We start from the raw sequence: 63,329 nt of genomic DNA, 5'->3' as shown, positions 1-63,329 counted from the left end.
TCAGTAAACTTGCAGGATATGAAAACAATATATAAAAATCTGTGTTTCTATTCAATAATAACAAACTATCAGAAAGAGAAATTAAGGAAACAAACCCAATTACAGCTGCATCAGAAAGAATAAAACATCTAGGAATAAATTTAACCAAAGAAATTAAAAACATGTACAGAAATCTACTTAAGACAATGATGAAAGAAACTGAAGGAGGCACAAATAAATGGAAAGATATTCCACCTTCATGGACTGGAAGGATGAATAAGGCTGAAGTGTCCATACTATTCAAAGCAATCTAAAGATTCAATGAATCCCTATCAAAATTTCAATGGTATTTTTCATAAAAACAGAGGGAAAAAAATCCTAAAATTCATATGGAATCACAAAAGCCCCAAAGAACCAAAGCCATCTTGAGAAAGAAGTACAAAGCTAAAGTCTTCATACTCTGTGATTCTAAGCTATATTTCAAAGCTCTACTAATCAAAACAGTATGGCATTAGCATAAAATACACAACGTAACAGAATAGGGAACCCATAAATAACCCCATGCATATATGATCAATTTATTTATGACAAAGGAGCCAAGAATATACAATGGGGAGTCATCTCTTCAATAAATGATGTAGGGAAAACTAGACAGCCACATACACAAGAATGAAACTGGACCACTAACTTAGACCTTACACAAAAAGTAATTCAAAATGGATGACAGCCTTGAACATGCCTGAATCATAAAACTCTCAGAAGTAAATGGTGATAAGCTTTTCAACACAGGTCTTGGTGAGGACTTTTTTGTACTTAACATGTAATGAAAAAGCTTCTGCACAGCAAAGGAAATCATGAACAAAACGAAAAGACAACCTACCAAGTGGGGAAAATATCTGCAGATGTCATATACATCACAAGGGGTTAGTATCCAAAATATACAAAGAACTCAAAACTCAAAAGAAAAAAAAAATCCAGTTTAAAAAAAAATGTACAAATGATCTGAATAGACTTCTTCCAAGGAAGACATTCAGATGGCCAACAAGTACATGAAAAGGTGCTCAACATCACTAATCACTGGGAAAAGGAAATCAGAACTGCAATATCACCTCATACCTCTAGCACAGCAATTTAAAAAAGACAATAAGTGTGTTGGCAAGATGTAGAGAAGAGGAAACCTTCATGTCCATTGGTGGGATTGCAAATTGGTGCAGCCACTATGGAAAACAGTATGGAGGTTCCTCCAGAAGTTAAAAATTATTCTACTGTTATGATCCAGCAATTGTGCTTCTAGATATTTAGCCAAAGGACATGAAAACACCAACTGGAAAAGGTATTTGCACCAACATGTTTATTGCAGCATTATTTACAATACATAAGACACAAAAGCAACCCAACTGAATGAAAGGATAAAGAAAATAAGATAAATATATCTGTAACTGAATATTACGCAGCCATAAAACGCATAAAATCTTGCCAACTGCAACAAATAGATGGACCTTAGGGAATTATGGTTAGAGACCTATTAATAAGGCAGACAGAGAAAGACAAATGCTGTATGACTTCATTTATGTGCAGAATCTAAACCAATGAAGAAAAAACCATGCTCACAGATACAGAGAATTGGTAGTGGCCAAAGGTGTCTGGGTAAGGCATGAATGAATGTGTGACGAGGGTCAAAAGGTGTAAGTTTCAGTTTAAAAAAAAATAAAGGGAGGTGACACACAGCATGATGATTACAGCTGATATTATCACATATTTGAAAGCTGCTAAGAGAGTACCAGCCATGAAATTAAAAGATGCTTACTCCTTGGAAGAAAAGTTATGACCAACCTAGATAGCATATTCAAAAGCAGAGACATTACTTTGCCAAGAAGGTCCGTCTAATTGAGGCTATAGTTTTTCCAGTAGTCATGTATGGATGCGAGAGTTGGACTGTGAAGAAGGTAGAGCGCCGAAGAATTGATGCTTTTGAACTGTGGTGTTGGAGAAGACTCTTGAGAGTCCCTTGGACTGCAAGGAGATTCAACCAGTCCATTCTGAAGGAGATCCGCCCTGGGATTTCTTTGGAAGGAATGATGCTAAAGCTGAAACTCCAGTACTTTGCCCACCTCATGTGAAGAGTTGACTCATTGGAAAAGACTCTGATGCTGGGAGGGATTGGGGGCAGGAAGAGAAGGGGACGAGAGAGGATGAGATGGCTGGATGGCATCACTGACTCGATGGACGTGAGTCTGAGTGAACTCTGGGAGTTGATGATGGACAGGGAGGCCTGGCGTGCTGCGATTCATGGGGTTGCAAAGAGTCGGACATGACTGAGCGACTGAACTGAAGAGAGTACCTCTTGAAAGTTCTCATCAGAAGAAAAAAATTTCTAACTATGGTGTCAGATGTTAGCTAGACACTGGTGGTCACTCTGCAATATGTACAAATATGGAATCATTGTATTGTACATTTGTAACTAATATATCAACTGAATCTTAAGAAATATTCAGTTCAGTTGCTCAGTCGTGTCCAACTCTTTGCGACTCCATGAATCGCGGCACGCCAGGCCTCCCTGTCCATCACCAACTCCCGGAGTTCACTCAAACTCACGTCCATCGAGTCAGTGATGCCATCCAGCCATCTCATCCTCTCTCGTCCCTTTCTCCTCCTGCCCCCAATCCCTCCCAGCATCAGAGTCTTTTCCAATGAGTCAACTCTTCACATGAGGTGGCCAAAGTACTGGAGTTTCAGCTTTAGCATCATTCTTTCCAAAGAAATCCCAGGGCGGATCTCCTTCAGAATGGACTGGTTGGATCTCCTTGCAGTCTAAGGGACTCCCAAAAGTCTTCTCCAACACCACAGTTCTAAAGCATCAATTCTTCGGTGCTCAGCCTTCTTCACAGTCCAACTCTCACATCCATACATGACCACTGGAAAAACCATAGCCTTGACTAGATGGACCTTAGTCAGCAAAGTATTATCTCTGCTTTTCAATATGTTATCTAGGTTGGTCATAACTTTTCTTCCAAGGAGTAAGCGTCTTTTAATCTCATGGCTGCCATCACCATCTGCAGTGATTTTGGAGCCCCCCAGAATAAAGTCTGACACTGTTTCCACTGTTTCTCCATCTATTTCCCATGGAGTGATGGGACCGGATGCCATGATCTTCGTTTTCTGAATGTTGAGCTTTAAGCCAACTTTCTCACTCTCCTCTTTTACTTTCATCAAGAGGCTTTTTAGTTCCTCTTCACTTTCTGCCATAACGGATTACCTTGCCCCAATTTTCATCTTCATATAAAGTCTAAGTGTCATATATTATTTTCTTTAAGGCAAAAATGTTGCTTGGAAAAATCAGACAAGTTAACATTATCTAGTTGGTTTCAGTCATGAGTGAATTCAAGTAAGTCAAACAAGGATTTGCAGCTTGTATCATTTAAAAGGTATTTTAAACAAGTTATTTTTCTTTTTTATTTGTTAAATTATGGAAGTATGTTAACACATTTACAGGAGACTTGGAAAATGCAGAACAAAGTTACACAGAGTTCCACTACAATTTTTTTTAATAGATAAAGTTTAGTTGGAGTTTCATTATCCAACTCTCAAAAATTGATAGAATGATAGAAAAGCAGGAGGATACAGTGGATACAGCAGAGGACCTAAAAGGCACAATGAACCAATTTAACACAATTAAGATTTATACAATCTTTATGTAACAGCAGAATACAAATTCAAGTTCCCACAGACTATAAGCCAGGTGACACTGTAAACATAAAGTGAAACATTTAAAAAATATGTTTGAAATTAATTTCTCATTTAAATGCTTTCTTCTCTGCAATCACCCTTTGTTTTTTCAGTCTTAACATTGGTGAGGCTTTCAATGGCTAAGTCAAAGATCTCTCTTGCTAAAAGTCACATTGCACTTGAAAATATGTGGGTTATTTTCAAATATCTTTTTATATTGATTAAGAACATAATTCCACAGTGATAAGAGAACAGACTCTGTATGATTTCAAAACCTTTAGACCATAAAATTTTTATACCATGAAAACGTATCTCTTAAATGATACAAACCACTACATGAGAATCGCATCTTTACAAATGCTTTTTGAGTATTTAGAAAATAACACAGGGATGCTGCAAAATGGGTGCTTACCTAGCCTAGTCTAGAAACTCCTCAAAGACCTTTCCAATTCATCCAACAAGAATTCACAGAGCATACAGTGCATGTCAGACACTCTGGAGTCCGACAATACGGAAGAAAGCACAGTGTCCTTCTGGAGCCCAGAATCCAACAGAGGAAACACACTCACACACAGTGCGACTCCACTGTGGTAAGACAATGTGAGAAACACTACTGAAAAAAATAAAGAGAGGTATGTAAAAAAGTCAAAGCCTATGATACTCTAGTAGAAAATAACTGAAATAACACTTTAAAAACTCTTTACTTTGGAGATGAAATACTGTGACAGAGTCATACCCCCCAAATTATCAAATGTACCAAAGCATACTTTGAGCTGAAAGCTGAGAATATTGACAATAATAGCTGGCAATACTCTGGGTATTTAGGGAATTCTAATCTGAAGCAGCTGATAGATATAATGATATCCATTCTCCCTGACTCTTCAAAAGAGAAACTTCTAAACAAATCTTAGTTGTGAAAAACTGGAAATCACTTAAGACAAAAATCTTTCCTGGTAATTCTCCAAAAAGGTACTCAAATAATTTGAGTCATTTTTATTACAAGTATGAACTTAAACACCTCCATGATTATGTTATTGATACTTTTGCCAATATTCATCTAATGCATTTCTTTCCAGACACCATTCCATTCTCCTAAGCTAACAAAGAGCTACTAGTTTCTCACATGTTCAGATACTTCAAGGTTTTTATTTTTCTCAGTGTTAAGAAGTTTTATGAATTCTCCCAACCTGTTAGAAGCAAAAGAATAAACCTCTGAATATCACCTTTTGAAAGTGAGAATCCCATCAGACCTTTAGATTTAATTCCTTCCCATAACTTACTGTTTCCTCTTGAGCAAAGAGCTAAGTCCTCTATTTTTCAGGCAAGAATACTGGAGTGGGTTGCCAATTCCTTCTCCAGGGGATCTTCCTGACCCAGGAATCAAACCTGCAGCTCCTGCATTGGCAGGTGGATTCTTTACCACTGAGCCACCTGGGCAGCCCCAATCATACATTGAAACCAACCCACTGTTTTGAACTCTGCACCAGATAGGAAATGAGAGGACACAGAGCCTGCGACCTGGGTGTTGGGGCAGTGGAGAGCACCCTCACCCTTCTGTCACCCTTGGTCGCTAGAATAGCACACTTCCACAGACCCTCCTCTCGTCCCCACTGGCAGCTCTCGGCCCCGGAAGCGGGGAGGACTGTGGTCTTCACTGTAACCCCCATTCTGTATTTCCTCCAGGAAGGCGGGTCCTCCCGCCACATCCCTGTTGAGGGTGCCGGCCTGGGGCGGGCGCCCTCTGCTGCCCGTCCTGCTGTAATGTTCGGCGCATGGACTCGCTCTCATCTGGGTCCCACAGCCAGACTCCGAGCTACACGAGGACACACCTTGATGGTGGCTCATCAGCAGAGGCCAGGTGCCTGCTGTGAGCCAGTGATGCGCTAGGTGTTGCAGAGGCGATTAAACCCTGCCACCAGTGTGCGACAACAGATGGTACCACCCCAGAGGCGGGCTCCCTGCCTCAAATGTCACACTTTCTCACAGGAATCATCCCCTCCACGTGCATTCACCCTCCAGTCTGCAGGGGTGGAAAGATGCCAGGACCCAGAGAGAGCAGCTGTCCAGGCAGGTGGCTCCCCTCTAGCCCCAGAAGCTCCTCCAGGAGCCCAGGGTTAAACGGCCACCGATTGACTAGGCGGCTTCTAACTGGGTTCTTATCTCAACAGAGTCCTGATGACTACACTGTCTCGTTCACAAAATCACTGGCATTTTAAATTTGGATAAAAATGAGGGTACTGTTAGCTCTGGTGTGAGCTAAGAGCATCCCCTCTGTGTGAGCAGGGACCTTGAGTTTACCCCCTCTACCCCAGGTCCCCTGCTGCCTCAAAAGGCTGGGAGCTGCCCCACCCACTCACCGCACAGGTTGTGGCCCCCCTGAAAGAACAAATGAAAGATTCCTATTTTTGAGGCAGGAGGTAGATGCCCCCCGCCCCCACTCCAGAATAAGCAACTGGAGTTCATCTGTGGACAAACTCCAAAATATCAGTAGCATGACAATCAAGAGGATGTTGGGCCCTGCCCAGATAAGAAACCACATATTTTTCATTCTTGAAGTCCAGGAAACCTTCCCAACTAGAAAGCTCCTTGGAGGTCAGAAGGGGAATGGTGCGAAGTCTACCCATAGGCCTTGAGATGCACACCCAGGCACCCATGGGAGGATCCTGAGCTATACCAAGTACCGGCTCAGAACCAGGCAAATCAGGAGGACAGGCCAAAGGAGACCCAGAAGAAATGCCCCACAGGAGTGAATCAAACAACCAGGAGGGAGCAACTCTGAGTCCACCTGTTCCTCTATCCACACACACTCTACTCTTTTTCCTTTTAATAAACACTCTCTTTGTAGGAACTCTTTTCTGCAAAGCCAAGGGGCAGTGGTCTAGCAGTTAGGATTCGGCTCTCACTGGCACGACTCAACCTCAGTCTTTGGCGTGGAACTGAAACCTTGCCTTTAGCCACTGCAGGCCAAGACAACACAGATTATTTCCACCTGGGTAGCAGGCCCAGCTTTCTACCATCTCTACAACTGTGAGCCTGAGGGAGAAATCATTTAACTTCTCCGGATTTCAGGTTTTATCTGTAACATGAGGAACTGAGGGAGATGATCTCTGAGCCTCCCCCGCACCCCCCACCCCGGTGCCCCTCTCCCTGAGCCATAGGCATATTGGTATTTTGTTTTTTAGGTACGCAGGGCTGAAAAGCACTGGTGGGGAACTGCTTTTCTGCGCCCAGGTGTAAAGGGTTACCTTGCCTGGAGAGGGACCGCAGATGAAGATGCCTCACCCTGCTGGGCTTTCCCCAGACCTCCGCAAACCAGGAGACAGTGAGGCGACGCCCCAGCCGCCGGAGAGCAGGCGCTGGGGGTGGGAATGGGGTGGACTGGGCGGCAGGAGGCCCGGGCAGCACAGCACTTCTCTGGGCTTGATTCTCTTTGTGGATAAGACGAAGTCTTAGTTTTCCCCCAGGCCGTGCAGCTCTGGGGGAGCTGGGGCCCCTTTCCTCAGAGATGCCGCCCACACCTTTCCTGCTCCGACGGCAGCAACCAGCAGTTCCATCCCAATTTTTCGTTTTTAAGCCTGTGTTCCGCATATTTCATTTTTTAAAAGCTTGCTAAAAGATTTTTAAACCTCTGATCTTTGTAACAGGCAACCTGTTTACTTCCTTGCAAAAACAAAACAGCTTTTATCGACTCCCCAGTAATGCAGTCTGAACTCCTGGGTTCCCCAGGCCCTTTCTGCAGCCCCACCGCACCTGCCGCCACTCCAGACGTCGCCCTTCCCATTCCAGCCACCCGGCGCGACGTGCTGTTCAGAACATCCTGAGTGCCACCTACCTTCACGTCAGTGCGGATGCTACTGCCTCTGACGACAGCAGGCTTCCACTTGGCCCAGGAGCTTCTCTCCTTCCTCCAAGGCGCAGAAGGCACCTTCCCGGCAGCCGGCTCAGGCCTCGGCCCGCGGAGCTCCCGCCCGTGTGTGCTCCTCGAGCTTTATACACGCATCTCATTGCTTGTTGTCAGCAGCGTGGGGAGGGGGAAGCCTTTGAGTTCAGACCACCTGGGCCCAACCCGGTTGCTCCATGAGGTGTGCGCGGGGCCTGTGAGGCAGGAACGTGTGCCTTCCTAGAGCCGTGGGGCGGATGAGCGGAGGCTTGTTGGACGGCAGGAGGCTCACTCACTACCGGAGAACCAGGCTCTAACCTCAGGGCGGGGAGCCTGGGGTTGGGGGTCGAGGGTAAGGGAGAATGTGTCTGGGAATGATGGAAGCAAGACCACCCCCCACCCCCCACCAAATCAGGATCTCGACTTCTGATGTTTTTGGAAGTATGAGGGGTTCACAGTCACCTGTAGGGCTTTTCATTTCTATCTTAACAAGCCTCAGGCCGATGTATTTACTTTAAAATTGTGTTGCAAAGGGACTCCTTTTGGTGAATGCACCCAGGCTTTTCTGCATCTCTACCTAGCTAAACCTGCCTGCGGCGGAAGGGAAGTAAGGGCCAAGTCCCAGCGAGCCCTTTTCCAAAGGAGAAAAAAAAAAAAAACGTCCCCACCCTCGGGGCCAATCCCGCGACGTCCCAGCCCCGCCCAAGGGCCCTGCGAGGTTGGCCCGGAGACCCCGCGGCCTCCGACGGGGCGCGGCTCTCCCAGGTTCGCGGCGCCACCTGGTGGCCGCGGCGGGCGCTGCCGGCCGGGCTCCGGCTCCACGTGGCCTTGGAGACAACGGAAGTTGCCGGACGAAAGTCAGTTTGGGGTTCTCCGGCTCCTAATCGGTGTGTGGTAACAGAACTGAGACATGGGAGCAGACAGACCTCCAGGGAGTCAGCTTCTATCCTAAAGCTTCCACTGTGTGAACTGGAGGTTACTTATTTGGTAAATGGAGATATCAGTACCATCTCCTGGGAGGCCAGGAAGGATTGAAGAAAAAATTGCCCTGCTTGACACCTGCTGTCAACTCAATATTTCTCTTTGATTCCTTTTTCTCAATAAAGTTGATAAAGGAAGCTACTTTAGCCTCATCCTACGAAGCAGATCTATTTTTTCAACACATGTTAAAATAAATATATAGGTAATAAAATTAGAAAACAAAAATGTCTTCCATGTACGTTTGGCAACACCGGTCCATGGGATCGAGCCCAGAACCTGTGCCTGCCCAGGGCCCCTCTTCTCTCTCTCTTCTGCCTTTTCCGTGTCCACTGTCACCCCTCATTTGTCCTCTCCAGAAGACCCTCAGCTGGAGGGGTTTTCACCTCAGGTGACACCACTTGCCTAGTAGAGATCTGAATTTGGAAAAATATATTTCACTATCTCTGAGGCTACATGCCCTTTTTATTTCTGGTCATTCCAGGAAAAGAAAAACAAAAACTTTGCAGAGACCAAGTTTGGCTTTGTTTATTAAAATCACACTAAGCTCTGAGCCCCTCAATTTAGGCAGTAGGAACCTGTTTCTTATTTTATTCAGCTCCGCAACTAAAGACAGATGGAATTTGCTCTCACATTTCTGTTCTCCACTACCCCAAAGCACACAGGTTGTTCAGTTGCTGATCTCAGACAATGTTAGAACTGTGAATACTTCATGTACCTGAGAGCTAACATGATTTCTAGAGATCTAAATGCCGGAAGGGAGCCCTAGAGACGATGTGAACTCCTGCCATTGAGTCTCTGTGCTCAGTGGAGCTGTCTGAACCACACAGGGACATTTCTGGCCAAACTGATTTACAAAGACAAAATAATGTTGCAGATCATCAAAGTACAGGTGTATTAAAGCAAACACCACTAATAATTCTCATCTAGGGCCAGTGTTACAGATTTCTTAGCAGGGAGCTTTTAAATGCCACTGGAGAAGGACAGCATCTTCCCCTCCCCCAGGCTAGGCAGTCCTGGCTCTTCAAGTCCCATTTCTCCTTTACATGAAAAATAACCCCTGTTGTTTTCTTTGACTGAAAAGTAATTAAAATGCATTTTTTAAAAATATGCTGATATAAAAGTGCATAAGAAATGAGAAGTCCCCTTACCCGAGCCACTCTAATGCAGGTGCTCCTTAAACATGCTTCCCACACACACAGGTGGACATTATTTATTCCAGTCTCAAACTGGGCCAGGCTGGCCAGAGCTGGACTCTAAGCGGCTTCCCTCTCACCAGGATTCGAGGCCACAGCACGGAGGGCAAGGAAGCCACTTGGGAATTCAGGCAGGGCCTCTCTTTACATACTCCTTGGTCCCTAAAATAGAGAACTGATGACATATTTCAATAGATTTGGTTGTCAAGGTAAATTCAACTAATGGGTTTTTGTCCCAGACTTGGCTTCTGGGAGAGGCTGGGGAAACCCAAATCCCTGTCATCATCTTGGTCACGTCCAGAGACCTGTTTCTCCCCAAGGTTTAGAGCTTAAGTGACTGCTTCAAATTCTGTCAACCTTAGCAACCATTTCACCATGATTCATGGATCGAAAATAATGAAGTCCATGAAAATTCTTGTTTTCTGATCTTGGATTCCCTACATTCTGGACCCTCCAGCTTTTTGAAGCCCAGGCTTCCCACTCATCTCCACCAGGACAATACTTGATACACTGCAACTTGAGATGCCTGTGTACCGGGCAAGTGGAAGAAACCAGCAGGCCAGCTGGTAACCTGGTGGGTGTCAGCTCAAGGGGGCTTGCTTCCTTGTGGGGCTGAGGACCTAGTGCTGCCAGTGATGGGCAAGAGAAACCAGAAATCTAAACTTACGAGAAATTTTCTGGTTTTGGAATGTTGGCAATTAATTCACATTTAAAAATGTACAGGGTGGCTCAAAGGTGTCTGAGGGAAGTCAGTTTGCTACCTCTTGTTCCCTGGGTAGACTCTCCTGCAGAGGGCTTGGCACAGGGCTTGCTCAGCTCCCCGTTTCAGTACTCACCCCACATGCTGGGGCCTGTTCCCGTCCAGGAGTGCCAGGACACATGGTGCAACCTTAACTCTGATAACACTAAGACCCGGGCCCACAGCCACCAGTGGATGGTGTGTGCTCGTTTTGTTTGCACTGGCGAAGACGACTGGCCAGAGGGCACTGCGCTTGTGTAACTCCCCGACGAGGCCGCTTTTCCTACACTGGTCAGTCCTGAACTGCTCTTGAATAGACAAGAACTCTGTCCCCAGCCCCGCAGCCACCTCTATCCCTCTCCAGCTCCCCGAGCGCTGCAAGCCGGGGAGCAGTTTCACCTACCATTCCGCTGGCCTGTGGCTTTGGTGTTATTTCCCCATTCTTGTAGTTATTGGCTCATATGCAAGGAGCTTATAAAGGAACACACTGGTTAGCAAGACCAGAAACTGTTCTTCCAAGATCCACTGCAAATGGTATCATTGATAAAAGGACCCCTTCTCCAACATGTGCACTTTGCTAGGTGGTGAAAATGTCTCAGTAGACAATGGACTTTCTATTGCCTTATTTCTCTTGGACTGCAAGATCCAACCAGTCCATCCTAAAGGAGATCAGACCTATGTGTTCACTGGAAGGACTGATGTTGAAGCTGAAACTCCAATACTTTGGCTACCTGATGCAAAGAGCTGACTCACTAGAAAAGACCCTGATGCTGGGAAAGATTGAAGGCAGGAGGAGAAGGGGACAACAGAGGATGAGATGGTTGGACGGCATCACTGACTCGATGGGACATGGGTTTGGGTGGGCTCCGGGAGTTGGTGATGGACAGGGAGGCCTGGCGTGCTGTGGTTCATGGGGTCCCAGAGTTGGACACAAGTGAGCGACTGAACTGAACTGAACTGATTGCCTTATTACTTCAGGTTATAGACCAGCTTGTCTCAATGATCATCTAGGATATGGTTCAGGGCCTGCTGCTAACTGGAGCTGGGGAGGGGCAGGTACAATGAAGGAGACAAATGTCAGTGTGTAGTATTCTCATCCCCTGGAAACCTTTTCAGAACTCAGGGGCCCAGGAATCCATACTCTGAGAGGTGGTTCTAATTTGACCTCCTTGCTGGGTGGTCAAATAAACAGGAGGCCTTTACCCTCAGGCCCAGGCAGAGCCATTTTACTTCAGCCTCACAAATGGGGAAGGTCTTTTGTTTTTAGGAAATGATCTAAAGCCAACTATTCTAAAGTAAGCAAATTTAGTAAGGGACTAAGCATAAAACAGGAACACAAAGAAGATAAAGTCATCATCACAGACTTACTGCCAGCTACCAACACGGCCTTCAGATGACAGCTGTCTCCTGAGTCTCCTCTGTCCGCTCATTTCAGGGCTGGCCGCCCCTCCATCCTCCACTACTAGACAGGCTTCCTCAAATGCAGGTGAGCTTGTCCTCAAGGAAATCCTCCAGCGACTCCTGTTTTTAAGACAAAGCCCCAGCTCCCTAGGCTGGCACTCAGGGCCCAGCCCCCATGTGCTCTACTCCTCACCATTCCTCTAGCCTCAAATGGTCTCTGCCCCACCTTTGCCTGCAGTTCAAGTCACGTCCTCTCTCAGAAATCTTCCTGCTCCTACCCAGTACCCTGGCAGAGTGCCTCCATCGAATCTTCAGCAAACGGTGGCACTGTGTGGGGGATGCGCGTGGGGCCTTACTAGTCACTGCCTCCTCCTCAGTTCCTGCAGCATAGCCTTCACGTTTCAGCCTTTCAGCCATGTTACTCCACAATAGCCTGAAGAATGTAAGCCAAGGTGCTGCGTTGAAACCTCTCTGAACAGACTGCCAGAGAAGGGGGCTGGCCCTTGTCTTCTGGCTAGAATGTGGAGGGGATGCCCATGTGATGACCGTGGAAATGCAAACCACGCTAAGCAGCACTACAGGACTGGAGCTGCGGCCTCCGGCGTTACCGAAGGTCGGTCCTGCCTCAGCCTGACCATCTCCAACTCTGAACCTGGGCGAGAGCAATGGTCCTGGTGGTCCAGTGGTTAAGAATCCACCTTCCAATGCAGAGGACATGGATTCGATTCCTGGTTGGGGAATTAAAATCCCACAGGGCAGCTAAGCCTGTGTGCCTCAACGGGAGACGCTTGCATGCCACAACCAGAAAGAAGCACCCCACCCACCCCCGTGCAACTAGAGAAAGACCATGCACCCCAACCAAGAACAACAACAAAACCAACAAAACCAACCATGGAAGAGTAGACTTTGCTTAAACCACTGCATTTTGAGAGTTGTTTTGATAACCGAGCCTATTCAAACCAGCATTCTCCGTTTTCCCCATCACTGCCTCATGCCTCTGGCATGAACTTGCACCCTGAGTGACCCAGGGGTTCAAAGATGATTCGACTGTCATCCTCACTGAGGGCTCATCTCAGTGTGTACAGTGCTATCCTCAAGTGCCCAGAGGACTGACCACCGACACCATCCCCTCTAAAAGGTCACGGTGAGTGGTCTCATGGTAGCGACACTCTCTTTCACAACTGTGCTTCTGGCCCCTGAAATAGAATACACCGTGTAAAAAAAAAAAACAGCTGAAGGAAGGAGAGAGTATCTAAAGTAAGTGTTCTCCACCTCAGGAAGGCCCGATGAGCCTGTCTGGGCCAAGTCTGTGCCCCTCTCCCAGGTGAGCACTGAGAATCCCCCTCTCCCAGGGCTCAGCGTGTTTTCTGTGCTTATCCACCCTGTTCTGGGCAGACGGTCCCGGGCTGCTGTCATCCTCAGATGACCTCACCAGAGTTCAGAATTGCTGCTTTGGAAAAACTACTGCTAAAAAATTTGTCTTTAAAGCTTAAAAATTACTTACTTGCTTCCCATGAAGGTAGCTCCTTAATATTTTTAAAAACCATGAGTATCTTTTAGAAATAATAACGTGCTCAACTTTACCTGGGCTGGCGTCTTCTCTTGTCATTTACTTTGAATGTAAGCCTGGCCCTGGAGGTGGCTCTACCCTAAAAACTGGTGGCCACTGATAACCCTAGTTTCCAGGTGGGTCTCAGCAGCCCTGTTCTACCCTCTTCTCCTTGGCAACATTCACGCCAGTGCAGGTCAGTAACTGATGGATCGCTTTCATCTTACTTAAGAAGCAGAAATATAACATGCATTTAATTTCATTCAGTAAATCAATTCCACATAACTTACCATCTCTTAGAAAACTTAGGAGAAAGCAAAGGTCAGACATGGAATTATATGAATGCACTGTGATCACTGGAGATTAATGACTGCACCATGGTGATCAGGAGTTGTAATTTAAATGTACCACAAGAAGAAAAGCGAAAGTACTGTAATTTATTGCTGTATCTATGCTTCCCAGTACAGCTATAATATTGTAAGTAGCTACAAAGTGCCACCTTCTGGTTTAAAACTGTGCAACATCTCCTTTATTTCTTTTTAAATGCCATTTTTTAGTGGACATATAAAGCAACAGCAGCAGTTATAAAATGTCTGAGTACTTTTGAGAGCTCAAAACAAATATCTGTGTATAGGCTGAATAAAAAGATGTTCAATTAATAGTGCACATTGTGTTAACTTTAATTAACATCTTCTGTTGGAATTTTCGTGTAAACCTTAATAGAGATGTGACTCACAGAGACCAAAAGTAAAATATCTTTTTGTTTCACGGCTTAGTGAGGTGGTCTGCATTCTTGCAAATGATTTACAAAATACAAGAAATGTTGCGAGTGGGTATTAGGCATAAAATATTACATTTCCTTACAGAAGGAGCAGCAGGAGGACAGGGAGCCTAGTGAACACCCCGTCACCACCTTTCCCACAGAGCTACACCCCAAGAACGGCAGTGGAAACCTGGCAGCAAGCCACCCTTACAATTCTTTTTGGTTTTAAAATACAAGCACTTCCTGACGTTTCCCTCCCCGGCCCGTGAGCCGCACTCCCACTTGGCAGAATACAAGCCCACATCCTCTTGCTGAGTTTTCCCTTAGAATTATTTACAGGATGCCTACAGAAACGGTACAAACTAGTATGAAATTAAAGAGAGTTTGCATTTCCAGACACGCTCCTGTGGTGAAACAAGCACACCGCGCCAATTCTGAAGACCGGTCCAAAGCTAAGGTGACTCAGAGGCAAATGCATCTGTAACCGTAACCGCTGAGATGGGCTTCTGGCTGGCTGTGGCGGAGTCGCTGACTCTGTCCTCCACAGTGGCCGGGGCCTGGCGGGCGGGGGGTGTCACGTCCACAGCGAGTGCGGAGGCGGCGTTGGCCCGTGCCGTGGTCGGGACGGGGTCGGAGGGTGGGCTGCCGGCGGGTGGGGCGGAGGACGGCAGCTCTGCGGAGCCCGCGGCGGGAGAGGCCTCCGGGACCAGAGGGAATGCCGGGAGGAACTCGGATGGCACGGGGAGAGGTGCGAGGCCTGCTAAGCTTCGGGAAGGCAGGGAAGGAAGGGGTGGCAAGCCTAGGATGAAAAGGCAGAGGTCATACATCCTCCCAGCACAGAAGGGCAACGGCCCCAGTCACACCATCATTTTCATCTGCATTTCACTAAGGAATGGAAGCTGAGGAGCGACAACACAAATCACCATCTCTGATTATCCCTGGCTGGAGGCTCAGACACAGGTAAATATTCACCACAGGACCCGCTGGCCAGAGGAAAGGTTCCCTCGTGCGACTCAGCCCAGCCCGGGGAAGACATGATTCTCCTGGCTAGGATGGACAGGAGCCCATCTGCCTGCAAGGCAACACACGGAGTGCTGAGCAGAACTCTGCTCTTCAAGCAAACTGTAGGTTGACTCTCAGCTGCACTCTGGACAGACAAGAGAACAGGAGGCACCGGGGCCAGGCCTCAAGCCAGAGTACTCAGCCTTTTTTCAAGCCCTCTGATTGATAAATCTGCGTATACTTGACAGATTTAAGAATTTTAAAACACAGAATGAAGGGAAAGAGTATTACATCTTCAAGAAACAAAAGGAAGGCAGGTTGTAAAACAGGTTTTGGGCCACCTGCGGCCCAGTCTGTCAACCTGTGGAAAGAGCAAAGCCACAAGTCTAAGAATACAGGGGTATCCCCCCAAAAGATGAAGGGAATGCTGAGACAGTAAACATTAGCCTGAATTTACTGACTTCATTTGTTTTTTAACCCATTGCGCCAAAAGCAAAAAATAGATTAACGAGGACAAGTAATGAATATATACAGATGATAAGCATTACAACAGGGGCTGTTATGATCTAAACAGAAACATGACAATGTATACTGTGGTGTAATAAGATCATTCACTGACATCACCGATGGGCCAAATTCTTGAGAACAGCAATTAAAAAGTCAACCCTGACGTGTGGCCATCTCAAAGCTAAAGCTTCGCTTTCATCAGTGCATAGAATCTGACTGTAAATACTTTGAATATCTGTGAACTTAACTATTTTTAGCTAAAACCTTGCAGTTTTTATTATAAAAACACTAATAATGAATATTTCTATAAAGCAATTATCCTTCAATTAAAAAAATGAAGAATATTGATCAAGCAGCAAGCGCAGCAAGCCCAGCCAGCCTGAGCCACGCAAAACACAGGTACCACCAGTGTCTGGATGGCAGCTGCCCAAAATACAGAGAGAATCACAGGGAGTTCATTCACTGCCACTGAGCCAACTGCATACCTCCCATCCCACTCAGCTCAGCGAGGCCACACCACTGCTCTTTATTTCTACAGCTGGCCTTTACAGAGCTTGAGCTGTCAGGGGCAGGAGGGAGAGAGAAAGAGGGATGGGCAGCCAGGCAGAGGAGCATCACAAAGACATTTCTCCTCCTCTTCTTTTTCAACCCTTTTAAATAAAAAAGATTAATTTATACCTGAAGCAGCTGAAGTTTGTTAAACGAATCTGCCCTTGCCAGAAAAAGACTGAAATAGAGGACTGCCTTTCCTGGAGAAAACTTTTTATTAGACAGAGTCCTATGGGAAAATGGGCAACATACCCGGGTTCACGAGTTCTGGTAAGCTGACGCCTGGCACGACAGGTGGGGTGGGCAGGTTGAGATTGGGGAGGACAGGCAGGCTCGGGAGACCGGCTGGTAAAGGCATCAGACCTGGAGAGAAGGCAGAGAACAAAAGATAAAGCGCCAAAGATAAACTCTTGCATACTGAAAAAAATACCACCCACTTCGAAGTGAAAATACCAGAAGTCCACTTACCCTGTGGCAGTTTTGTACCGTAACTACAGTAACAACAATAACAAAAGTCTCTCCCCAGTGAAGCATCTTTCTGTACCTACGTGATTAGATGGCTAAGTGAGTAAGGGTTAAAACAAACCTCTGAACCCAGGGCAAGAGTGATGCCGGCCTCAGTGTCTTAGAGAAGAAGCTGATTTATCTTAGCAAATAAGGGACTGATTTTCTTTGATGGTTGAGGTTTACACTCTCTCAGCCTTTTTTTTCCCCCCCTTTTCCCTTTTTAATTTCGGACTCACAGTTGCTAATAAAGAATCCCCATGTATATCTTTCACTCAAATTTCTCAAATATTAACATTTTGTCACACTTGCTTTATCATTCTGTGCGTGCTCACATTTGGTTAATGGCTTAGTATGTCTGTGTAATAACATCTTTAGCCACACAATTAAAGGCTCTCACAATGCCAACTATACTTGATCACTGAAATAATATCTTATCTCTATCTATAGATAAAAGGACTTGGTCTTCACTGGGAACAATAAGCGAAATAAACAAAAATCTCACCTAACATTAAAGTTACTAAGGACCCAAGCAAGGAGTGCTCGTCTCTAGGATACAATGTCGTATTCCTTAAGCACTGACCAGAATGCCCCAAGTAAGGAAGTGCTGACGAATGGAACATCTACACACTCCTTATTCTGGCCTCAGGCTGCTTGGGGGCAGAGAGGATGGTGGGCTAGGTTCAAGGAGCCCAGGGCTCAGCAGCTGACTAGCTGGTGACTGTAGCTCATTGCCAGTTGCTCTCACTTATGAAGTTATAGCAGAGAGAAAGCGAGAATAAAACATGAAAAAAGTCACCACATAGGGATGGATTTTTTTCACTGTTTCTAAGATGTAAAATACCAATAAAGCTTTTATGATTACATGTATGTCTCCTGCGGCTTACCTGGTAATGTAGTAGCTGGGTTCATTGGCGGCACAGATGTGAGGGACTGGTTTACTTGCGGTGGCAATAATGGTACTGTTGGTACACCTAAAATAAAAGCACAACCTTTGAAACATTTCAGTTGATAAAGAACAAGCAGACCGTCTCGGACAGTCTCCAGCCCCTTCCCTCCCGCCACTGTCAGGCCTTCCCTCAGTGAGACTTCATTCAGTCAGCTGGCCTCCAGCTGCGTCACTCCACAGCTCATCCACCTGCTCTGCCCTCTGCCCTTCGCAAGGGCTGTTAGCAGAGCATGGGCCAAGGGGGCTGGGGGCTCTGTAAGCCCACACCAGCTAAGTAACACCAGGTGTGAGTTTCACCCCTGAGAAGGGCTGGATTAGAAAACTGTTTTGGAATTTTGGAAATGAGACACAAGGATTCCAGTCAATCTTTATTGGGCTCCTGACCTAAAAGGTTATGTAACCCTGGGGCTGCTGGGGGCTATGTGCCCCGTGAAACAGTGAATGCTGGTCTGTGAAAGAGAATGATGTAGAGACAAGCGCACGTGGACCTCCACAGATGGGGAGAATGACCTTCCTGAATCTCCATTTCCTTCTGACCTTGGTTCTGTGACATGCCTTTGAAGCCTAGTACATTTCCATTTTTACTGATGTTAGCCTGAGGAGTTTATCTTCTTTACATTCAAGTAACTCTTAGGATACCACCTAATAAAGGTTATCTATTAACGCTTACCAGCCACTCAAGTGAGAAGTTTCACTGATATCCAAACAACAGTAATACTGCACAGGGATTTTGATTTTGTCTTACAGAGATCTGCCTAAAGCCAAAGTGAGCTGTGCCTAAAAGTAGGAAGCAACTATTTTCAGACAGTTTCATAAATTTATTTAGTCACGTATTTACTTTTCTGCAGAAACTGGAGGCATGGAAAATCAGAAGAGAATTCTCTGTTTTATTTGATTCTCAAAGGTGTTGAATGGTTGGTTGGTATGTTTAGTCTTTCAAGTTTGGCGGCAGGGTGGGCACCTGCTATATGTCAAGACATCGTTCTAGGCACTGAGGAACTTACAGAATAAAGAAAATAAAAATCACTACCCTCAGGAAATTTACATTCTGATGAGGTGCAGAAAAAGAAAGGGAGACAGGAAGTATGAGGGGGTCATATCGATTAATGCCATTTCAAAATGATATACTCATTTGCTGAAAATCCAGATTTTTCAAATCCACAGTGAAGTTTTTTTTAAAAAAAAACACACTTTTATGTTTCTACAGTTACTGTTTGGGCTGCTGCTGCTGCTGCTGCTAAGTCACTTCAGTCGTGTCCGACTCTGTGCGACCCCACAGACGGCTGTGTGGGCTACTTTCCAGCAATATAATCAAAGCAAAGATTGAAAAGTAAATACCTAACAAAAAGTGGTTTCTCATGTCATACTGCTGAATTCACTTACTCAAAGTGAAAATGCTGATTTCTTTCAATCTCCTTTAGAATTTCTGATTTATTGATATCTCTTTTACTATTCAATAACCCATTTTTCTACAGTGTAATAAGACCAGGGATCTCAGTGCATGTGCTTATAAGACAACACAAGTATAACTGTCATGTGTGAGGGAAGATTTAAAATAGAAACCACAAGGTGAAGAGACATCGGCTATCTCCTAAAGCCAGAAGAGCTCTCATATGCACTGGAACTCTCACTGTAAAGCCACGTGAGAGCCATCAGACACAGACTGGGTTGCCGCCTTGGGAAGTCTATTCAAGAATAAACTAAAGGACCACTTCTTATATCTGATGGGATATAAGTAAAAAACTCAATCTCACAAAAAGGCCTCAAATACTACTTGATGAAATAAAGTTTAAAATCTCTTCCAAATATACCTATGACTTGATACTGACGACATTAATATTTAATTTCATTTAGGAAATATTCTAAAACTAGACTGGTGATAACTGCACAACTCCATAAATTTACTAAAAATCATTAAATTCTATACTTTCAGTAAATAAATTTTATAGTACACAAATTATACCTTGATAAAGCTGGGAAAAAAACTCAGCAAAGAGTAGGGGGTAGGGATGAATGTCATACTGATAACTGGTGAAGCTGGGTGGTGGGGGGGTCTGTTGTACTTCTCTTTACACAAATGAATATCTGTATTTATTAACATTCATCTATTTTTGAGTATGTTTCAAATTTTTAATTTTTTATAAAAAATAAAAATTTCAAACTTATCTTAGAAAACAAAGACTCTGAAAAGACTTGGGATTTCAACCTAGGGGACAAACTCTAGGGACCAAACTGTTGACCTTAACTGCATCTTGATGGGTTGTTTTAAGTCCATTCCAGAACAAAGTGGAATATGAGCAGATCTGGAGTACAAATATTAAAAAAGAGAGCTCAAGAATAAAAGGATACTAATAAAATGAAACCATGGCAATATTTTATCCACTTATTCAACACTGATTGAGTATATAGTATACTCTTGGTATGATGAAGATATTTAAAAAAGGAAAGGGAAAAATAAACTACGTCAACATACCAAGTTAAGAACTGTATCATGTGACCAAGCAATTCTAATTTCTGGGTATATAATCAAGAAAAATGAAAACATATGTCTATGCAAAAACTTGTACACAAATGTTCATAGCCACATTATTCAATAATAGCCAAAAGGTAGAAACCACCCAAATGTCCATCAACAAAATAAGGCATACCCACGCAATGGAACATTATTTAAACATAAAAAGATAAAGTATTAACATATGCTAGGACATCAATGAACTTGGAAAACAGAACACCATTCAAGGTAAAAGAAGCCACAGAGAAAGGTCACAGACGACCACACCTATTTTATGGACTGCTTAGACTAGAAAGAGAAAGTAGATTAGTGAGTGCCTAGGCCTTGGGACCTGGGGGAAGAGAGTGACTGGGGGCAGGATTCCTTTTGGGGTAATGAAATGTTCTAAACTGAGGTGATGGTTGCAAACCTCTACAAAATATACTCAAAACCCCACTAAATTATACACTTTGAAATGGGTAAATTATATGCTATGTGAGTTACATCTCAATAAAGTTGTTGGAAAAAACCTAAAACACGCAAAAATGGAGTACAGCAGGTAGAACGAGGAGTACAGGAAAAGAAGAGGCAGGAGCACGCCCCCTGAGCAAGGGGTCCCTAAGAAGGAATGGTGAACGGCTCACTGCTGTATCCCCAGGGCACACTAGCTAGGGGGTATGCAAACATCTGCTGAGTAAACAGAGCAATCAAACTGAATTCAAAGGTAGAACACAGAGAAGCCCACGGTCTAACACTGGCTGAGAAGAGGTTTAAACGCATGTGGTCATTTAGTACCTACCAGCTTTCACAGACAGGGCCTGTCAATGCAGAGCACGTTGACAGTTTTCAAAGTACACTGGAATTAATTTTTAATATTCTACAGCTTGGGACAGAAAAGAATACCATGTAAAACAAACCAGACTGAAGACAGAAATCTATTTTCTGCATACCTGTGCTGAGAACATTACTGACAGCTGGTGGGGTTGAACTAATAGAAAGTCCAGACAGACTCTGTTCAATGTCTGTAGTTCCTGGTGGTGACAAAGACGGGGGATTAACTGAGGACAGCTGGACCTTCCAAAAAATAGAAAGAAAAAAGGAAAATTATTCAAGTTTACTTAAAATATACACATTGGCTCTCACTGGTCCTACAGATACTTTTTTGATCGCGTACAAACCGTCCGAACTTTTCACCTGGCACTCTGGCTTTCAGACACTCCTTCGTAATTTGGAAAGGTGCCAAGGATGTGACGCTGTCGACAACTCCCCATCCTGTCACTTCTGGCCGCTTAACACATGGCGTCTAGCCCGTCACACACGCTGTTCTAGCCACTTTGACACCAGGAGAGTCTTTCTTCTTCCTAGCCACCCAAAATGATTATACTCAACCCTTAAAACACCACTTTTTCCTCTTCTCTGATTTCTCAGCCAGATTTTTGTTTCTAATTTTCACTGTTCATGGAAGAAGTCAGCTGAAGTCTTAATACCATGAAAGATTCCTTAGAGATTTCTTATGATGTCTAACATTACGAGCCCCCCTTATCTTTTCTCATCAATGAATGGATGTGGGAACTAGATCTCTACCTTCAGGAGCATGGGGGAGGGGTATGAATGAATCTGTACGGACTCTACAAATAGGTGGATGAGTGATTTTCAGATTTCACCCCTGAGTCCTCCAGTGTCCTCCAGCACTTTTCAACATGACCTGCATTATGGCCCTTCTCCCCAGCTGCCGCTTCACCATCTGGTTTCTGACTGCCCGCAGAGCCTTACACGGCAGAAAGCACCGACTGGGGCAGCATATATGATAGTAGAAGTCTGAATATGTAACGACGCTGGCTCTGGCCGTGAGCCAATGGGTGGGGTGAGGAGAGGTTACACCTTCCCACAGCTCCTCTTCACTTCCTCTAGAAGTAGGGATGGCCAAACCATAAACCATAAAATGACAGCAGCCCTTTCTTTACAACCGCAGCATTTTCTTTCTGATTGTTTGGTTTCTATTTAGTCAGGCAGGCAAGAGTTAACTGTCCTGTAAGGCCTGCACAGGAAACATTTTAAAAGCCCCTAAGCCTGTACAAATACCTCTCGTACTCCTTAAACAGCCTCATGTTGATCATATAATTGTTACCACAACCCTAGCTCTCCTTGCTTTCTCAATCAGGTTCCTTGAAATTGTAAGCACCATCTGTTGTCACCTTAACCCGCATCAGTCACCCCCTCTCTCCAGTCAGTCGGCATTGGCGTCCCTGCTCCAGCCCAGGACATGTTTTTTCACTCCTCCTCACCGACTTCTCTGTAGTTCCTCACACAGCTGCCTATGCCCGCTTTCCTGACGCTCTGCTTTCTCCCTTTGGGCATCTCCTGACCATCCTTTGCTAAATCTCCTGTCTCTGCCTGTCCATTTAAATACTATGAACAGTCAAGATTCCAGCCTTGTTCCTCTAACCCACCCAAGCCCAACCCATTGTTTGTTTGTTTTTTAAATCAATGTCCATTGGGTAAATTACCCTCTCTATGTTGATGATTCCCAAATCTGTATCTCTAGCCCTGCCCTCTTTCCTGAAATCTAGAATCAGAGGTTACCCATCTAGGTATCCTACAAGAACTTCGAATCCTACACGTCAGTATGTAACTCATCTGCCCAGTTTCAGTAAGTGCTATCACCACACACATCAACTCATCTCGGTGGGAAGTTATGACATAATCAGGCAGTAAAGTTACCTTACCTCCGTAAACCCATCTTTAAGAGGAGTAATCGGTGTACCAGTCATCTGTCCTGGAAGAGAAATTTTCTTTCCTTCTTCAAATGGGCGTGTAGGTATTCGATGCAAATAACCATATCCAATGCCACATCCTAGGCTGCGAAAATAATTTTTTCTTAAAGTTATTGCTATCAATCACAGCTTATGTTTCTTTGAGGTTTTGAACAGAAAAAACACATCTCCATTCTTTTAAATGCTGACTCTTATCAGAGGTCTCGTCTGACCACCCTTTATGAAAAGCACGCTTCCCTGTACCACAGACACTAGCTTTACTCTCCTTTATTTCCCTTTAAGTATTTATCTCTATCCAACACACTGTATATTTATTTTCTGTCTCTGCCAATAAAATGTTAAGGGGGCAGAGACCTTGTTATGTTTACTGCCTTAATGGTTCCTGGAACATGGCAGACACTTAGTGATTATTTGCTGAATGAATGACATAGTCTTTCTACTCAAGAGCTCCAAACACTTTTGCATGCTAATGATATTCACACATCCCACAGGTCTACTTCAGAACCAACACATATCAATCCAAATGAATCCAGATTTCTTCTAATTCAGCATCCTAATGCCACCAGTGACATTTTTCTAATTAGATACAATCACAGTGCTTCTTTCCAGTCTGCTGACTTCCCCCATTCTTGCTTCCCTTTTCCCTTTAGAGAACTCCTCCCCAGTCACTATGTGCAATGCTGGTGGGACCGTCATCAATCAGGGGCCCTGTCCTGCCCCAAATTAGGCATGTCTCACGACCAGAGCCAGGCCAATCTACCTATCTTGCTCAGGACTGCAAACCTTACAAGTGACAGAAAAAACAAAACGGCTATATCCCTTTAGTAGAATACGGATGAAACTGCCAATTAGTTCTTCCTTTTAAGTCCCTATATAAGACTTTTCACAACCAGGTTTCAACATATGTTTCCATCACAATTGCTTATACTTTCCAAAGTACTTGTTCTGAGTAGGACATGTACAGATACCTCTGTGCCTATCCTGTTAAGGCATCTATTATTTCCATGGCTACTACCGCCACCACCAAAAGCTGAGAGAAAAAGCAGTTTCTTATCTGAATCTGATTTCATAACAGAGCTTCACATTACAAAATTACTTGTCTCCTCACTTTTTCTCCCTTATACCATCAAGCTGCAATTTTTACTCAACTGGTTCTCAGACTGATTTCGAAGAGAGAGAGATGAAATATACTGATCAATAAAAGCCTTTCAGAGGTAGATGCATTTAAAAACATTTAAAATGCATTTAAAATGTACTTATTAATCAAAAGAACTAAGTGGTGGTAGAGAAGGCACTTGAGGCAAGAGGGAAGCCCTCCTAAAATTTAAAGACAGCCCAAGAATGAAGCTAAGAAAAATTCTCTGCTGTAGTGAATGCAACATGGTCAGCCTCTGAGGAAGGAATGAAAACCAGAGGCACACATATACCAGTGGGGGCAGACTCAGGAAGGTGGTGTATAATATGGGCCTGTCTAAAGCAACAGCTGATCAACGGCATAAAACCATGTCAAAAGGAAAAATGTCTTCCACAGAAAAAGAGAAACTGCTAGTCTAGAAAAGAAGGGTGCCAAGAACAAGCATGTAGCAGTATTTAGTCAGCATAATCAAAAATAAACAAACTAGTAATGTTCTTTGTTGTTAAACTTCATCTAGAATCTCTTCATTAGACCATGATTTCATGCACACCAAGCAAGGTGGAGGTAGTAGTGGGCTCTAAGAATTCTAACTGGAGAGGAGGCATTTTTCTATTGTAAACTGAAAATCCAACATTCTAATGAATACAGAAGTTTATTTGCAAATTTAGTTTATATGATACAGTCCCTCTAGAATGAAATCAATTTTGAATACCTTGAGAAGATCACCTTTCTGACAAACCTGGACATTGGAACATCGTAACTTGATCAAGTACGGGCCCCAGACAGGCCAGATTCTCTGTCCCATTTTCTTAAATTGCAGTAAGTCAGCATTCTGGTGGCAGCATACGTTCAGCTGGAGAATCTCAGGTTTGTGGCTTAGGGTACTGTGAGCACACAGAGGCCTTCTCTGTTTGCATCAACTAAGGTCATCCTTTACCTGGCAAGCGCTGGATCTTTTACAAAACATTGGGAGCAGTTTCCAAATTCTAGCCTTTCTTATAAATCTAGCTTACGCCTAACAACTCCTCAAATTTAAAAAGGTTCTTAGAACTTTCGAAATAATGAAAAATTTGTACAATTTAAACAATAAAAGACCTACAGATATAATATTAAGTAGGAATGTTGTGCTTTGACTTTTTGAAATTAAGAAACTGACTCGAAGAAAAGTCCCAGAAAACTGATTTTATAAAGTTTGCTTTTCTGTTTGGCTTGACGCTCTTCTAAACTGCTTTTTGTTGTTTCAATTCTGTCTGAATTTTAGTGGAAAGTGGTCTGTTCATTTGTGAAAGCCAACAGTTTCCTCCAAGTGCTAAGAAATTTCCCCAGCAGCTAGAGAAATTACACTGTATTGTTCTACTGCTGAGGAGAGAACTGGGAAAATAAGACTGAAAACTATTTTACTAAAATAACAAAACAAAAGTTAGTTTGTACTTCAGTTCAGTTCAGTTCAGTTCACTCGCTCAGTCGTGTCTGACTCTTTGCGACCCCAGGAATCACAGCACGCCAGGCCTCCCTGTCCATCACCAACTCCTGGAGTTTACTTAAACTCATGTCCATTGAATCAGTGATGCTATCCAGCCATCTCATCCTCTGTCGTCCCCTTCTCCTCCTGCCCCCAATCCCTCCCAGCACCAGGGTCTTTTCCAATGAGTCAGCTCTTCGCATGAGGTGGCCAACGTGCTGGAGTTTCAGCTTTAGCATCAGTCCCTCCAATGAACTACCCAGGACTGATCTTTAGAATGGACTGGTTGGACCTCCTTGCAGTCCAAGGGACTCTCAAGAGTCTTCTCCAACACCACAGTTCAAAAGCATCAATTCTTCGGTGCTCAGCTTTCTTCACAGTCCAACTCTCACATCCATACATGACCACTGGAAAAACACAGCCTTGACTAGATGGACCTTTGTTGGCAAAGTAATGTCTCTGCTTTTGAATATACTATCTAGGTTGGTCATAACTTTTTTCCCAAGGAGTAAGCGTCTTTTAATTTCATGGCTGCAGTCACCATCTACAGTGATTTTGGAGCCCCCAAAAATAAAGTCTGACACTGTTTCCACTGTTTGCCCATCTATTTGCCATGAAGTGATGGGACCAGATGCCATGATCTTCCTTTTCTGAATGTTGAACTTTAAGCCAACTTTTTTGCTCTCTTTCATCACGAGGCTTTTTAGTTCTTCTTCACTTTCTGCCATAAGGGTGGTGTTATCTGCATATCTGAGGTTATTGATACATCTCCCAGCAATCTTGATTCCAGCTTGTGCTTCTTCCAGCCAAGCGTTTCTCATGACGTACTCTGCATATAAGTTAAATAAGCAGGGTGACAATATACAGCCTTGACGTACTCCTTTTCCTATCTGGAATCAGTCTGTTGTTCCATGTCCAGTTCTAACTGTTGCTTCCTGACCCGCATATAGGTTTCTCAAGAGGCAGGTCAGGTGGTCTGATATTCCCATCTCTTTCAGAATTTTCCACAGTTTATTGTGATCCACACAGTCAAAGGATTTGGCATAGTCAATAAAGCAGAAATAGATGTTTTTCTGGAACTCCCTTGCTTTTTCAATGATCCAGCGGATGTTGGCAATTTGATCTCTGGTTCCTCTGCCTTTTCTAAAACCAGCTTGAACATCTGGAAGTTCATGGTTCACATACTGCTGAAGCCTGGCTAGGAGAATTTTGAGCATTACTTTACTAGCATGTGAGACGAGTGTAATTTGTGGTAGTTTGAGCATTCTTTGTCATTGCCTTTCTTTGGCACTGGAATGAAAACTGACCTTTTCCAGTCCTGCGGCCACTGCTGAGTTTTCCAAATTTGCTGGCATACTGAGTGCAGCACTTTCACAGCATCATCTTTTAGGATTTGAAATAGCTCAACTGGAATTCCATCACCTCCACTAGCTTTGTTCATAGTGATGCCTTCTAAGGCCCACTTGACTTCACATTCCAGGATGTCTGGCTCTAGGTGAGTGATCACACCATCGTAATTATCTTGGTTGTGAAGATCTTTTTTGTACAGTTCTGTGTATTGTTGCCACCTCTTCTTAACATTTTCTGCTTCTGTTAGGTCCATACCATTTCTGTCCTTTATCGAGCCCATCTTTGCATGAAATGTTCCCTTGGTATCTGTAATTTTCTTGTGAGATCTCTAGTCTTTCCCATTCTGTGCTTAGATGAGTTAAGAAAAAAAAAAAGGACTAGAGTTTGTGTACCATGTTCACTAAATTGTGCTTTAAAAAAATGAATGATTGCATTCAACATTCTAGGTTGGCTCTTTCCTTTTCTCGAGAAGTTTTACTATAAACCAGTAACTTGTTTCAAACTAAAACAATGCTTACAACATATCTGACTGGTAAATTTAAGCAGTTGTAACTTAGTCTAAAAAAAGTGACCTTACCTGCCTTCTCCACCCCATGCAGAATTTGGTGTAATAATCACTTCTCGACAGTTATCAGTGTCTGTATTATACACATAAAGTTTCAATGGTTTTGCTTCATGTGTTTCAATAAGGCTGAATAGATCCTCAGACTGCAAAAGCATTACAGAAGAAAAATGTTTTTGTTACTGAACTTTTGAATAATAGGTCTCAAATAGTAGATATTAAACCTAGTTAATATCTAAAACAAACAAACAAAAAACACACCTAAATGAACAACAACAACAAATCACACACAAAAACCAGATCCCGGGCCCTGCCCCTAGGCATAAGAAGCATTTCTTAGATCAGGATTATTAATACCTACCCATACAACACAAGGCCTCATGTTCAGTTCTGTAAGACCTAATCAGCAATTGGGTAAAAGTTTTCTACACCCAAATTCAACATATTCTGCTTTCTTCCTATTATTAAGGGCTGGTTATCCGGGCATCTTTTTTTCCTGTCATTTATAATTGAGTAATGCATATTTCCACTAGCTAACAGACAAGGAAAAGGATCCAACTAATACAGCTAAGCCAATTTTGCTACCTTAGAAAAAGAGAAACTGAAATCAATATTCAAAAATGAGGATTTGATTTAACCTTGAGGTACAAGAGACATCTTCCATATTTCTGTTTGACATCCTGGAGCATACGTTATCTTGATTAGCAAAGACCTAAATTTCAACTCTGAATGTAAAGGATGCAAATATAACTGTATTTATACATTAATGAGAAAATGTTAAATTATTTTTAGTATTAATAAACAAATTAATTACCTCATTCATGACTGTATCTGCTCCAATGATATAATCACTGTGAGGTCTAAGACCAGCCAGCGCTGCAGGAGAATTTGATTCCACTTCCTAGGATGATACAATCAAACTGTGTTATTGTTTAGTCACTAGGTCTTGTCCGACTCTTTGATGACCCCATGGACTGTAGTTGGACAGGCTCCTCTGTCCATGAGATTTGCTAGGCATGAATACTGGAGTGGGCTGCCATTTCCTCTTCCAGGGGATATCTCTGACCCAGGAAGCAAACCCATGTCCCCAGCATTGGCAGGAGGGTTCTTTATTGCTGAGCCACCAGCGAAGCTTCCCCATTAAATTACTGTATATAAAATAATCTTCCAAACGGTATAGTTCAGTCCTTCATTAGAGTAATTTAAACTTTCCTATATTTGTCTGATTAGAGACAATGTCAGATCAGAAGCTACAGGATACACTTAATTAAATCTTCCAAACATAAAAAAAACCAATAATATTTTTATAAATATTTAAAATATTTCTGCAGCTATTTGCTTTAATTTAACTTCTTCTAATGGATAAACTATTAGAAAAAATTTTTAGATCATATTTGCTTTTCTTTCTCAAGCTGTTTTTATTAATACATATTTTAAAAGCAATTTTGATTTTCAGAAACTAAAAGTAGCCTAATAACAGCCCTACAGTCTCCCAAATTGGAAACAACCACTATTAAAATACCTTTCTATACTGTTTCTTAAACTGCTAACAGTTCACAGTTGATACCTACCAACACATGCCAAACGTTTTCATTTGCCCCATCAAAGCTGCAGAAACGAATGCTGACTCCCAACAAGCCCTGGCCACCCCACATGTTGCTTGGTGTAACTGAGGTCTCTCGCAGCTCCAGTGTTTTACTGCTGTAGATAAGCATCTTTACAGGTTTTTCAACATTTGCTTTCAGTAGATCCTTAAGAGTATCATTGTCTTTATTCTGTAAACATAGAAATATTTCTTAATAAATAAAAATCTAATGCTATAATCTATGCTTAAATCTATGCTTAAGCATCCTAGGCCCTGTTGGAGAAATATTAATAACTAATGTAAATAAAATATTCAATAAGTGGAGGTTTCATTAACACTCAACTACTCCTCCAAGTAAAAGAATGTCAAGAAATTAGGAACTTATGTTAGCGTAACCCAGTAGGACTCCACAGGGCCTCTGGGGACAGGCCTTCCTCCATGTCCTCTGCTGTGGCTCCTCTCTCAAGTACCCAGATTATAGTATCTCATGCATATTTCCTAAGTTTTCAGATGCTAAAAACTACCACCAAAAGCAAGAAATAACTACTTGAAGATTATAAGCAGGTAGCCACAGACCTTCTGATGCCTAAGGACTGATCACCACAAACCAATCAGAGAACTGTGCATGAGCTGATCACAACCCTGGGATAGCCCTCCCTCACCTTGACTTCAAAAATGCTTTGCTGAAACCCTTCAGGGAGTCTGTGTTTTTCTGAGCAGGAACCATCAGTTTTCCTTGCTTGGTCCTGGAATAAACCTTTCTTTGCTATAAACTCTTAACATTTCGGTACTGTTTGGCCTCACTGTGTGCCAGGCACACAAACTTGTGTTCAGTAACATTAGCAACAGCTTCTGACTTTTTCCTAATAGCCAGCTATGGAATTATGGAATTTGCAACCCAGCATTATTTGAAATGATCCAGAGCTTCAATGATAAAAACTCTAATTACTCCACAGAAGATATGTTACTAACAGAGTTGGAGTGACTGATTTTAAAATCTAAAACATTGCTAGAGTTAAAGTTTAATTTTGGACTTTACTCCTCATATATACACTGAGTACAAACTGGTAGGAAATAGTATGTTAAATATTTCATTATGTAAATGAATAAAGGCCATTATGTAAGAGATGTCAGTAAGTAATGAACAAAAACTTAGACTGTTGTGAAAAACCAACTAAACAGCCACTGTCATAAGAATTTACTGAAATTATAACACAGTTTCCTTCCCATTGGACTTTACTACATGTAAACTAAAGCACTTTTAAAAACTGGTTTTAAGTCTGCACTTTTGGAACACATCTCTGTCTAGTTTTATAACACTATTTCTATATGAGGGAACTCAGTGATAAGAAAATCGGCAAGTTATTTGAGAATGAGTCTTTACTGAATCATTTGTCAATAACCTAAAAAAGTCTGACATTTTTTGAAAAAGCAACAAAATCACATCTTTCTGCTTAAAAAATAAATAAATATTTAATATACAAAGTAGAAGTCTCCAGTGTCTTTCTCCCCCCGCCAAACTAATCACTGGAGTGTGAGGTGTAGTATTCTATCAATATATTTGACATTCTCACATTTACTAACACATGGTTATTTTATTGATATCATACTCTATGTAATGTTTGTGACTAATGAATAAATAAATATTCATCTCAGATAATCTGAAAAACTCTATTTTCAAAAGATGACAAAATATCATAGGTGAAACTACAAAAGGCTGAACTTACTAATCTTGAACCATTAATAGAAACAATAAAATCAAAGAATGGCTCCAGTCCAGCTCTATGTCCTGGGGAATTTTCTTGTACCTGTGAAAACAAAAATGAAAAATACAAAGCTTAATTATGAATTAAAAGCTAAAGTTTAATATCTATCACTTCAGTTAAAACAGATTAATCTCATTTATGAGGAAATATAGGTACTCACTAGTTTTCTCATTTCTTTTATCTTCCAGATAATGCCCCTGCAGCTCCCTAAATTCTATTCATTCTTTAAATTCATCTCATATATGAGGTTTTCCCTCTGGTGCTATTTCACACTACTTTCCACTTTTTAGGGGGTGGGAGGAGACAATCCTCCCAGCATCTAGCACATGACATAGCAGACAGTTAATCATTACAACTAAGTGGCAAATTCAAATTAATTTATTCTATTTATCCCATGACTACTACTAGCAAGGTACCATTTGGTTACAAAACTAATGTAGGAACACAGCTGCTGTTAGGAAAACATTATAATCTGCTGAGTAACAGGCAAGAAGAGGGGGAGATGGAGGACACACAGACCTCTAATAACTGTGATACGAAAGCAAACAGTTTGAGTTACAGGCACAAAGTTCTAAGGGCGAGATTAAATCTGAGTGAAGAAGTTTCCTAGGGAAAAAAATGACATCTGAATTGTGCTTTAAAAGGAAGGTAGAACTAAGGAAGGATAAGAGGGATGAGAAAAAACACCTGAAAGCTGAAAGAACAATATGAGTAAAAACCCAGAAGAAGTATGAAAAATGAGGATAATGTAGCTAGCTAGAGACAACAGGTGGCAGGGGACAGAAATAAACTCTGTGCAACATTTTGTGCGAATCAGCAGCTTTCAGGCTTTCATCAGATTCTAAAGGGTGTCTCTAGGACCCAAATAAAGTGTTAAAATAATGGATTTTTGCAATTCTTTTATTTTACAGGTGAAGAAACCATTTATGACTTGCCTATAGTGTCAAAGTAGGGAAATGGTAGGGATGAAACTCAAAAGTATATCTTATTAACCATTAGTCCAGTAAGAAGGATGGAAAGAAAGAATGGAGCTAAACTTACAGAGGATTTTACTTGGAAGATTTAAGATTTACCTAGCTTTTCACCAACTCAAATGTTTAGCATCTCAAATTTGAAATGCATTAAAATAAACTATTAAACTTCCTAAATTTGCAATAACACAAATATCAGGAGCTAGTAATGGCAGTGATAGGACAAAAGAGCAAAAAGTTAATAGAAACAATTTTGCATTTCCTCTAAAATATTTTCATCATGTTTTAAGGAATTTTTATTCTGCTTGATGTTACTAAATACTGTCAAAACTATCCCTTGAAAAGAGTTTACATTGATATTTGTAGGCTGATCCTCTGTAATAGCCCAAACAGTTTTAACAATCAATTCTGAGGCTAATGCAAATAAAAGATTCACATCCATCCACACACAAATCTGCAGCTATTCACACGGTGACAAATCATTTGAATACTTTCAAAACAGAACCCAAGTTGTTCCCAGAATATGTCCTTCTAATACCAGACTTCACAAATGAGACTTAATCTTGAACTGATGATACATTCATTATTTTTGGATTAATGCTACCTTTTATTCATTTAAAGCCAAATTATACTATTATTGCCTCCAAAGAAGTAAAAACTAGATTTTCTTCATTTGTCATAGTAAGGAATAGTTTGTTATAAAAATGGCTCAATGTTTAACTTACTAAAACTGATCTTGCTTTATGTAAAATTTCCCGCAAATGTGGGACTAAAACCATTTTTATAAATTAAACAAGTTAAATATCAAAAGGATTTATTATTTAAAGGTGTTGGTTCTAATAATCAATACATATCTGCTTATTTTCTTTATACCCTTTTCTTAAATGGGGCCTATTTTATATTCCATATATTAACAAGCAAAATGTCTAGAACCCAAAATGGCACACAGATTTCTCCTTAAATGGCAGCTCAAAAAGGAAAAGGGTGGCTGCCTAGAGCTGCTGTAAGAACAGAGAGGTTGAGTCAGCTAGCTGGCAAAGGTCACGAGCCTCTAGGTGTAAATGCCTGTCTGTTAGGTTCCTATCAGTTAGGTGTGAAATGCCTGAGGTGGGAAAAGCAGATAGCTACTGCAAACCCTAGAAGCCCCCTCAGAGAGGAATTTCTCATGTAATAGGGTCCACACCTAATCAAATAATTCTCTCATTCAGAAGTTCCCAAATTACCATTTTTTTTTTAAGAAACCAAATAGTCCATTGATCAATTTCAGACTTCTCCACTGAGGCTGCCAACAGTTTACCTTTACCAATATCTTTGTAATGTCATCAGCCTAGATAGGTGATCCCACACACTGATTCTTATCATGCCACCCTCCAAGTATCAAGTTGTACCACTATCTGTTTGAAATGGAAAGTCTCCCACACCATTAGGATTATTCTTCCCCAGAATTCAAAAGATTCAATAGCTAAATTTGGATTCTAACATAAATAAACCAAGATAATCCTTTCTCTATTTTTCATTTTCATCTGCGACAAACATCAATCTGTTTCTAATGGACCTTGAATTAATTTCTTTCCTAAATTTATTTACATTGTTAGTACCAGTACAACTCTGGCAATGAGGTATCTTACTTAACTATGGCTAGGAAGCCAGCAGAGGGAGCCCTAAAAAATGCTCTCTTTGACCCTAATTCTTTAAAACAGAACTTCCTACATTTTATAGCATGGAAAATAAACTCTAGAACACTGCAAATTAAACATCCACACAGGCAAGTTTCTCTGGAAATATTATCCACTAATGAGAATCTTTCAGGCATCTAATCTCTCAAGCATCAGATTATCATTCCACTACCTTGTCTCCTATGAGAGATCTCTTGACTGTTGATTCATCACCAGCTTCCTGAACCATCTTAATTACAAAAGAAAAAAGAAAAGAAAAGAAAAAATACATATACCTGGCCTCATGGGCTAAATACCATGGGCCAAATATCACGGAAGTTTAAAATGGATAAATTAAATCTGAAAGTTTAATAATTAAGATTTTATATGACTTTCAAAAAATGTACAGTGAAAAGATAAAAGAGTTTTAGAGCAAAACCCTCTTGATTTTGAGTCATGTTTTGCCTACTTAATAGCTTTTTGAGCTAGGAAAAGTTTACCATCCTGGGTCTCAATTTTCTCATTTGCCAGGAAGAGATAACACCATCTACTTTAGAAGAACACTGTAGATTTTGAATGAGCTTAACTTCATGAAATGCCTAGTGAAGTCTCTGACATATGATAAAGAGTCATACAAATCTTAAGTTCAACTTCCTACCTCCACAAACCATCACCTGAAGGCAAATTTTTATAAGCTACTAATTCCTGGACACTGCATTATTTTTCTTTTGTATTAATTCTCACTCCTTTAAAAAAAAAGGCAGGAAAAGACACAGAACACTAGTTAGCTAAGAAGAGGAGACAAATCATTTTTTTAATGTTGTCTTTCAAAAATCAGTTCCGTATGGATAGCAGATCTCAATATAAAAGGTAAAACAAAGAAGCGTTTAGAGAAAAACAAGAGAACATCTTTTGGATCATCAAGTGTGAAGGCTTCTTAACCCGAACACAAAAAGCTAACCATGATTTTTTTTTTAAACTTGACAAACTTTACTGAAACTATGAATTTCTGCTCATCAAAGACACAATTAAGAGTGAAAAGATATGCTATGTATTCAACAAAGGAATTGCATTTACAACAAATCCAAAACTACTGCAAATCAAAAAGGAAGAGTGAAACCACAATAAGACACCACATCACATTCATAAAAACTGCTGAAGTAAAAAGACAATAACAAGGATTGGTAAGGATGTAGAGAAACTAGAATCCTCATACACTGATGGTGGAAATGTAAAATGGTGCAGCCTCTGTGGGAAACAGTTTTGCAGATCCTCAAAATGTAAAATACAGAGTCACTGCATGACCTAGCAATTTCATTTCTACGTATATAACCAAGAGAAATAAGCATGTCTATGTAAAAACCTGCACACAAATTTCATATCTGTGCTATTTATAATAGCCAGAAAGTGATAATAAGCCAAATGTCCTTCAACTGATGAATGAATAAACTAAATGTGGTACACTTACAGAATGGAATATTATTTGGCAATAAAAAGAAATTAAGTATTAACACATGCTAAGACATGAGTGAACCTTGAAAACACTGCGCTAAGTGAAAGAAGCTAGTCACAAAGACCATATAATATGTAATTCCATTTATAAGAAATGTCTAGAATAGGCAAATCCACAGAAAGGAGATTACTAGTGACCAGGGGATGGGAGCAGGGGGAACAGAGAGCAGCTGCTAATGGGTATGGAGTTTCTTTCTGGGGTGAGAAAAAGGTCCTGAATGAAGATACTAATGATGGTTGCACAACTCTGTGAATATACTAAACAACCACTGTACTGTAAAGTTTAAAACATGATTTATGTATGTTGGTATGTAAGTTATAAGCTCAATAAATCTTTAAAAAAGAAGACAGACAACTTAAAGAAATGGAGAAAAGGTTTTAGCAGATACTAAACAAAAGAACAATGGACTGGTTCAAAATTGGGAAAGGAGTACATCAAGGCTGTATATCATCACCCTGCTTATTTAACTTACATGCAAAGTACATCATGCAAAACGCCAGGCCAGATTAATCACAAGCTGGAATCAAGACAGCCAGGAGAAATAACAACTTAAGATATGCAGATGATACTTTAATGGCAGAAAGTGAAGAGGGAACTCTCACCTCTTTGTGAAGGTGAAAGAGGAGAGTGAAAAAGCTGGCTTAAAACTCAACATTCAAAAAACAAAGGTCACAGCATCTGGTCCTATCACTTCATGGCAAACAGGTGGGGAGAACGTGGAAACTGTCAGATTTCATTTTCTGGGGCTCCAAAATCACTGCAGATTGTGACCGCAGCAATGAAATTAAAAGACGCTTGCTCCTTGGAAGAAAAATTATGGCCAACCCAGAGAGCATATTAAAAAGCAGAGACATTACTTTGCCAACAATGGTCTGACTACTCAAGGCTATGGTTTTTCCAGTAGTCATGTATGGATGTGAGAGTTGGACTATAAAGAAAGCTGAGTGCCGAAGAACTGTTGCTGTTGAACTGTGGCGTTCGAGAAGACTCATAAAGAGTCCTTTGGACTGCAAGGAAATCCAACCAGTCCATTCTAAAAGAAATCAGTCCTGAATATTCATTGGAAGGACTGATGTTGAAGCTGAAACTCCAATCCTTTGGTCACCCAATGCGAAAAACTGACTTATTGGAAAAGACCCTGATGCTGGGAGGGATTGGGGGCAGGAGGAGAAGGGGACGACAGAGGATGAGATGGCTGGATGGCATCACCGACTCAATGGACATGACTCTGAGTAAACTCTGGGAGTTGGTGATGGACAGGGAGGCCTGGCGTGCTGCAGTCCATGGGGTCGCAAAGAGTCGAACACGACTGAGCGGCTCAACTGAACTGAACTGAAGGGTGTGACCAGAAAGGGAAAGAATGCTGGTTACACGAGTGTGTTGTTTCTGAAAATTCATCAAGCAGTACACTTACGTATAAAAAGTTTTAAGATATGGTCCTTCTATCCAAAAAGTAGAAATGAAATCACCACAATCTTAAGAACATATACCTAACACCTCACCTACAAGGGACACAGTTTGAAGCCAGCGACTAAGTCTAAAAGGACTCAGCAGCCAATGAAAAGGCCACAAAGTAACTTGCTCTAACACTCGTTCTTCTTCACAACATAAAAGAAACACTCCTCCACAAGCTCTCTAGAAAACACAGCTACATTAAGCAAATGGCATTTGCTACACATTTTATAGTCTTCCAAGAAGCAAAAAGTGAGTTTATGACAGAAACTGCATGGTGAAGGGCCAGACATCTCTACTACATAAAAATAAATTAGCAGCAGTGATTGGAAGCTGGATTCTGAATTACCAACTATACATAAATAATCCCTAATGTGGATTCACTCAATCACTGCAGGCAGTTTCAGTGGATTCTGAGATCGATTTAGTGAATCATGACCGAACTGACAAATGTCAAAATAGAGAAGTACCAAAACTCATGCCTCAGTAAGGTCACCCCAGGAAGAGAGTCTGTGCCCACTAAACAGCTGCTCCTCACTGCCCCAGCCCCTGGTAACTAACCAGTATCCTAGTTCCTGTTTCCATGGATTTGCCTATTCTGGACATCTCACATAAAATCATGCAGTATGTGATCTTTGTGAATGACTTCTTTGTGTACAGACCTCATCGTTCCATGCTGGGTTGATTTCTAGTGAAGTATTCATCTCTTTACTTGTGTACTTCATCTAAAGGGTACAGAACTCATACCTCAAAGTAAGGAAAGGGAACCACACGCTACTTTCTGAACACAGGATATCACCAGACAAGCTGTTTTATAAGCTTACATGAAAAGATATCCAAGCTTCTGGCTGGTATGTAGGAAATGTGGGTTCGATCTCTGCATCAGGAAGATCCCCTGGAAGAGGGCATGGCAACCCCCACTCCAGTCCTCTTGCCTGGAGAATTCCATGGCCAAAGGAGCCTGGTGGGCTGCAGTCCATGGGGCTGCAAGGAGTCAGACACGACTCCAGTGAGTGAACACCCGTGCACACACTCCCAACTGTGTGGCAAACAGTTTTGAAACAGACTAGAAGAGTGCAAGGCTCACCTGTTAAAGCATTTCTTCTCACATGTTCTACCAAAATAACTCAAAAGATTTTGCTCTCCTGATTCTGACTCTATCACTTGTAACATATGGAGCAATTAGAAATGAAATTTGGATAACTAAATGAAGTAAAAGCCCATCATTACATAATAGCTTTCTAGAATAGATCTGTAGGTTAGAAAAACGATTTTAAAAGAAATCAGTCTGCTCCAAAAGAAACTAAAATTCGGACAACCTGCCACCTCATTTTATACTCTTCAAATACCAACTCAGGTACTTGTTTCTTAGGGAAAGAAAACTTGCTTTGTGACCTCAGGCAATAATCTCTCCTGTTCCTTTTCCTTAGCTGTACAGTGAGGAGACTGGCTAGATAGTTTTTAAGATCTAATGACTCAGCAAGAAAGAAGTCTTTTGCTAAGCTATCTATTGATTCTATAGAGTAGATCAAACTCAACAAGATCGTTTTAATCATACAGACTTTTAGTCATTTTAGTTCACGTGTTCAGTAACAAAAAATAGCAAAGCAATGAAAAGAACACTGGCACTCATCTGTCTTTTAACACACAGATATAAAATCTCCTCAGAAACGAGGATCTTCAAAAATTAAGCATATTTATACAATTAATGGGTCAGATCTGATCCAAAACTTATAACAGCATTAAAGTACATGGTTAGGTACACAGACCAAAAGTAGCTGCTGAGTGACTAAGTGGAAATACTATTTAAAATATTTATAAGTTTATTTTAACAGTATTGTCACTACAGTAGTGGTTCTCAATGGGTGACAAAATAATGTAAATGCTCATAAAGGCACCAGCTGACATTTATCGAGTTTTTAATCACATTCCAGACCCTATGTTAAGTGCTTTACATGGAATATGCCATTTAATCTTCGGAATAACCAATGAGGTGGTGGACAGCACAGTTTTAATAAACAATGTGCTCAATGTTTTTCCAAAGTATTTTCTTATACGCTATCTGATGTAGCTTTTAGTTTTTTAAAAAAGGCATTACTTCTGGAGGAGGCATTCCTACTCTCCCCACTTTTCAGATAAAAAGAACAAAGCTCAAAGAAGTCCAACAATTTGTCCAAGGAAAAACAATGAATTGATGGAATGACACTAGAATCTAGTGATTCATGACGGTGGTTTCCAATAGTTGGTTATGATAGTTTCTTAATGTATCTATCCATGTCCACAAGGTTCTTTGTTGCTGAAAATGTGCTTAAATGCTTTCTCACTGGTGCTTAAAAAAAACACACCCACAAGCACCATCCTCTTAATGCGGTAGTAAATTTATATGCAGTGTCAAAAGGAAGTACACAGTCTCCCAGAGTAACTCCTTTGGTTCTGCATATATTGTGCGGAAAAAATCATCTTACTTGATAATCTACAACTCCCAAGGCAAGCTACAGTCAGATTCTAAAGCACATATCCAATCTTCATGGATATTTTCTACTTAGATTGTTAACTGATATTTTACTAGTGAATCAAGCAATGTAATTAACAATTTTGGTAGAATATTAAAGCCAACAAAATGAATGTACTGATGTTAGTGGTTTTTCTAAGTTCAATTCTTACAAAAATATCACAGTAATTATTAAAAAGCCCTGTCAATATTTGACCCGGAAAGCCACTAAGGCCAGTTTTGTGTAGGTTACTCCTTAATGACCAGAGCCGGAAACCATAATCACCCACCAAGAGCAGGTCTCTCCAAACGAGGATCCTTAAGTCCATACCTAAGAATACTCTTCATCATAAAAAATGTATTAAGGGTATACAAACAACGTGACCGCACTAATTTGTTTGAGGCTTATTAATATTGGAAAAAGTTTATGTTCAAAGATACTGACAATTCCTGAAAGAGTCCTAAGGTTCACCTACACTGTATTTCATACAACAAATGAAACACTCCTGGGTGCCTGCGCTCAGTCACTCAGCTGTGTCTGACTCTGTGGCCCCGTAAACTGCAGCCCGCCAGGCTCCTCTGGCCGTGGAATTTCCCAGGCAGGAATACTGGAGTGGGCTGCCATTCCTTCTTCAGAGGATCTTCCTGGCCCAGGGATCGAACCAGCATCTCTTATGTTGGGTTCCTCACCACTAGTGTCACCAAAGAAGCCCAGATAAAGCATCTGTAATAAATGAAGTGTTCAGATTCTACATCTGAAAGCAAAATACGTTTGAAACAATTCATAGCCTTTTATTAGCAGAGGTCAATTTGGGGAGCAGGTTAGAATCTTTAAATGGTGCTTATAAAACTTTTTCAATTATAAAGATCATATTTAGAAAATATCAGATAACCCACTGTTTTCTTTTTGCACCCATTGTTTTCAGAGTGAGTGAAAAGAGAAGGGGCTAATAGTGAGATTTTTATGTTTTTCAAATAGGGGTATGAGTTAAAAAAGTTAAACACTGCGTTAGAATAAAAAAAATTATGACTACCAAATAATGGGATTTCATTTTCTCAAAATAAGAATGAAGTTGAAATCTTGCAGGATTTAATGTAGATTACTTAGGTACCATTAAGAAAGAGCACATCTATATAACAGTAGATATGGTCTTGGTATTGTTTTCTATAGAAATAATTTCACTTACTGTCCCTTTATCCTCTAAGGAGAATACCTAATACTGCCCAGTATGCAGCAAATGGCTCAGATGATAAAGGCCTGTTACTACACTGGAGACGCAATTCATCTCAATGGCCTTTCCTTCAAAACTTCCATCATCTCAAAATCTCTCTCAGAGGAAATTATAAGGAATAGTGAACATGACATTTTCCATGTCCCCATACTGTTGTGAACACCAGCTCCAGAATGTCCTCAGATATCCCCCATTTCAAAGAGTATGAAGTGCAGAGTGGAATTAATTTGAATATTTTAATTTAGAAACATCTTATAAGGGGCACCCATAAGGCAACTCCAAAAATTTTGAAAATGGCCTTGATGGTTTCACTTGATAACAGAAAATGTAGGCAAGAATTCTCTATTAAATACAGTTACTTCAACTGTAGTAACTTCTTACAAGGCTGAGAAGTCCTGGCTAACATTTCTCCTGCTTTATGTTAGGATTAGAGAATGGGAATAAAAGTGGTATGCATGGTGAACACAGAATCGGACCCAATCCATATGGAAATCCAAAATATAATGTTATTTTTCTTTTCTTTTTCTTTTGGGCTTACCACGTGGCTTATGAAGTCTGCCAGGAAATTTTCCTGTAACGTTATTGAAAAAAAAAAAAAATTTTTTTTAAAGTTTTTTTTTGTAATGTTATTTTTTAAAAGGAAGCTTCTCAGGAAATTTTAAAATCTTCCACTAGTAGTCCACTTTAAAAAAATAATTTTTATAACTATATTTTTAAAAAATATATAAATATTTCAGTCACTGTGAAGATATTGGGAAAATAAATTAAACGAATAAAAATGTTGCCATCCACCAATTATCCTGTTAATATCCTGGCTTTTTAGCTTTCCATTTTCCTGGGCACTTGAATGTATATGCACATACATATACGTGAAGGCACACCTATGAACCCAGAGTGTTTTGAAACATAGTTTTCACTGAATGCATAGCATTCCAATCTGCAGTTAGGCCCTAATTTATTTAACAGCTCCTCAGCTGTTGGATAAGCTGTAAAGCTAACATCCTATGATAACTTTTGGCCATACTGTAATATACTTAAATATGTTAAATTACTGAAAATCTTTGTGAAACGTGACTAAGGGGCAACATTAGTCACAGGAAAAAAAAAAGGATAGGAAAAAATTTTAACAGTAGTTACCTTTAGATGGTAAGATTACAGGTAATTGAGGTTCTTTGTTAAACTTTTTGAACTTATCCAAATGATTTCTAATAAACATGTGCTGATAATCAGAAAACAATGCAGTAATTTATTAAAATAGAGACCAATGTTCATATAAATAGACATTAGAATTCACTAATATGGGGAAATACAATTCAGTGAAGATAAAAGGTTGTAGATAAATACCTGTAACAACAAAAGACTAGAAAAACTAAGTGTCTAACACCAGGGGGTGGTGCTTAACCAAACTATATTATAACAGATTCACTAAGGAGCTAAGAGAAAGTGAGAAGCTGATCTCTGTGTGCTGCTAGGGAAAGACAGAGACCATGCTCTTCCAAATTAAGAAGGCCAGGGTGTTTAACAGTATGTATCATGTGATTCTAACAGTTATAAACGAAAACAAAGTTAAAAGTTGGGGGTGGGGTGTGGATTCTTTTACATGCATAAAACACTTTTGAAAGGATACATAAACTGTATCGGTCACTTCTAGGTTAAGTATGGAGAGTTGGGTATGTAATACGATCACACATGAAAATGTGCATTAATACATAACAGATAAAAAGTAAATTATTGATAGCAGAAAATCTGGAATCACTTCAAAGTTGTCTCCTAAGTATTTTTTTAAAGCAGAATCTAACAACGGATCTAGAAAAATAATGGAAAAAACAGGAAGTTCAATCTATGAATTATAGGAATACAATTTAAAAATAACATAATAACTAGCAATGGATATGTGTGCATTATAAACTGGTATTTCAAAACACACTTACACAAGTTTTTATCACTAGCAAGAAAACAGCCAAAGAATTACTAAAGAAAACTAGGTTTTAATTAAACCATTCTAGAACTTATTAAACACGGGTGATTTTATTCCATGATTATCCTGTCATATTTACTCTGGTTTACAAGCTCACTAATCCAGAGACAGAATATACAACCATAATTTAGGCAATAACAAATGGAAATAAGATTTTTATATGTTGAGATTTAACATAGTACTTTCCTCCTCTAAAAACAAAGATAAAGAAACCTATTACAGAATGGGGCAGAGTGGGTTAGGAACTCTGAAACATTTAAAAAATTCTCCTAGAGTAGATGATCATTACTATTTTTAAAGCTCCCTCTAATAAAACTCAAATGAAAGAAGAATTCATCTTTTGCAACATTTATACTCCAGATACAGACTGGAAACTAAGGTTGTCCCTACTAATTCTAAAAACCAGATTTATAGATTAATAGCATCTGCAGTACTGAATATGAGTGCTGATTTACTGAGATGCACCTATGTTAAAAAAAAAAAACCACAGCATTCCAACTTGTTTAACATCCCACAGTCATTAACAGAAGTCACCGAACTGGAATCCTTTTGATGTGCACAGCTTTCGTACAGACTTTTAACATTCATTAATACTGTGCTTTACCTAGAACACGTTATGATAAAAATACCATGAATCCCCAAGGATTCACAGCCACAATCAGCTTGTAATACTGGATAACACACGCCACAGCAGAGAGGTAGGAATCAAACCGGAAAATACAAAGGCAAACACTGCCACTAACTTTCACTTCACATCTGGGATCTGACAATTCTCCCTGCATTTCCCCCATCAGTGTGGCAGCTGGGGATTGGCTTAGCTAAACGGAACAGGAAGGTATTATGATTTATATATAGATTCCCTTTATTTTCTGGGAAAATTATCCTTTCCACACACCCGGAGTGTGGCTTCAAGAGGAATTTTTAGCAGAATGGAGGGACAACTACCTGTGATAATCCTGAAAATCAGAGAGGTGATTGATCACAGCCCCATTAGGCAGATGTCTGGTAATTTAGTTTAAGAGATGTTCGTTCTCTCACCTGAAACATGGGACCGAAGGCAGAAGATGAGCGCAGCACTAGGAAGTGCACTTTCCCACTTTCAGTGAAAACGCTCTTGCCTGTGAGGAGCTCAGGAGCTAACATCTATTTACACTCTATTATGTCCTGAAATAGCACCACGGATTGGGGCCACTTCGTTAACAGTCCATCATGTTATCACTCACGCAGGTGTCACAGCACACCACCAACACTGCCACTTCCTTGAGGAAAGGACTCCCAACTCCTTGAGGAAAGGATCAGCTCTGTACAATCCAGGCTGTTCATAGCTGGGCCTGAGCAAACGCCTTTCGAAATACTGTTTCTCTGCATCCTGGTGATTGAACTTGCTTTCCTTTACTTACCTGGATTTTTTTTTCTTTAAGTTCCTTTCCATTACCTTTTACACGGTGGATCTAAATCTTAAAATGCACTACACCCTGAGCAGCCTTAGGAAAAAGGAGAACGGAAGTTGCCCCCGCCAGGAAATGTGGAAGAGGAGGGTTGGGAAGGTCAACAGCGACACAGGAGGGAGAGAAATCCAGTGAAAATCAAGTAGGTTTAAGTCCGTTAAACCCACTTCTAGGCAATTCGTTTCGTTGCCTAACTGGCTTTTCCGGACATCCAGGCAGCGCCGAGGTGAATTAACACGGGCCGTCTCACCCCCCACCTCTAGTCTGCGGGTGCCAGGTTTCCTTTTCTTGGAGAATTGAAATGCTACCTTCACCATCATCTCTTTTGCAGTCTGTGCTCCTCCCACCACCCCCCCCCCCCCGAGCCTTCCCCAACTTTGAGAGCTAAGAATAAAGGGGAGGGGGCTGAGAAGGCCGCGAAGAGAAAAAGGAGTCAGGGTTGCCCTCTCGCCTGGGCCACCCCCGGCCCAGTCGCCTGCTGCCTCCTCGGTTTCCAGCCCGTCCTCCCAAAGCGGCGGACCCCGGGCGCTCCAGGGAGGCAGGATGCGAGCGGCCGCCCGAGCCGGCCTTGTCCAACGATGCGCCCTGGACCACCGCTCCTTCACGGGGTCGGGCCTGGCTGCCCCGGGAAGAAGTCCGTCGGGGCCTCCGCCTCCCCGCGGCCGGGCCCCGCCTCCTGCCCGCCGCCCCCCGGCCGCTGTCGAAGCCCTTACCCGCAGGACGTGGTAGCCTTCCGTGCCCCCGCCAGGGATCTCGACGCTCTGCGAGGAGCCCATGGCGGCGGGCGATCAGTGTAGTCGGGCCGGGTTCCGCGCTGCTCCCCGCCCCCCGCGCGCCGTCCGCTCCGCTCCTCCGCGTAGCACTTGGGACGTGGCACTCGCTGCCTCCGGAGAGCCGGGCCGCACTGCCCGCTGGGAGATGGTCACCGCGGCAGCCAGGGCCGCTGCGACGTCGCAGACAGCGCCACCTGCCGCGAGCCCCCGGGAGGGGTCTGAGGCGCCACGCGGGCCGGGAAGGAGGAAAGCCTGGAGCGGAGGGCGGGGTGAGGCCTACTTATGCTCGCGAGAGAGTAGAAACACGGTTCATCCGGCCTCGATACCTTGCTTGCTACGGGTCCCTTGGCTTGACAAGATTCATCTAGACGCGTTCCCGTTGTTCCTGAAGAACAGTTGCTCGACTGTAGCTCCCCCTGGTGGCCAGAGGCCGGAAAGGGGCTCCTGCTGAAAAGAATAGGGCCCGATGCAAACACAGGGAGCTCCCTATTCGCGGGGTTTCTAAACTTGTAGGTCATGTCTCCGGGTTATACAAAGGGTCCTGGTAGTGGCTCTCCGTGAGTGGACTACCGCGTCCGCCCAGCTCAGCTCAGTTTTAGAAAGGAAAATGTTCCCTTTATAAAACACCTGTCCTAGAGAGTCATGGAGGACCCATCAAAGTTCTCTTTTTGTTTTTCTTTTTTGCCTTCTCTCATTGTGAAAATAAGATCAGTCGGTCACAACCTGAGCGATGCCAGTGTGGGAAACCCAGCTGGATGACCTTGGCGTTGCGCTGCCGGCTGAGGTCCCCATTCCACTTCCTTTAGGTAGTTGTCGCACTTTTCCTATTCTGTTCCTCCTTTTATCCCTTCCCCCCGCCCCCCAAATCCCCAGTTACTGCCCACGGGCCAATCTGACCATCAGCGATGGAAGATCAACCAGGTATCAGAACAAAGGCATTCTAATATGAAGCAACGTGAAGTACCCATGAAGTATTCCAGCCCAAAAGGTTTACTTGCTCATCTCACGCCTTTAGTTAGATCTTCCTGTTTCTGTTTACAGGAATAAAGAGAATAGGAGAGCAAGTAAAATGAATTCACAAGGAAGGAGGCACGCCAAAAAAAAAAAAAAGAAAGAAAAGAAAATGGCTATTCTCTGGAACAGCTAGCCAGTTCTTCTCATCAAGTCGAATAATAAGAAAGGGTTTAAGACTTCCCTGAGGATCCAGTGGTTAAGAATCCACCTGCCAATGCAGGGGTCGTGGGTTCCATCCCTAGTCCAGGAAGAGTCCACATGCCTTCGGCAATTAAGCCCACGTGCCACAACTACGGAAGCCCCCATGACCTACAGCCCACACTCCGCAAGAAGCGAAGCCACTGTAAGGATAAGCCTGTGCACTGCAACTAGAGAGTAGCCCCTGTTCGCAGCAACTAGAGAAAGCCTGCACACAGCAACGAAGACCCAGCACAGCCAAAACAAAGTAATAAATTTTTTTTTTTTAAAGAAAGGGTTTATGCTGGGTTAAGAGATATGAAGGAAATAACCAGGAAAGGTAATGAAAGGTGTAGTGAAAGGTGATGAGTTGGGGGCTGATTTGGAGAAATCTGCTGTAAAAGACATTTTGGGCTTAATTGGGAAAATGTGAATACTGTTTGAAGAAAAGCATTTACTGTCATGGAAAAGTGGAAATTATTGACTGAAAAAAAAAACAGGTTATAAGACAGAATATGCCTATAAACAATATGAAAACATTTTTGTAAATAAAATACATGTTAATATATAATATCCACATAAAAATGTGGCATGATACCAACCAAGGGTAAGAGTGGTGATCTCTGGGCAGTGACAGAGATGTTTTCTTTTTTGTTTGGGCTGGTTCTACATTCTAAAATGCTCATGGACTCCTTTTGTAACAAAAGTATTTAAAATAAAAAAACAAAAATAATATTTCTTTCTTTGATGTCAATAGACCAATACCAGGTTTTTAGGAAACCAGTACATACATAAAGAAATGAAATCTCCAGTTATTAGGCTCCTCAAGGACAGGAAAGGGAGTGAAGTCAGCTCTGTGTTCCTAATATTCAGCAGAGTGTTTGTCAGCTAATTCAGCAAATTAATGAAACTAACGCAAGGGAGTCATTATAAGAACTAGATTTGATGATTATTTTCTTTTTCTGCTTGGCAATTATAATCCTCTTAGGGGTGAGGTACTAAGTTATTGCTATGTTCAATGGTCAAAATATTTGTTTCCCAGACGTCCAGCATGAAGCCATGGTTCATGGAGACCCAAGGTAGCCCATGGGCAACTTCCACCCTTCCTTAGAGCTGTAATATGTCTCAGCGCTACGAGTGACTACCTGCTGTTTCCCATACAGATCATTTAGTGTTTTACCTTCTTGACTTTATTCAAGCTCATCCATACATCTGAGATGCTGTTTTCCACATTTTCTATTTCAAAAAATTCTAACTAATCCCTTAAGACCCATCTCAAATGTCACTGATTTACCCTTAAATTCAGTATGACTCTTTTCCGTGCCCTGAGTTCCTGGAGTAGTTACTCCCTTCATTTCTGGCAGCATCATCACACCACCAGGCTTTTTTCCACCATTTATAGTCTATTCACTCAGACTGAGGATCATATTTTTCCCTTTTAAGACTCCCAGTTCTTGTTTGAGCGTTGGGAACATGGTAGTATTGTTCGTTGATTTGAAAGTGCGTGATGAAGAGTTTCCAAACCTTTCCTTTTCAGGATCAATTAATAAGTTACCTCTGCTCTTCCTGTTTGTGTCTCATCAAACCCTGTATTATTTCTTTAGCGGCAACTGGTAGAGGGTGAGGTGCAAGGCTCCCCAGATTCGGACCTGAGAATATGTGATAACCGTTGCTCCTATTTTCCTAGTGCCATTCATTTTCCTCTTTTACTTGGGGAAGTATGTTCAGAGGGCAGAGAATAAAATCCCAAGGATATTGCCAAAGCTAATATAAATTGATGTCATGATGGAAGGGAACACTTGGGAGATTATTGTCCAAATCAGTCTCAATTGAAGTAGGAATCTGCTGCAGGCAAGTTGGTATTTTGAAACATCACAGGCAACAGAAAAATAAAGCCCAACAAAAGCAAATATCTACAGACTAAAAGAAATCAAATAAGATGAAATCTATTTTTCTGGAAGAAAAAGCATCTGAGATGCAATTTGTGTGTCTATTCTGGGTTTCATTAACTCTGAGTTTCCATAAATAAGCAGTTCATGATAGAAGGGTTATTTGTGACATATTGGCTAGTACAGCCTAATATTTTTGCCTCCAGACTATTCTGGGAAACGTTGGCTCCTAGGGCATTTGGAGGGCAACCACTCTGCATAGTCAAATAGCAGGGCCTCCTTCATCTATAACCTTTTCCTGACCTGGACTGTTTTGCTGAAGGAGCAAACCTCAGGAGGGGTCATGTTATATGACTTAGAACCCCAGTCATAGCTAACTGGAGTGGAGGGGACCCCCTGACTTACCAGCAACCAACAACTGCACTAACCAATAACCTGTGGGGTGGCTATTAAGAAAAGCTCTGCCTCCACCCACCCACCTCCTTATCCTAAAAAACAAATAACAGTTGATGGTGACTAGCTAGGTCAATAGATTTTCTCTTTGGGCACTGGAAGCTGAGAAATATAAGCAGAGACCTCCTCTCAATGTATGCTTATTTGCATATTAGAATGTAAACTCCATGAGGTCTTTGCCTTTGACAGTTTCAAAGAACACTGGTCAGGGACCTCCTGGTGGTCCAGTGGCTAAGACTCCACACTCTCAATGCAGGAGGCCCAAGTTTGATCCCTGGTCAGGGAGCCATATCCCATGTGCTATAACTGAGTGCCACAACTGAAGATTCTGCATGCTGAAGTAAAGATGATTGTTCACATGCCACAACTAAGACCCAGTGCAGCCAAAAAAAAAGAGCACTAGTCAGGTACTTTGCAAAATATGCATGCATTTGGGTATCTCTAATGTTTTCTTGAGCAAACTCCAGGAGACAGTGGAAGACAGGAAACCTGAAGTGCTATAGTCCATGGGGCCACAAAGAGGCCCACACAGCTTAGCGACTGAACAACAACAATGTTTTTTTCATGGTTAGACTTGGTTTATGGAATTTGGGGAGCAAGACCAAGAGGTGAAGTGCCCTTTTAATTACATCATATCATTACATCATTGCATCATTCACTATAGCAATGGCATTACTGGTGATGTTAACTTTGATCCCTTTGTTAAGATGCTATCTGCCTTAATAGTGAAGTTCTTATTTTTCCCTTTCCCCTGGAAGCAAGTTACTAAGTCTAGCTTACCCTTCAGTTCCACCTCCTAGATGGGGGGAATATACAAATAATTTGGAATTCTTCTGTAAGAAATTTTGCCTTTTCTCTCCTATTTTTTTATTTAATCATTTTACTTATATAAAATGATTAGGCTCATGTATATTTATTGTATTCTTTGACTATAATCCAGTACCATGTTATTCAATGCTGGTAGGAAAGCAAAATGGTATATTTTTTTTGTTCAAATTGTGGGACCGCTTTTGGGTTGGCCTCTGTATCCCTTTGACAGGCTTTTGTGTGTGTGTTAAAATACAAATAACCTAAAATTTACCATCTTCAGCATTTCTAAGTGTGAAGCTCAGTGGTATCAAGTACAGTCACAGTGTTGTGCAGCCATTCTTTTGTTACTCGAGCATTTCTGTACTTTATGGCTACAAAATGCTCCAGGCTTATCTTGTATTTTTCCTGTTTCAGTCCTAGACTCAGCCATTCCTCCAAGGGGCTCTGATGCCTTTAAGTGGAAAATGGTATTTAGAAACCAAGATGCGGGTGCTGGGTATTCTGTTTGCTATCAAAGTGTCACCACTCTTTGATCTCCTCAGCAGACAGAGCCAGAAAACATGTTGCTATATACTGATCTAAGTGTATACACATATTTATAACATTTCTCTATTTCTCTATCTGTGTATATTAAACTAAATATGAGTTCACACTGTCTCCAACTCGAATTGAGCACTACAGGATTCATTCCGGCACTTGCCCTATGTTTATTTGTAACTTCTGTCCCTGACAGTGAGAAACCTATCTTCTATTACCTATCATTTATTTACTCCTTACTCACTTTTTCAACTTGAGTACATACTCAAGGTAGATTCATAATTGTTAACATGGACTCCTGTGAGAAACTATTTATCGACTACAGTATTGTATTTACATACAGTTTTTTATCTTTTGCTTTACAGTTTCCAGTCAAAACACCATTTCCCAAAGTTACTTTGGTCAGCTCCTCTGCCCCCTGACCCCCTTCAACAAAGTGAAGATATATGGTAATCTTCCCCTGTGCAATACAGTTAGATTCATTAGTCCCAGGCTGGGATCCTAGATCCATCATGATTTTCTTTTCATTTGCACACAGTATAATTTGCTCTTTGTGATGTATATTTCTATGAATTTTTACAAATGCATGTATCCAACACCCTACTACCATACAGAACACTTCTATCACTTTAAAACGTCCCTTACATGGCCCCTTTGTGATAAGCCATTCCCCCTTGGCAACCATTAATCTGTTTTCCATCCTTATAGTTTTGCACTTCCCAGAATGGCATATGAATGGAATTACACAATTTGTAGACTATTGGGTCTAGTTTTATTCATTTAGAAAAATGCACTTAAGAGGACTTCCCTGGTGGTCCACTGGCTAAGATTCCATGCTCCCAATGCAAGGGGTGAGCACTGGATCCCTGGTTGGGGAACTAGATCCCACATGCTGCAACTAAGGGCTTCCCAGCTGGGGCTAGTGGTAAAGAACCCATCTACCAATGCAGGAAACAAGAGAAGTGGGTTTGATCCTTGGGTCAGGAAGATCCCCTGGAGGAGGGCATGGCAACCCACTCCAGTATTCTTGCCTGGAGAATCCCTTGGACAGAGGAGCCTTGCCGGCTACAGTCTACAGTCTTGCAAAGAGTTGGACACAACTGAAGCAACTTAGCACGTATGCATGCCATAACTGAGAGCTGGTATGATGCAACTAAAGATCCCCCATGCCACAAACAAGAAAGACTTGGTGCAGCCAAATAAATACATACAAATATTTTTTTAAAAAAGAAAAACTCATTTAATATTCATGCATGTTACATGACTCAGTAGCCCACTCCTTTTAATTATAGAATAGTATTTCATTATATGGATGTACCATCATTTGTTTTTCCATTTACCTGTCAAGAAACACTTTGGTTGGTTCCAGATTTTGGTGAGTATCAAAAAGCTGCTATGAACATTCATATATAGGTTCTCTGTGAATACAAATTTTTAATTCGCTTGAGGAAACACCTCATGGTAAATTTTTGTTTAACTTTATAAGAAACTGCCAAATTGTTTTCCAAAATGTCTGTATTCCCACCAGCAGTGAATGTGCATTCCTATTGCTCTGCATTCACACCAGCATTTGGTATTGTCCGCTTTGGGATTTTAACCATTCTATTGGGTATGTCGTGGTATCTGATTGTGGTTTTCATTAGCATTTCTCTAATGCAACTGAGATGGCTGGATGGCATCAATGACTCGATGGACGCGAGTCTGAGTGAACTCCAGGAGTTGGTGATGGACAGGGAGGCCTGGCGTGCTGCGATTCATAGGGTCACAAAGAGTCGGACACGACTGAGTGACTGAACTGAACTGAATGCAACTGAATGTCTTTTCGCATACTTATATGCCACCCATATCTCTTTCTTGTCAAAGTGTTCAGATATTTTATCCATTTTTACATTTATTTTCATATCATTGAGCTTGAAGTGTTCTTTATGTCTTTTGGATTTGAAACCTTACAAAATATGTGACTTACACCCAGATTTGACTTGTCTTTTCATTCTCTTAACAGTTGTCTATGAAAAAAAACAAACATTTTTAATTTTACAAAGTCCAATTCATCATTTTTTTTCACAGAGTTTGCTTTCAACATGGAAATGCAAGGTCACATAGATTTTCTCCTATGTTTTCTTCTTGAAGTTTTATAGTTTTCCACCTTATAGTTAGGTTGATGATGCATTGTAAGTTCATTTTTGTATAAGGTGTGTGTTGAGGCTTATTTCTTTTGCTTAGGAACGTTCAATTGTCCCAGAATCGTGTTAAAAAGAGAATCCTTTCTCCATCAAATTGTCTTTGCACCTTTGTCAAAGAAGAACCTTTAGAGCTGGGTGTGATCTTCCCAGCAAACAATTTCAATAATAAGGCCCCAAATGTACTAAAGCTCTTGTATTTCTTTCACATTTCATCATCTTATTACCACAAGTATTTTAAACTAATACTTCTATTACTTGAGATAACCTGCAACATGTATGTGTGTGTGTGTGTGTGTGTGTGTGTTTTAACAGATAAAAGAACTCGCTTAAAGCTTTCCCAGGTTACTTCTTTCAACTGTCTCCTCCATCTGAGTCCTTCTAGTAATTTTATGGTGTCTAATTTTAGGGAATGAGTCCTTTGGTTAATTATTACTTGTGGGCTCTTTGAAGATGAAAGGTGCTGGTAGGGCCAGTAATTAGTTCAGTAAGAACAATATTGACCTCCTGATATCTGCCTTCCTTTCCAACATATACATGAAAAGGTACTCAACATCATTAATCATTAGAGAAATGCAAATCAAACTACAATGGGTATAGCCTCACACCAATCAGAAAGGTCATCATTAAAAAGTCTACAAACAATAAACACTAGAGAGGGTATGGAGGAAAGGGGGCACTCCTACACTGTTTGTGGGGATGTAAATTGATACAGCTACTATGGAGAACAGTAGGGAGATTCCTCAAAAAAATAAAAATAAAGTTGCCATATGATCCAGCAATTCCACTCCTGGAGGAAACTCTAATTCAAAAAGATGTATGTACCCCAATGTTTATACCATCCCTCTTCACAATAGCTAAGACATGGAGGCAACCTAAATGGCCACCAATAGAAGAATGGATGAAGATGTGGCGTATATACACGCAAAGAATACTACTTCACTATAAAAAGGGATGAAATAATGCCAGCTGCAGCAGCATGGATGGCCTAGGTATTATCATACTGAGTGAAGTGAGTCAGAGAAAGACAAACATCATATGCTATTTCTTATACGTGGAATCTAAAATGAACTTATATATGAAATAGATATTAATGAACTTATTTATGAAATAGAAAGACTCATGGACATAGAAATTTGAAATAGATAAGAACCTACTGTATAGCAAACTATACTCAATATCTTACAATAAACTATAATGGAAAATAATCTGAAAAAGAATATATATGTGTGTGTGTATATATAAGATATATGTATATACATAAGATAGAGTCACTTTACTGTACACTTGACCTAACACAACATTGTAAATTAACCATACTTCAATAAAAAAAACTATTAAAAAACCAACAAACTTGCTGTACTATTTAACACTTCCAAAAAAAGAAGTGACTACTAGTGGTATCTTACTCCTGGTTTAAATAGAAATGTATTTAACAATTTATTATTTAACATGGTGTTTGCTTTTAGTTTTTGCTAACTAATCTTTATAATGCTAAGATAGAATTCTCATAAGCCTGCTTTACTTCAAGGTTTTGTTAGGAAAAGCTGCTGAATGTCAGCTTATATCAAATGCCTTTGGACATAATTCCACTTAATCCATGCTTTTTCTCATTTAACTTGTTATGCTTATAGGTTTTTTTTTTTAATGTTGAAACATTTTACATTCTTGAAATAAGTAGTTTTTGGATATTGCATTATTTTTCACCATGCTACTGTATTCCATTTGTATTTTATTTATTTAGAAATTTAAAATCTATTCCGATAACTGAAATTGCTCTGTAGTTTTTTCTCTATTTATCAAGCCCTGTGCCTCTCTAGCACACGAGTCATAATTCTACCATAGAGCTTATTACCTTGATGCAAATTGTTTATCTAATTGTGTATGTGTCAACAAGCAGAGAGCAGGGACCAGGTCATATACGATTTTCTGTTCTTTGTTTCAAGCACAATGCATGGAACATGGTAGAATCGCAATGAATCTGTGTTGAATGAATGATACAGTGGCTTTTGGAAATATTTTCCTTTCATCTAATTGGTTCAGACAGTAAAAAATCTGCCTGCAATGCAGGAGCTGCAGGAGATGTAAATTCAATCCCTGGGTTGGGAAGATCCCCTGGAGGAGGGCATGGCAACCCACTCCAGTATTCTTGCCTGGAGAATCCCATGGACAGAGGAGTCTGGTGGGCTATAGTCCATAGGGTCATAAAGAGTTGTACTTGACTGAAGTGACTTAGCACACAATGGTTGTTAGCCATATATTATCTTTATATCTCTTTTTATCAATGCTATGTTTCTATCTTCAATTATTTGCTTACAGAAATACCATTATGGAATGCAATACTGCAGTTAAAATGAATAAACCAGAGCCATATGTATTAACATAGATAGACCTCAAAAGTATCAAGTTAAACAAAAAAGAAAGGATATGTACAGCAGATCACTATCTCTACAAAGTTTCTAAGACTGAAACAATATTGTGTGTTTATGCTATTGAGTCTCATCCCCATCCCAGTTCTTCTATGCACCCTTTTGTATTGCAAAGGGCTAGAAACCTGTGAACTATTAATACATGTTGCAGGTTCCCTTATCTACTGGCTCCTAGTTAGGTTGTGCAGGAGATTCGAAAACTGAAGGGAGACGCTATTTTCCTTTCCATTCCTGGCAGTGCTTCCAGCCCTGGTGGCAGCAGCAGTAATAAGAGGTGACTGAAAATAAGCCTTTCAGTCACATCAGCAGCTATACTAACAGCAGTAGCGCCAACTTGTAGCATCCCTACAGGGAAAAACCAAGTAAGCACATATACTGAGGTCATTTTCCTCTTCTGCCCTACTTCCTGCCAGCACTTTCCACCTGTCTAAACCAACCGGAAATCAGAGGTGAAAAGAATCCAGTGAGGCAGTCTGTGCAGTTCAGCTTTCTGAGCTCAAAGAAAGGTACAGAATTGACTTGGAAGGGCGAATGGATGAAACTGATCATAGCCTCCTCATCCTGTCTACATCTTCAGCCCTTCCTGTGCTTCTATAACCAATTCTCAGTATTAAATCTCCCTTGTGTCTAATACATAGGTGGTTTCTGTTTTCCTGACTGCATAATGACTGATTCAGTATAGTTTATGGATATACCGATATGTAGCAAAGGAACAATAACTTGCATGGGAATGATAAACTCCTTGTTCAAGATAATGCTTCCCTCTGCTGCTGCTGCTGCTAAGTCGCTTCAGTCGTGTCTGACTCTGTGCGACCCCATAGACAGCAGCCCACCAGGCTCCCCTGTCCCTGGGGTTCTCCAGGCAAGAACACTGGAGTGGGTTGCCATTTCCTTCTCCAATGCATGAAAGTGAAAAGTGAAAGTGAAGTCGCTCAGTCGTGTCCGACTCTTTGCAACCCCATGGACTGCAGCCTTCCAGGCTCCTCCATCCATGGGATTTTCCAGGCAAGAGGACTGGAGTGGGGTGCCATCACCTTCTAGATGGAAGAGAACAGAATGGAACAGGGGACAAGTACATAGGCATCATTTTCCTTATTTGAAATATTTAACTTCTTAAGCTGGAAAGTAAATATATGGATATCTTAAGTTACTCTCTCTGTTTGTTATATGATTCTCTATTTTTTCATATAGACTACTTTAGTCATCCTCACAATTACACATATGTTTATATATATATATATATGTTCTTATATGGGCTTCTCTGATAGCTCAGTTAGTAAAGAATCTGCCTGCAATGCAGGGGACCCTGGTTTGATTCCTGGGTTGGGAAGATCCCCTGGAGAAGGTATAGGCTACTCAACCCGTATTCTTGGGCTTTCCTTGTGGCTCAGCTGGTAAAGTGTTTATATATGTTTATATATATATATATTTTTACACATGTGTTTATATATATATACAAACACATATATATGTATGAATAAGTCAATGAATGAAAATGAATGAGACCTGACTCTGAATTCTGTCAGTTATCTGAACTAAGTTAAGCTTCTTAAGTTCTCTCAGACTTTGCATCCTCACCCCTAAGAAAAAAGATAATAGCCCTTACCTTTCAAGACTATGGTGATGATTAAGTGGGATAATATGCAAAGTGTCCCAGCATAGTGCCAAGAACATGGCCATAGTTTCCTTCCTCCTGAAACTTCAGGAAGAAGAAGGACTTGACTCTGTGATAAACTTTGACTTCCAACAGTTGTGCTGTGTCTCAAGGAGGTGACTTGCTTTCTTTGATTTCTTTTTAAAACCCTTTAATGTTTCTTCTCTGAAGAAACAGAGTGAAAGCTGTTCAGTGTAGAAAGTTTGAAAAATATAGAAACATACAGAGATGAAAATTAAAATACCATGGTAGTTCTTTCCCTCATAAGTGCTTAAAAATTAGAACAACATGGTATAGCTCTATGACAGTTCTTTAACTTCACAACATAAGGGAAACATTTTTAGCGTCATATATTCTACGGTATCACCTCTGCTGGCTGTATAATATTCAGGTGGCTGGGGTGGCTGGGTTTTTCTAATACTTTACAACTATATTTACCACTGTAATGAACTTCTTTGTTGATAAGTCTTTGCCCACATTTCTTATTATTTCCTTGGACAAAATATTTGTGGGAATCTTGGTCATACTGCATGTACATCTGATGGCATCTTATGCCTTTGGCTATCTTGCTTTCAAGAAAGATTGTACAAAAGAAAGAAAGACTGTGCCAATTTACACGGCCTTTAGTAGTGTTGGAGAGTGCCACTTTACCACATCAGGAAGTTCCTTTGAAGAGAGAAATTAGACCAGACGTGGATTTAATAGAGGAATCTTCTACAATTGACTCTAACTAGTTAGCTGTTTAAAAAATAACAGCAAAGAGCCACATCTTCTCAGAGCAGGGAACTTCCATAGGCCACTGAAATCTGGCACTAACAGGCTGCTGTGCAGAGGGATTCCAGCCATGCTTTTAAGGGTTAACTTCTATTTGGAAACAACTAAACATGGACATAAGCTAAAGGTGGTTTGGGATCCAACTGACCTGTAGGTTCGCTAAATGTGGCCTGCTAGTGATATACTATTTGGAAAACAAGCCAAGGACTCCATTCCTACCTAGGTGAGGGCTGACGCTTGGGTTTCTTGGGTCTTGAACATTCAGTTTTTAAGTTTTCTTTCTGTCCAGATTGAAGGTCTTAGACCCACTCTAAACTGGTTAAATGGGGGGGGGGGAGTTGGGGAAAGGAAGATAGCAAAAAAAATTACAGCTAATAAGAGCTTTCATTCTTTGTTAATTAATTTCTGCTACTCTAACCCTCTGGCACCTGCCAGCCTCTGTGTATTGGAGCCAGTGATTTTCAAAAATAATTAGTTAATAAGCTGCTCTTTGTGACAGGATGCTGAAAACTTCACAGCCTCCCAGCCATAATTAGTAGCACGCACAAAGTGGGGAAAGTGTCACTTGCTGATAAACAGAATTTCCTCATCTTGTTGACACAAGAATCCTGCCCATATGTGAAAGTGACGCTCTATTGAGTCAAAGAAGATGTATGACTAGGTTTACAAAATGGAAGTAAATTGAAGAACAAGTACCAGTCTTGAAAATGATGTCCCTAGGCTAAAATCAGACCTCCGTTCAAAAGCTCCAAAATCATTGTGTTAAAACGTTGGTAAGGATTCATGGCAGAGTGTCAGGCAACCTTAGAGAGTCAGTCATTACAGTCAAAGTAGGCCGCTTTCCATCCTTTGATAATAACAATAAAAAGGAATTATGGGTACTGAGCAGTCAAACACTAAACTGGCAGCCACTCTCTGTGAGTTCACATTGGGCAGGATTCTTCAGCATGGATTTCTTAAAAGTAGATACAAATGAAGTCTGGAAATGGCTGAGTGGCTGTGAGGAAGTAACGAATCTGAGCAGGTAAAATCACATATAAATGTGGGGTTTCCCTTCAAGGGATCTTCATTCTATTTAAAGATGAATTCAAGTGATAAAAAGTCAAATGTGTTTTTTCATTTTAATGTTTATAAATTTACTGTAAGTCATATTTAACCATTTGACTAGCAATCAAAATCTTCATTTTATATTTATAACAATAGTATATGTTTTATTTCAAAATAATGCTTTTAGGTTTAAAAAATGAGATGAGTGTGAAAATTAATGAAATAGGAATTTAGGTGGAATTTGGTTCTGCCTCAAATTGAAAATTTGGAACGTTGGGGAAATTTTCAATGTAACAATCAGTTCAGTTCAGTCGCTCAGTCGTGTCCGACTCTTTGCAACCCCATGAATTGCACCACGCCAGGCCTGCCTGTCCAATACCAACTCCCGGAGTTTACTTAAAATCATGTCCATCGAGTCAGTGATGCCATCCACCCATCTCATCCTCTGTCATTCCCTTCTGCTCCTGCCCTCAATCCCTCCCAGCATCAAAGTCTTTTCAAATGAGTCAATTCTTCTCATCAAGTGGCCAGAGTATTGGAGTTTCAGCTTCAGCATCAGTCCTTCCAATGAACACCCAGGACTGATCTGCTTTAAGATGGACTGGTTGGATCTCCTTGCAGTCCAAGGGACTCTCAAGAGTCTTCTCCAACACCACAGTTCAAAAGCATCAATTCTTCTGCACTCAGATTTCTTTATAGTCCAACTCTCACATCCATACATAACTACTGGAAAAACTGTAGCTTTGATGGGACGGAGCTTTGTTGGCAAAATAATGTCTCTGTTTTTAAATATGCTGTCTAGGTTGGTCATGGCTTTTCTTCCAAGGAGCAAGCATCTTTTTATTTCATGGCTGCAGTCACCATCTGCAGTCATTTTGAAATCCCCCAAAATAAAGTCTGTCACTGTTTCCATTGTTTCCCCATCTATTTGCCATGAAGTAATGGGACTGGATGTCATTATCTTAGTTTTTTGAATGTTGAATTTTAAGCCAGCTTTTTCACTCTCCTCTTTCACTTTCATCAAGAAGCTCTTTAGTTCTTCTTCGCTTTCTGCCATAAGGGTGGTGTCATCTGCATATCTGAGGTTATTGATATTTCTCCCAGCAATCTTGATTCCAGCTTGTGCTTCTTCCAGCCTGATATTTTGCATGATGTACTCTGCATAAAAGTTAAATAAGCAGAGTGACAATATACAGCCTTGACGTACTCCTTTTCCTATTTGGAACCACTCTTGTTCCATGTCCAGTTCTAACTGTTGCTTCTTGACCTGCATATAGATTTCTGAAGAGGCAGGTAAGGTGGTCTGGTATTCCCATCTCTTGAAGAGTTTTTCACAGTTTATTGTGATCTACACAGTCAAAGGCTTTTGCATGGTCAATAATGCAGATATAGATGTTTTTCTGGAACTCTCTTGCTTTTTCCATGATCCAGCGGATGTTGGCAATTTGATCTTTGGTTCCTCTGCCATTTCTAAATCCAGCTTGAGTATCTGGAAGTTCTCAGTTCACGTACTGTTGAAGCCTGGCTTGGAGAATTTTGAGCATTACTTTTCTAGCATGTGAGATGAGTGCCATTGTGCAGTACTATGAACTTTCTTTGGCATTGCCTTTCTTTGGGATTGGAATGAAAACTGACCTTTTCCATTCCTGTGGCCACTGCTGGTTTTCCAAATTTGCTGGCAAATTGAGTGCAGCACTTTCACAGCATCATCTTTTAGGATTTGAAATAGCTCAACTGGATTTCATCACTTCCACTAACTTTGTTCCTAATGATGCTTCCTAAGGCCCGCTTGACTTCACATTCCAGGATGTCTGGCTCTAGGTGAGTGATCACACCATCGTGATTATCTGGGTCGTGAAGATCTTTTTTTGTACTATTCTGTGTATTCTTGCCACCTCTTCTTAATCTCTTCTGCTTCTGTTAGGTCCATACCATTTCTGTCCTTTATTGAGCCCATTTTTGCATGAAATGTTCCCTTGATATCTTTAATTTTCTTGAAGAGATCTCTAGTTTTTCCCATTCTATTGTTTTCCTCTATTTCTTTGCATTGATCACTGAGGAAGGCTTTCTTATCTCTCCTTGCTACTCTTTGGAACTTGGTATTGAAATGGGTATATCTTTTCTTTTCTCCTTTGCCTTTCTCTTCTCTTCTTTTCTCAGCTATTTGTAAGGCCTTCTCAGACAACCATTTTGCCTTTTTGCATTTCTTTTTCTTGGGAATGGTCTTGATCACTGACTCCTGTACAATGTCATGAATCTCCATCCATAGTTCTTCAGGCATTCTATCAGATCTAATCCCTTGAATCTATTTATCACTTTCACTGTATAATCGTAAAGTATTTGATTTAGGTAATAACTGAATGGTCTAGTGGTTTTCCCTACTTTCTTCAATTTAAGTCTGAATCTTACAATAAGAAGTTCATGATCTGAGCAACAGTTAGCTCCCAGTCTTGGTATTGCTGACGGTATAGTTTCTCCATCTTTGGCTGCAAAGAATATAATCAATCTGATTTTGGTATTGACCATCTGGTGATGTCCATGTGTAGAGTCTTCTCTTGTGTTGTGGGAAGAAGGTAATTGCTATGACCAGTATGTTTTCTTTGCAAAACTCTGTTAGCCTTTGACCTGCTTTGTTTTGTACTCCAAGGCTTAACAGAGAATATTGCTAACTAAACTATGGCCCATGCTTTCCTAGCACTTAGAATTTGTTTTGTATTCAGTGGAAGCTCTCTTTTATTCTCACTAGGTGCAATTTTTAAAATCATATATTACAGTACTCTGTTTCTGTGCCTTTCCATTTGTACAGTAACTTTTAATCTACATCATACTGTAATCTATTTGAAGGCATTTGAACAACGATAAATTTCATGTCTTATGGTACTGACAATGTACGTAAGTCAATCGAAGTGACAGCTGAGCTCTTCTGACCACGTTTGCTCACAAGAAGGCAATGGCAAAGCTTTCTAGCTGCATCGACCTCAGAAGCACAAAAAGGTTAAAAAAAAAATGCTCGTCTTAGAGTCTGTGACATACAATAACACCTTTTAAAGGTCAGTAGGAATTGTTTCCTTTCTTATGCCCCAGGCTTTTTTTTTTTTTTCCCCCAAGAGCAGATGTCACCAACAAAGGTGAGATAATTTAGAAAGCCTTAAAGGAAATAGCAAGTTGGACGTCAGAGCCCTGTGACCCTTCATGGATGCACCAGGTCCTGACTGCCCCCAGCCTAGCTGTCGCAGCAGAGGGATTTCACACAGCGTCGCATCACACAATTGTGATGTGCAAAATTCCCAGCCACCTCGAGGGCAGAGTTTATGTAGGATTCACCTCTGTGGCTTCATCACTCACATCATGCCTTGCACAAAACAAGTAATAGATGATCCGTAGTTGGCAGGACAATTAGTTGTAGACAATTTACAATCTCCTTTCTCAATGAAATACTGATCTTTCGGTAGTGATAGTCTTTAATAAATGCTCACTATGAGGAGCACTATGAAGATACACTATAAGCCAGGGCACTATTCTAACTGCTTTACATTTGTCAGCTAAGTTACTACTTAACAACCCCAAGGTAGATCCTGTCATTATTCCTATTTTATATATGGGGCAACTGAGGCACAGGGCAGCCAATTAACTTTCCCAGGATCACACACCCATGAGATGCCAGAGCTATATTTGAACCTAGGCAATTTGACGTAGCATTCATGCACCAAGCCATTATAGTTTATTGCCTCTACCAGATAACACAGAAAAGCTATAATAAAAGAATAAAAATGCATATGATTCTCTAAAACCACAGCTACTCAGTAAATGTACAAAGCAAACCATGCTCCCTGGATTCTCAATAAACATTTGTTTATTGGTATTCAAAGAGTGAGGCAAGAAGAAGTATCCCACAGTGTGTTAAAATGAACAGCAAGAAAACCCACGCTGGCAGCAAATGTGTTGGAGAGGGAAGGAAGACTGATCCTAAAGCTTTGACCATGAAATTGAGGCAAAATGTCAAACCAAGACAAAAAGTTTCAGGCTCTCCAAAATTCACTGACAAGGGAGTGCTTACATGAGCTCACCAAGGGTTAAGTCCAAACCTGATCCTGACCCCACAGCCCAGAGACAATGTTTAGACAACTACAGCAATGATTTACCTTGAACTGAAATCAAGTATTATGAAGTCTCAAGCTAGGCATCTGGATTCTGGCAGGCGGTGGTGAATACTACATTAGGGAAGTTAATTAAACTGAGGAATTGACTTTTTCTTTTTTTAAGAAATGGCCATTGGGTGTTAATCTGCTGTAAAGAAGAAAGCAGGAAGCCAGGGGAATCCATAAAAGAGCTTTGCCCTGTAAGCACAGTTGCCTCACCTCTGACCTCCATAACTGAGAAAGAATTTGGCTCCTGCAATATCCTCTGTGAAGTTAGCAGCTTGAATCACTGTCACCAGCAAATGAGTTTTCTCTACCGAGAATGAATTCTCCTGAACTACTGAAACAAAGGTCTATGTTCCTGAAAGGCAATTATTTATTTGGAAGATGGCTAGAGATACTGCAAAATCTGTTCCCACCCCCACCTCCTAGCCTGGAAGGTGCTTGTTGCGGCATTTAGCCGCTGGCCCTGGTGGCTCAATGGTAAAGAATCCACCTGCTAATGCAGGTGATATGGGTTCAATCCCTGGGACTGGGAGATCCCCATGGAGGAGCAAATGGCAACCAACCCCAGTATTCTTGCTTAAAAAACCCCACGGGGAGAAGAGCCTGGTGGGTTACAGTCCACAGAGTCACAAACAGTCAGAAATGACTGACAGCGCACACACCCCCCTATAGAATAAAACACACAGAAAGGAAAAACTGGCCTGGCAAGTGATAAGCCCAGGGTGAAATGTGAAACCTGCCTTATAAACACAGAGACACATGAAATGTGGGACTTATTGATTGTACTACTCCATACCTTTGAGATACTCTGCATAACTGAATTATTGTGTTCTTTTTGCACCAGGTATTTGGGGGCAGGCAAGAAAGAGGGGCTGAACTGTACTGATTTTGAAATCTGAGTCCGCCAGAGTGAATTACTGAACAGCTGCCACAGGGAATATCCACAAGTTTCCATCTCTCTCATGTCAGTAGTATGGAGATTTTCGCATTAAAAAGTTATAATACACGTCACTGTAAAAACCAGTAGATGTTCCACGACCACTGCTAATACTATTTCTATCACCACTCAGCACAAACTCTTGACAAGTTTGCCTTTTGTGAAAACATATTCCCCTCTGGCAAGTTGGCTGGGAATGGCAACCCACTCCAGTAATTCTTGCCTGGAGGATGCCATGGACAGAGAAGCCTGGCAAGCTGTCTTCCATGAGGTCGCAAAGAGTCAGACACGACTGAGCAATCAACACTATTCTAAGGGTAATATCACTTCCTCTGGCTCCAAGGAAACCACTGAAAGCATTGTTGCAAATCCTCCTGGCATCTCCAGGTCCTGTCTAATCACCTGGTTTTATACAAACAACATACCCTTTGGAGAAGCGGTCCCTCTCCATCCATTTCAGATCCTATTCCATTTACTGTTCTGATTATGGGTCCAATTTCAAACGAAATACTCCTAGTTTTCTGAATGCTGAAAATGGAATGCTTTTGAAGAAACAAACACCAAACAGTTACATAAGTAATGATATTTCTGTTGGACATTTATCTATTTTGGCAAGGGCAGTCCCTGGCTCAAAGGAAATGCTCAACAAACATTTATCGGATGACGAAAGCAGAAATGTATGGTGGATCGGAGTGATGCAGCTGGATACTTTGGAGACACCCAACCCCACGCCATCACTCATTGTTTCTTCTGATGACTTTTTCTCAAAGGTGGCTGCTGAACTGCTCTGGGTCTTCCAGTGCCCTGACTCTGCTGTGACAGCCCAGGTTCCATTAGACACCTGGAAGACTGCTTCAGTTTCCCCCATATTTTTAGGGGCATTATTTGTATATCCCCTCTCTGTGTTCTGGTGCGGGTTGCCC

General features: G+C 41.2%; 1 protein-coding gene across 1 annotated transcript; it reads right to left on the bottom strand.

Annotated features, from left to right (window-relative positions):
- Positions 13,865-44,638, bottom strand: GORASP2 (golgi reassembly stacking protein 2). Its single transcript, XM_018064501.1, has 10 exons — positions 44,301-44,638; positions 30,809-30,889; positions 29,068-29,271; positions 28,311-28,397; positions 27,512-27,642; positions 22,940-23,072; positions 21,164-21,287; positions 17,661-17,747; positions 16,522-16,632; positions 13,865-15,010 (listed from the first exon to the last, which is right to left on the bottom strand). Exons 1-10 carry the CDS (start codon positions 44,361-44,363, stop codon positions 14,664-14,666), a joined length of 1,368 nt encoding a protein of 455 aa, XP_017919990.1. The 5' UTR covers positions 44,364-44,638; the 3' UTR covers positions 13,865-14,663.

This window comes from Capra hircus, chromosome 2, assembly GCF_001704415.2.
Source record: "Capra hircus breed San Clemente chromosome 2, ASM170441v1, whole genome shotgun sequence".
Taxonomy (NCBI): Eukaryota; Metazoa; Chordata; class Mammalia; order Artiodactyla; family Bovidae; genus Capra; species Capra hircus.
This window is presented reverse-complemented; position numbering and strand designations above follow the sequence as displayed.

What these genes read in the sequence shown, in the direction of transcription:
- GORASP2 (XM_018064501.1), bottom strand. Translation starts at nt 44,363, where the DNA reads ATGGGCTCCTCGCAGAGCGTCGAGATCCCTGGCGGGGGCACGGAAGGC. An exon ending in GCATGGGGTGGAGAAGGCAG is followed by an intron (nt 23,073 to 27,511) that starts GTAAGGTCACTT and finishes TTATTTTCGCAG; the next exon opens with CCTAGGATGTGGCATTGGAT. An exon ending in ACCAGAACTCGTGAACCCGG is followed by an intron (nt 15,011 to 16,521) that starts GTATGTTGCCCA and finishes TTTTCATCCTAG; the next exon opens with GCTTGCCACCCCTTCCTTCC.